Raw genomic sequence first — 72,089 nt, forward strand, 5'->3', positions numbered from 1 at the left:
GTTCATCCGCCCTCGAATAGGATATGTCGGGTTCATCCGCCCTCGAATAGGATATGTTGGGTTCATCCGCCCTCAAACAGGATATGCCGGGCTCATCCGCCCTCGAATAGGATATGTTGGGTTCATCCGCCCTCAAACAGGATATGTTGGGTTCATCCGCCCTCGAACAGGATATGTCGGGTTCATCCGCCCTCAAAATAGGATATGTTGGGTTCATCCGCCCTCGAATAGGATATGTCGGGTTCATCCGCCCGCAAAATAGGATATGTCGGGTTCATCCGCCCGCAAAATAGGATATGTCGGGTTCATCCGCCCGCAAAATAGGATATGCCGGGCTCATCCGCCCTCAAATAGGATATGTTGGGTTCATCCGCCCTCAAACAGGATATGTTGGGTTCATCCGCCATCGAACAGGATATGTCGGGTTCATCCGCCCTCAAACAAGATATGTCGGGTTCATCCGCCCGTAAAATAGGATATGTCGGGTTCATCCGTCTGCAAAATAGGATATGTCGGGTTCATCCGCCCTCGAATAGGATATGTCGGGTTCATCCGCCCTCGAACAGGATATGTCGGGTTAATCCGCCCTCAAATAGGATATGTTGGGTTCATCCGCCCTCAAACAGGATATGTTGGGTTCATCCGCCCTCGAACAGGGTATGTCGGGTTCATCCGCCCGCAAAATAGGATATGTCGGGTTCATCCGCCCTCGAATAGGATATGTCGGGTTCATCCGCCCTCGAACAGGATATGTCGGGTTCATCCGCCCTCAAATAGGATATGTTGGGTTCATCCGCCCTCGAATAGGATATGTCGGGTTCATCCGCCCTCAAATAGGATACGTCGGGTTCGTCCGCCCACAAACAGGATATGTTGGGTTCATCCGCCCTCGAATAGGATATGTCGGGTTCATCCGCCCTCGAATAGGATATGTCGGGTTCATCCTCCCTCGAATAGGATATGTCGGGTTCATCCGCCCTCGAACAGGATATGTCGGGTTCATCCGCCCTCGAACAGGATATGTCGGGTTCATCCGCCCTCAAATAGGATATGTCGGGTTCATCCGCCCTCAAACAGGATATGTCGGGTTCATCCGCCCTCGAATAGGATATGTCGGGTTCATCCGCCCTCGAATAGGATATGTCGGGTTCATCCGCCCTCGAATAGGATATGTCGGGTTCATCTGCCCTCAAATCGGATTTTATTTTCAAAGTTGTGGTTCAAACAGACGCCCACCTGAATAACGAGAGGAATACTTTTTGTCTGTTCATTTCATATTTTTAGGCGCCCACATGTATAACAAGGGAGTACATTTTGTGTCTTTACCATTAGGCGCCCACCTGTATAACAAGGGAGTACATTTTGTGTCTTTACCATTAGGCTCCCACCTGTATAACAAGGGAGTACATTTTGTGTCTTTACCATTAGGCGCCCACCTGTATAACAAGGGAATACATTTAAGTTCTAGGTCGGCCACAAGTAAAATGCGGGAATACATTTATGTTCTAGGTCGCCCACCAGTAAAATGCGGGAATACATTTAAGTTCTAGGTCGCCCACCAGTAAAATGCGGGAATACATTTAAGTTCTAGGTCGCCCACCAGTAAAATGCGGGAATATATTTAAGTTCTAGGTCGCCCACCAGTAAAATGCGGGAATACATTTAAGTTCTAGGTCGCCCACCAGTAAAATGCGGGAATACATTTAAGTTCTAGGTCGCCCACCAGTAAAATGCGGTAATACATTTTAGTTCTAGGTCGCCCACCAGTAAAATGCGGGAATACATTTAAGTTCTAGGTCGCCCACCAGTAAAATGCGGGAATACTTTTAAGTTCTAGGTCGCCCACCAGTATAATGCGGGAATACATTTAAGTTCTAGGTCGCCCACCAGTAAAATGCGGGAATACATTTAAGTTCTAGGTCGCCCACCAGTAAAATGCGGGAATACATTTAAGTTCTAGGTCGCCCACCAGTAAAATGCGGGAATACTTTTAAGTTCTAGGTCGCCCACCAGTAAAATGCGGGAATACATTTAAGTTCTAGGTCGCCCACCAGTAAAATGCGGGAATACATTTAAGTTCTAGGTCGCCCACCAGTAAAATGCGGGAATACTTTTAAGTTCTAGGTCGCCCACCAGTAAAATGCGGGAATACATTTAAGTTCTAGGTCGCCCACCAGTAAAATGCGGGAATACATTTAAGTTCTAGGTCGCCCACCAGTAAAATGCGGGAATACTTTTAAGTTCTAGGTCCCCCACCAGTAAAATGCGGGAATACATTTAAGTTCTAGGTCGCCCACCAGTAAAATGCGGGAATACTTTTAAGTTCTAGGTCGCCCACCAGTATAATGCGGGAATACATTTAAGTTCTAGGTCGCCCACCAGTAAAATGCGGGAATACATTTAAGTTCTAGGTCGCCCACCAGTAAAATGCGGGAATACATTTAAGTTCTAGGTCGCCCACCAGTAAAATGCGGGAATACTTTTAAGTTCTAGGTCGCCCACCAGTAAAATGCGGGAATACATTTAAGTTCTAGGTCGCCCACCAGTAAAATGCGGGAATACATTTAAGTTCTAGGTCGCCCACCAGTAAAATACGGGAATACATTTAAGTTCTAGGTCGCCCACCAGTAAAATGCGGGAATACTTTTAAGTTCTAGGTCGCCCACCAGTAAAATGCGGGAATACATTTAAGTTCTAGGTCGCCCACCAGTAAAATGCGGGAATATATTTAAGTTCTAGGTCGCCCACCAGTAAAATGCGGGAATACTTTTAAGTTCTAGGTCGCCCACCAGTAAAATGCGGGAATACATTTAAGTTCTAGGTCGCCCACCAGTAAAATGCGGGAATACTTTTAAGTTCTAGGTCGCCCACCAGTAAAATGCGGGAATACTTTTAAGTTCTAGGTCGCCCACCAGTAAAATGCGGGAATACTTTTAAGTTCTAGGTCGCCCACCAGTAAAATGCGGGAATACTTTTCAGTTCTAGGTCGCCCACCAGTAAAATGCGGGAATACATTTAAGTTCTAGGTCGCCCACCAGTAAAATGCGGGAATACTTTTAAGTTCTAGGTCGCCCACCAGTAAAATGCGGGAATACTTTTAAGTTCTAGGTCGCCCACCAGTAAAATGCGGGAATACATTTAAGTTCTAGGTCGCCCACCAGTAAAATGCGGGAATACATTTAAGTTCTAGGTCGCCCACCAGTAAAATGCGGGAATACTTTTAAGTTCTAGGTCGCCCACCAGTAAAATGCGGGAATACATTTAAGTTCTAGGTCGCCCACCAGTAAAATGCGGGAATACATTTAAGTTCTAGGTCGCCCACCAGTAAAATGCGGGAATACATTTAAGTTCTAGGTCGCCCACCAGTAAAATGCGGGAATACTTTTAAGTTCTAGGTCGCCCACCAGTAAAATGCGGGAATACTTTTAAGTTCTAGGTCGCCCACCAGTAAAATGCGGGAATACTTTTAAGTTCTAGGTCGCCCACCAGTAAAATGCGGGAATACTTTTCAGTTCTAGGTCGCCCACCAGTAAAATGCGGGAATATATTTAAGTTCTAGGTCGCCCACCAGTAAAATGCGGGAATACTTTTCAGCTCTAGGTCGCCCACCAGTAAAATGCGGGAATACATTTTGTCTGTTCATTTCATATTCTAGGTCGCCCACAAGTATAAATGCAGGCATGTCATTACCAATAGGAGACGCACTTCCTCAGTTTAGTTTTACCATAGGAGACGCACTTCCTAAGTTTAATCTTACCAAAAGGAGACGCTCCTGGAACACTACGGCTTCCGGAATTGAGATTTCACCCTTAGGAGATGCACTTCCTAGTTTGATTCATTTTAAGTTCGACCATAGGAGACGCACTTCCTAGTTTAGTTCATTCCGATTCGACCATAGGAGACACACTTCCTAGTTTGAGTCATTGAGGTTTTATTTTAGCAGACGCATTTGCTAGCAAAAGTTTTGGTTTTACTCGTAGGAGATGCACATCCTAGCCTAGTCTTTAGTTTACTCATCATTGCATCAGTAGTGTAAATGAGTTACAATTTTGCTAACGACTCACAAATCTTCCCAGCACAAACTGGGTTAGGAAATTTTGTTTGTTTTGTTTGTTTTGGTTGTCAGGGACCCGCCTGTAGAACGGAGGTTGTTGTATGTCAAAGAAAAGAAGTAATCAGGCGTCCACCTGGAGAACAAGGACAAAGAAAGGAAGTAATCAGGCGTCCACCTGGAGAACAAGGACAAAGAAAGGAAGAAATCAGGCGTCCACCTGGAGAACAAGGACAAAGAAAGGAAGTAATCAGGCGTCCACCTGGAGAACAAGGACAAAGGAAGGAAGAAATCAGGCGTCCACCTGGAGAACAAGGATAAATAAAAGAAATAGAAATCAGGCGCCCACTTGGAGAATAAGGGAATACAATTGAAGTATTGAAGTCAAAGGTCCGCTCATATGACAAAGGAGCACCCTTAGAATCAATAAAGCTTTCTACAACAGAAGTCCCCAGCATTCAACCAAGCTAGAAATAGTAGAAGCTCGCCTCAAGAATGCGAGTCAACAGTCTGGGATGATCAACAAAAGCTGGTCACAAAAACAAAAGCAAGAGGAGAAAAGAGGGGGAAAAGAACCCAAAGTACGAAAGTGGAGAACAGATGTGGTCTGCTCAAGAACTAGCACCTACAACTAGCAGTATCAAGGTTCAAATCTGAAGTCTGTATGAAGCACCATTCAAGACTCAAGACCAAGTTTCAGAAGACTTACAGATAGGAATCTTTGTAACTAGTAGCTGATAGGCTTAGTTAGTCTTTTTCAGTTTTCATTTTTGTTGTAATGACAGGACCGCGGACCGGAACCTCAACGGAACGGCACCTCGCTCGGCTCTTCACCTCGGTACACTTTACCATCTCTCTCATTTCCGAACTACACGTGGCCTGATTCCTGTATAACCAAGGATATGTAGGCAGCTCAGATACCAGGGCTCGGTCACATTCCCTCCCTTTCCTTAGTGTAGTCCGTCCAAGTAATGGTCGGGTCAAAAACATGTCTAGTCGTTCTTTGTCGGAAAACTCTTCGTGTTTCCAGTCAAAGAGGGGCAGCTGTAGACACCGGATTTTTGACCCTCCCCGAGAATTTTCACATTTTTAGCGTGAATATGTGAAATTGGGGCTAATATAGCCATTTTAACTATTTTACTTTATTTCGTCGCAAAAAGAAAGAATCACAAAAATACATATATAAATTTTAGTTTATGTATTTCTCATAAACTTGAAAAAATACAAAAATTGCACTTTATTTTGGTACTTTATATAATTTCGAAAATAACCAAAAAATGTAGTTCTATTAATGTTTTGTAGTCATCTTAATTTCTTAAAAATACAAAAAATATTACTTTATATTTTTTACCTTTATACAAAAACGAAAATTAAAAAATAGTTTTATTGATATTTTGTAGTTATTTTAAATCTTGAAAAAATATTAAAAAAAGATATAGTTTTGTTTTAAATATTAGTCTTATTTTTGTAGTTATTTTACTTACATAGGATTAGTAAGCAACGTAGTGTTCTTATTCTCGGATCCGGGCAAAAGAATAATATTCGGGTTCAAACTACCCGCTTTTAGGCCTAATTTTCGGACCTAGCCCATAATAATCCGAGTCCGCCACACGTGGGGAACACGGACGGAATCCCATACACGGGGAACCCCACCACGCGTGGGGAACACAAGCCTCGAACCCCACCACGCGTGGGGCTCATTTTTCTGGACAAATGGGCTAATATACACGGACAGAAAAATTGAAAAAGGGGAGGGACAAAAAAAAAATTCAAAGGGAGGGAATTTATGTTTCCACTGTTCATCTTCTTCTTCAAAAGAAGAAGAACCGAAGAACCCTAGCAAACGGACCACAAAACGACCACTCCTTCTTCCTCCGTGAATCCGCCATTGTCACCGGCCCCTACTCCCCCACGTCCAAACCCACCGACCAAACGACCCGCCATAACCATCGCCTTCACCAGTTTCACGCCCAAACACCTACACTAAACGGACCCTTCCACCACCAAAACCACCCTCGACACAGTCCAAACACCACCACCCCTCACGTCCAAAATCACCAGCAACCCGACGCTTGAACCACCGGCCCCGTCGAGCAGCAGCAGCTACTGCTGCGACACCTTCCCTACTGTCCAAACACCACTCCGTCACCTTCCCGACTGACCAAACAGTCCACCAGCCATTACCGTTACCAGCTAGGCCACCAGCTCCCCGCCACCCGCGAAACCTCCCCAGTTCGACAGCTCCACGCACAGCCCGAACGAAAACCAGCCGTTTCACCATTTCCAGTCCAACGAGTAGCTATCGCTGCGTGCCAAGCAGTCGTTGCTGCGTTTTCGGGCAGCTGTTGGTTGCCGCGATTCTGCCTTGCCGAGTTTTCTGTTTTCCGTCGAGGTCGACTTTGGTTCGAGCTTTCTGTTTTTCCGGTGAGGTTGCTTTTGCTCGTCGAGGTGTTTGTCCGAGGTTTCGTCATTGTTTCCTCGTTTAGTGAGGTCAGGTTCGAAGTTCCGTCGGGGGCGCTGTTTGTCGTTCTAGGTTTGTCGAGGTTCGAAGGTTAGTGTTCTTCGTCCTTTGTTTCATTTCGTTCGATTCGCATATTATGGTTTAAGATGAATGTCAACAATGCAATTTTTGTCGTTTTTGTTAAAAATGTTCATCTTATGATCAGTTACTGCATATGCTTAAAGTAAATGTGAGAACATATTGTGAACTTAAGTTTTTGTACGAGAATGTCTACTTCTATGCATATATTTGTGTTTATTAAGGGAACAATTTGACATCCAGTGATTTGTTGCGAACATATGTGCTCGCATATATTATGTACTCTCGTTGTAATAGGTATGTGAACGTCTGAATGAAAAATCATGACTACTAGCGTTTAAACCTTATTTCTCATTTTTTAGTAATAGAAGTTGGGTTTAATAACAATAACAATACGTTAGCAAAGTTAGGACTAATAGGAACCTTATTAAAATTCTTAGAATTCGGGACAGGCCGCTTAGCGAATTTCACGGCCTTTCCCAAAATAACAATACGCTAGTTGCTTTAAGCGCGTATTTAATAATGTTACCTTCTTAACTCGGGTGCACATTTATGTGACCCAAATCCAAGTCTCAACGGAGTCGAAATGTGTTTCTAATCACGGGTACATTGATTGTGACGTGGTCTGAGATGCATTTCCATGACGTTGCAAATTCTTTTAAAAAATAATAATAATAAAATGAGGCGAGCCTCGCCAAATAAAAGGGACAAATTGCGGGGCCCTCACAAAATATATGTATTAAATACTTAGATTCCGGGACGGGCCGTTTAGCAAATTTCACGGCCCTACCCCAAAATAATAATGCGCTAGTTGCTTTAGGCGCGCCTTTAATAATGATATCTCCCTAAATTCGGGTGCACATTTATGTGACCCAAATCCAAATCTCAACCGAGTCGAGATATGTCAATAACCACGGGTGCATTGATGTAACGTGGTTCGAGATATGTTTTCACGACGTTGCAAGTCCTATAAAAATAACAGTGAATGATAAAAGTGGTTAAAAGATAAAATTGGCACATAAGTTCACATTTGTATAAAATCAGATAATCGAGCCGAATATAACAGTTGAGCGACCGTGCTAGAACCACGGAACTCAGGAATGCCTAACACCTTCTCCCGGGTTAACAGAATTCCTTATCTGGATTTCTGGTACGTAGACTGTAATATGGAGTCATTCTTTTCCTCGATTCGGGATTAAAATTGGTGACTTGGGACACCCTAAATCTCCCAAGTGGCGACTCTGAAATAAATAAATAAATCTCGTTTCGATTGTCCTTTAATTGGAAAAAACTCCCTTGTACCCGCCCGGGTGCGGAAAAAGGAGGTGTGACAAATACTCCATATTATATTCCCTATGTTCAGTTTATGTGAACCTATTTCCTTTTTGGTCCGTTTCAAAAAGAATGACCCCTTCCTAAATTTGGAAACAATTTAGCTTAAACTTCCAACTCTACCCTTAATGAGAAATATTTATAATCACACAAACACTCTGGACCCCTTTTTGACTTGTTTAGGATCGCAAATTCTACAAGTCTTTATTTTTTCTTGAACTCCGAGCTTAGTCAAATAGGTTCACATAAATTGAAACGGAGGGAGTATCATAGCAAGTTATTTTATGTCAAACGAAATATAGAATAAGAATATATAGTAATATAGAAATTAAAATATTTAAATACTATTATTTTATTATTTATTAATCACCATATAAAAGTTTGTTCATTGTTAGTCACAGTATAATAATATTTTCATTATTTTGCTTTTTAAGTCCAGATTATCTTATCATCCTTGATAGGATTAGTAAGCACGAAGGTAGATGTTATGAGGTTCGTGATGTTGCAAGGGACACGAAAGAGAGAGAGAGAGGAGGTGTGTGGAGCTCTCCGGTGAATTTAGTTCTGCGCTCCTTTTTCTTCCTCTTGTTTTTTATTGGATTAGAATTGTCTAAATTGGGTAAAATGGTTGAAGCTTTGGAGCTGGCTGCACAGTTTCGAATTATTTATGTCCGACTTTAGTTAACTTTTCATATCGTCTATGTTGTGATTGTGGAAAAGGAAACTGGTTTCTAGCTTAGAACGGAGGTGAAATTGGACAATAAATTTGAATATTTATCGAGAAATTTTCAAAAATCACTATGTTTTAGTGGTTATTAGTCAGTTGTAACTACCATTTATTATATTACTTCTTATAGCTATGTTTTTAGGTTTTTTAAAGTGTATTCGATGTATTTAAGCTACTGTATGAATACAGTAGCATTTCTATGTGTGAAACAGGGGATTACAGCTAGATAGATTTTTGTATTCGACTGTATTCGCGACGTGAAACAGGAGATTATAATTGTTTTTAAACGGAAAGTGAATCAATTAACATAATAGACTCCTAATATAACTCAACAAACTCACTTATAACACACAAAATTTATATTTCCAGCTATAAAAAAGATTCTCAACCGAAAAACACTCCAAAACATAGCAATCTTCAGATAAAATATGCTGAGTATTTTTCCCAGCCGATAAATGCAACAAAAACAGAGCAATTTAAATATATATATACATCTGAATACATAAATTATATTAATTAAAAATATATATGAATACATTTATGGAATACAACGAGACAGCGAATACAATGAAATACAGCGAGATACATTGAAATACAATGGAAAAAAAGACAATGAATACAATGAAATACATGGAAATACAGCGAGATACATTGAAATATATTAACAAAAAATTCAAGTTGCTCAACCCCAAACTCCGTCATCTTTGTTCAAGAACAACCCTAATGTCGTCTCGTCGAGAGGGCCGCGATTCTGACTCGAAACGTCACTGTTCCTGTTACCATAATACCCTCATGTGCGCTTCAAAAAACCTATTCTTTACAATTGAATTTGAATAGCGCTTGTGGATTGGGACGGAAAACCCCAGATTAGGCAGAACCCTAGAATGACAAAGAGAAGAGGAAGACGGAGATTTATATAGAGTTTTGTTTCTAAATTCCAGATTGGTAATATAATCTGAAGAGAAGAGGAAGACGCAGAACCCTAGAACCCTCATGTTTCGATCCGAAGTAGCAAACAATTTTCTAGCATTACAATGCTTTCCTCAATTTTTCTCTCTTATTCCCGTTTCAATCTATATTTGGGAGAATTGTGTTTGGGAGAATTGTGGTTGTATTCATGCAGAAAGACTGGAGTTGAGAGAGAGGGAGTGGAGAAAAATCTGAAAGGATGAGAGAGAAAAATAATACAATGCGTATTTTATGGCTTAAGAGTAGGAGGTGACCATAAATAGATATTTGGCTATAAAAATCAAAAGATAGCTATGAAATATTATTTTTTAAAAGGATATTTATTTAAAATAAATAAGGTATCAACCTTTATTATAGGAGGTAAAAATTCCATATTTATTCCATAATGATAATAACCTTAGATGAGAGCTTCGTTTTTCGTGGGTGTACCATTTTATCGTGGCTTATCATTCTCATAGTTATAAAATTTATTTTATCATATGTGTGTGTGTGAACGTGAATAGATATCAGATGAAAGAAACAGCGGATAATATGGATATCTATATTATCAATGACTTCTTGAATATGTTCACTTTTGGAAGAATTCCTAGTCTCTGAAACTTGAGGAACTCCAAATTTGAGGTTTTACAAATGTAAAAGCTAAATCTATTAGTTATTCATTTTCTAAATGGATAATATAATTCTTATCCATATTTTACCCATTTTTAAAAAATTCATTATCCAACCTATTTTTTAGTAGATAACTAGTATTAGTACTCGCATGATGCACGAACACAAATATCAAATTATAATTTGAGTTATTGGAATTACCTTAAAATTTAAAACTTCCAGATAACATGTTTCTTTTTATTTATATTTTTATTTTATATCTGTAACAATCTAATTCCTTGATTTAGTGCTTGTATTTTATTTTGTGGTCAATATTAAATAATACTAAACATATCACGTTTGTGATATGTCTTGTTTGAGCATATTATTTAATAAAATTCTTACTACCACTTTATGTTTCACTGCAAATTCGAATAAGTCTTATCCTTCTACATTTTCACCAAAACAACTCTCTCTTTAATCTTTGCTTATAGTTATTGCATTATCTATTACTTAATAATGTTATATTCATGTGATCTTTTATTAGCTTAGCAATTGACTTGATATCTTGCTTATTACCCTTTTGATAAACATATATAAATATAAATTTTTGTATTCCTAGAATTTAATCTATTTTTGTACTTTTATCCTCTTACTTGGAACTTTATTTTCATTTAAATCTTTCAATAATATTTTTGAGTATTATTTAATTATTTAATATGCTTATACTTAATTAATTCAAAGTATAAATATTCTCACACTATCTCTATTTTCCTCTTTATACATCCTCTTCCCTACTATGAATTTTTAATTAGTTTTTTACATTAATATTTTACCAATAAACAAAATATATAATATCACATTTTATTCTAAGTTATAACTTTGAATTAGTTTAAAATATTAATAGATAATTTTTTTATTATTATATTTTAAATCTATTGAATTTTCTTATAATTGTTTTTTGTATCACGTGTAATTAAATTTTCTTTCTCTTTTAACGTTAGGATACAAATAGACTTTAATTTTTGTTCATAAAATTACCCACACGAGATATTTATTTTGTATTTTCTTAGTTTTAATTTGTTATCCAATTTTTAGTTTTTTATCTAGTAAAACTTTAATTTTATAGTCCTATCCATAATTTGAGCATTTCATTATAATTTTAATCTAAATCTCAAGTTCAATCGTCTTTCCCTTCTATTTCTAATATTAAATATTTTTAAATTTTTGATTATTGCTATTAAGTTACCTAAATATATAGTATTTTATTTTCTTATGTGGCTTTCATTAACATGCCTCTTTATTTAATATCATAATCTGTTTATATCCTTTAATATTATTATATAAATCGATGTATGATTTTTTAATCTTGAAATAAATATTTATTTTATTTAAAATTAATATCCAAAATTATCAAATTGTTTAAATTTATTAATAATATTTTAAGCATTATATATTTACTTTATTTTTTTTAACTATTTTATTTCCCTTCTATTTCTTAGTATTAATATTTTGATTTTTAATTTTTTTTTAATCTATTAAACTTCAGTTATGTGGCCTTATACACATCATGACCATTTTTATCATACTTAAAAAAAACTTTTTTATATCAAATTTAAATAAGTTTTATCCTTTTTTGTTCTTTATGATAGAAATTTTGATTTTTTTCTCTGTTTGTTTCTCATTTTGCTATTGTATATTCAATACTTAATATTATTAACGTTGTCATATGCTTTTTATTAGTTTACTTGAATTTAATATCCACTTTTATCACATTCATTTTAATATAATACAAATAATAAATAAAAATTATTTCAATAGTAACTTTGACTCTATTGTTCATACTCTTAAATATGAATTTTCTTATCATATTAAAAAAAAGTCCCATCTCAAATTCAAATATATCTGATTCTTCTATTTTCTCCATTGGACCACATTTCCAAAAATCATCTTATACTTTCAAACTTAATCTAGCAATACTCGATTCAAATATTAATCGTAAAAACTCTAATTGTTGCAACAATATTTTCATTATTATTTTAAGAAATATTTATTTATGTATAAAATATTTATTGTATAAAATTTTAATTAAAGATACCTACAGTAATGTATATTGTACCAAAATAGGGTCAGTTAAAAAGCTTGATCAATTAATTAAAATTCGTCCCTACCATAATTTATTTCATCCCTACCATAATTATACAAAAAAATATTAACTAAATTATACTACTAATAGAGATTTGTATCATAATTAAAAAATAATTCTTATTGAACTACTACTTCCATTAATTATGTTTCCATTTATAATTCAAATTTTTAATGTTGTCTTAAAATTGCCAAGTGACTTTTTTTTAGCTTGCCACTTGGGTTAATGTCATGCGTCACTACTCTCCTTTTAATATAATATAGAATATAGATTATACTACTAATAGAGATTTGTATCATAATTAAAAAATAATTCTTATTGAACTACTACTTCCATTAATTATGTTCCATTTATAATTTAAATTTTTAATGTTGTCTTAAAATTACCAAGTGGAGCTTGTCACTTGGCTTAATATCATGTTTCACTACTCTCCTTTTAATATAATAATATAAATATAGATATGGGTGAATAATTGTTTTGACACGTCTTAAAATGCTCATGCTTTACATTATACTCTTCCTCCACATTGCGCGGCCTCTACACTGCACATTTCATAGACGCTCAATTGCACTTCCGGTTTCCTTACACTCTTTTAATCGTCTCTCTTTCTACTCGATTTATGTGCTTGCTGGTACATTTATAAGGTGAGTTTAATTTTCGGAATCGCTACTGGATAGAAACTATTTACATTGTAATTACAAAAAATTATGATTGTTTGTGCGAATTGAAAGCCAGTGATTTATAGTCGGCCCTAATATTTCATGATGCAAATTGGGAGAGGGAGACCTGAAACAATTGAAGACCAAAAATTTTCAGACCATTGTCGTTGGCTGGTGTAGTAGGGAGATTTAATCTCCACATAATATTCAGCATTTTTGCTGTTAATTTTATTTTCCTCATAAATAATTATACAAGGATTAACATCAGTAAGATAGTGTTCCCACGGTTTCTTGCAAAATTTAGGGGCATTTGCATTTATACCCGCTTTTTGGGTCACGTTTTAACTTGTGCTTGCTTTGCAAAAAAAATTGCAAGCGTACTCACTTTTTCGCGTAACTTCAGCATACGGGCTGAAGTAGCAAAGACAATCATGCAAAACTTCAGCATTCTAGTAGATGGGCCTGAAGTAGCAAGTGTGCTGAACCAAGTGTGCTGAAATTTTTGTTTGTAATTGCTGAACTTAAGCATAGTAGCTGAAGTTTTGTTCTTCATTTGCTGAAGTTTTTATTTGTAATTGTACTAAATAAGTTGAAGTTTTTTTGTCCTGGATTCATTAGTTTTGTCATTAAGCTTTTTCAAAAACATCAGCAGAAGATGCTGAAGTTATTTAGTTCATTTGTAAAAATTTCAGCACTAAATAAGCTGAAGTTCTTTTGTCCTGGATAAGCTTTTTCAAAAACTTCAGCAGAAGATGCTGAAATTATTTAGTACATTTGTAAAAACTTCAGCTTTGTCTTGGATTTATTAGTTTTGTCATAAAGCTTTTTCAAAAACTTCAGCAGAAGATGTTGAAGTTATTTAATTCATTTGTAAAAACTTCAGCACTATATAAGCTGAAGTTTTTGAAAAAGCTTTCTAACATACTAGATAAATAATCAAATTCCCAACAGTATCTAAATCATAACTTTTGGAAACAATAAACGTGAAAAGAACAGAATTATCATTGTCTACTAACTTACGTACGTAGAAATATTCACAAATTATTGTCTACTAACTTACGTAATTATTTATAATTTATTTTTAAATAATCTAATAAACATATTTATGGCAATCATCCCATGAACTGAAGTTTCATAGCAGCACCAACAGCAGCAGAAGAAAGAAGAAGAAGAAAACAAAGGAGGAGGAGAAAGGGGGCTGAAGTTGTTTAAAAAGTGGGTACAAATTAAAAAAAATTAAAAAATGGGTATAGGTTAAATGGGGGCGACCAAATAGGGCGCCCCGTGCAATTTTTACAAAATTTAGTGATGTTTAGATAGCATTGTTTCAGAAAAGGTTATTTTGACTTCCAATGGTCATTTCTTGACCTTTAACGATAATTTATGAATGAAAAAAAAACAGTTGTAATGTTGGTTTTTGTCTACATTAGTCATCTTTAGGCTTTCGATGGTATTTTTTAGATCAAAAAAGGATCAAACGAATAATAATTTAGGAAAAATGGCACTGTATGGCCGCTATAAATATAATAGCTGAAAAAATGTATAAAATTTATAATTTTTTTTTTGTATATATATGCATTCTATATGTTATCACTACTAGAAATTCGGCAAAAACTTACCAAGAAAAACCGACCAACTTTGATCGGTTTTCCAAAATATATATATATATATATATATATATATATATATATATATATATATATATATATATATATTTTACGAAACCGACCAAAGTTGGTGCAAAAATGCGGGAAACTATTTTTGAGTCCCGGCAAATTTATTTTTCAAGAAAGCGACCAACTTTGGTTGGTTTTGTAATTAAAATAAATAAAAATTAATATTAAAAAACCGACCAACTTTGGTCGGTAAATTCGGCCGGTCATTTTAAAAAACCGACATACTTTGGTCGGTAATTTTATTTTTTAATAAAATCGACCAACTTTGGTCGGTTATTTTTGTACGAAAATACAATTAAAGAGTATAAATAAAAAATAAGACAATCTTAAAACAAAATGCACCAATGGTCTAGTGGTAGAATAGTATCTTGCCACAGTACACACCCCGGTTCGATTCCCAGATGGTGAATCTTTTGATTATATAATTAAAATACCGACCAACTTTGGTTGGTTTTTTTTTTTTGCAATATTTTTTTTTGAATTTAATTGACCGACCAACTTTGATCAGTATATTAAAACGACCATCAAAATACCGTCCAAGCGTATTTGGTTGCATTTTGGTCGGTAATTGGCCATAACCGACCAAAGTTGGTCCGTATTTATCGTATTTCTAGTAGTGTATATACAAAAATTATACAAATTTTATACACTTTTTTGACTATCAAATGTAAATAGTTTCTGGCGTGGGCTAAAATTGATAATATCTCAATAATTTATGTGGAACAACTATTTTTGAGCTGCTTTTCATCTTGCAAAATTTGGAAAAGGAATAAAATTTAAAAAGCACCAGAATTTGTATTAATTCTTTCAGTTTTATATTTGCAAGAATATATAAAATACTTCATTATTTTTCCATCTTATACGATATTTTTTTTTTAAAAACTAGGGAATACGCAGTCGCTATCCTTCGGATGCGCTTTGGATAAACTCCGTTATAGTACAATAGCGAGCTAACTACACTGAAGAGGTAGACCGCACTAGACAATCCTCGTATGGTGAGCTCGACCTGCGACACAAAGAGAGTGGCTATCTTTTTATAGTATTTAATAACAATTTTAAAATATCCATTTTACATTTAATAGCATAGTTTTTATATTCACTAAAATCTTATTACAAATTGAGCACGAAGTCACAAGTGTCGATTTTCTACTCCGTTCGGACCTTAGCTAGTTTGCATATAAATGGGAGTATTTTGTCGAGATATCTTCATTTATCATATGACCAACTCTCCGTAAATTCATTTCCCAAAGTTTTTTCTCTCAAATTGTGGCATAAAATGTGTTTACACACACTTGATAAATGTATTTATATCCTTAGCATTCAGTGCTGCAACATCAATTAGGAATTTCGTATGTGGTGTCATCATTTTACTGAGTGGATATATATGTAGGTATTGCCAATTTCGTAGATTGTTATTAAATACAGTGTCATTTTATTTCTTTTTACTCTTTTCTCCAATCTATAATCATTTGGGAGAGGGAGAGGGAGGGGGGAAGGGGAAAGAGCTAGTACAGGCCTTGAGATTGATTTATAAATGAGCTCGATCTGCATTTATCATTAGTGTTTGAATTTGTTACCTCAGTGACTTTCATCTTCTTCGTTGGGGTATTCATGTCGTCATATGAGGTTAGGTGCTTCTCTTCTTAGTTTAGGAGATCGAGTGGTTCATCAAAAAATGCCCCTCATGATTGATTCTGAACGTTCCAAGTACTAAACATAATGCCACAAAACATAATTCAAAGAAGTGGCCATAATTAGGCATCCTATGCATTTGGCTTCATAACTTCACACGAATACAACTCTGTTGTGTTTATGTCCCGACTAATCACCTATACCTCGGAGATGGAGATACATATATTTCTTGTGAATTCTAAGGATATCCAATCTCTCTGTTCGAGAGGGAATAGGTAATACTATAAATTGGAAAAATTACATACGCTGCAATTTTTACGTTACTATATATGTTTGACTTGCAAATGGTGTATTAATTGTCATGGCTGTACCAAACATAGATACTAAACATACAGGAAGTGCAATCCATTTTATCTCCAAGAGTTGGAAATTTTGCAGTTTGATTACTCATAATTTCAACGTCCATCCCTGAGTCATTCATGGATAGAGGCTCTGAAAAGAATTTAACCTTATTCTTTCTCCTTTATGATTTTTAGCTACATTTATCTGATTTTTTTGTAAAACAAACAAGATTTTGTCAAATGAGTTCTACTTGAATATTGATTACGGTTCATCTCTGTATTATGAGATCGAAAATCCATTGTCTTTTGTCTACTATCATTCAGTTGGGTTCACCTTTCCTCTGCTACCATTAAGAATACGGCAAAGGGCTAAATATACCCCTCTACTTTTAAATATTATTCACCATTACCCTTTGTTATACTATTGGGCTATCCATACCCTTACCGTCATACTTTGGAACAAAAATACCACTATTGTCATACTTTGAAACAAAAATACCTCTATTTTGGATGGAGTGCCACGTGGCAACACCAAATTAAAACGACCAATTTCTTTTTTTTTACCCGATCCGTTTTTAAAAAAACCCACAACCCGACCCCTATTTTCATTTTTTTCCAGTTTTTTTTTTAAATTTCAGTTTTTAAAAAGCAAAAATATTTTGTTAAAAAACAAAAAAAAATCTGTTTTTACAAATTTCTTTTTCCAGTTTTTACAAAACAAAATTCTTTTAAAAAAATGGAAAAATGAAAAAAAATATTTTTCAAAAACGAAAATATTTTGTTGAAAATAATGTTTTCAGTTTTTAAAAAACGAAAATATTTTGTTAAATTGTTAAAAAACGAAAATATTTTTTTTCTATTTTTACAAAAAAAAATCAGTTTATACAAATTTGTTTTGAAAAATGTTTGTTTTTCATTTTTTAAAGTTTTTTTAAAAAATTTTTTTTTGTAAAAACTAAAAAAACAAATTTGTATAAACTGAATTTTTTTTTTGTAAAAACAGAAAAAAAATATTTTCGTTTTGTAAAAACTGAAATTTAAAAAAAAACTGGAAAAAAATGAAAATAGGGGTCGGGTTGTGAGTTTCTTTCAAAACGGATCGGGTAAAAAAAATGGGTCGTTTTAATCTGGTGTTGTCACGTGGCACTCCATCCAAAATAGGGGTATTTTTATTTCAAAGTATGACAATAGGAGTATTTTTGTTCCAAAGTATGACGGTAGGGGTATGAATAGCCCAATAGTATAACGAAGGATACAGGTAAACAATATTTGAAAGTAGAGGGATATATTTAGCCTTTGCCGTTAAGAATAAAATGTAAAGTTTGGAAACCATTTTAAATTTGTTTCGAAAGAATTAAAAGTTAAAATGGTAGGTCCAAATGGTTGGGAATTGTATTCCAAGTGTCTAGTGTATATAATTCTCATGCTTGAATAGATAACCAAACATCCGTTATTGTCCAGCGGTTAGGATATCTGGCTCTCACCCAGGAGACCCGGGTTCAATTCCCGGTACCGGAATTAATTTTTCTGATAATATCCTTTTTTTTTAAACCTAAACTCACTTGCAGCAAGCACATCAGGTTACTAATTTCAAGGTGAGAATACTGACTCTGACAGAGTCTAATCTGAACCCTAAAATCCTACATGTTTGGTGAATGCACGCCGATGGTACAAGATCCTAGTATTCCGAATTTTTGCTTCTAGTCTATGAAGAATTTCACCGAACTGACTACATATTCCACCATAACCAAATTTAACTTGCATTAATCAACAGATAAAAAAGAAAAAAACATTAAAAACACGGAACTGCTAGTTTAGCGCTCATCTAAGTTCTGAATACTAATGCCAAAGAAATTGTAAACATAACATGATTGGTGAAGTCAATAGCTTCTCAAGTAACAAAATTTTCCAAAAAGTGCTATTTCCATATAGCTTCCACCCGCTTCAGCAGCAAAACTTTACAAAAATCTGGTGCTGTTAGCAAAAACATAATTTAATACTTAGTACAAGTCCACCGACTTCAGCAGCACAAGTTTACAAAATTCTGCTGAATAGAGTTCAACTTTTAGCACAAGGCCATGTAATCAGCTATTCACTAACAAAAAATAGATCTAAAACCCCTAATTAACCGCATCCAATCTCTCATCAGCTGTTGAGGGTGGAAAGCACGCCTCCAGTTGCAGTTGGAATAACTACTTCCCAACCAGGTCCTTTGAGAGGAAGCACACTAACACATGATTCAGTGTTCCCATCCTCACTGGAAGGACCAACAACTAGATCACTACGGTCTAAAATCCTCTCCAGATCTTCATCTGTGACATCTGTCTGCACCAACTTGTCCTCCTCACTATCTTGATCTCTCATGAGAGCCAACAAGTCCTCCTCCTGAGACATCAAAGATCAGTTAGAAAAACTTCAACCATTATTTTCTTCTACTCAGTGCCACAAACGATCAGATACATCTCAATATCGTAGCGTACATACCAAAAACCACATAAAAGAAGGGTTCAATGACAAAAAACAAAGGTAAAACCGAGCACATGTTCAAAAAAGTAATGAGAATGTTAACTAGCAATTACAATCAGCTGAAACCATCAAAAAACAACTACAACAGTACACTATTCAAAACGTAGAGGAAAGATAGCAACTCATTGACGCATTATAGAAGGAAAAGGGAATTTGCGACATAGAATGAAAAGTAGAATCTAGTAGAGGGGAAAATAACACTAACCTCCATAACATCCATGGAAGGTTTGCTTCTTTCTTGCTTAAATTGTCCTTTCCCGATTACCACCTGCTCAAGCTTCAACTTGCTAAAAGCTCTTTTGAGGATTCGACCCTGAAGCACAAACACTTTCTTTATTACAATGAGCAATAAAGAGATGCAAACACAACTTTAGTAGCCTGAATCATACCTCCACAGACAAAGCTGTGGAAAGCCTGTAAACATGAACAGGTTTGGTCTGACCAATTCTATGACACCGATCCATTGCCTGTAGATCCATTTGAGGATTCTGAAAAGGAAATGCATAGTGATCAGTCTAAATGGACATCAATTCACAAATGCTACAAAACATCGAAAAATAGTACAGCATAAAAAGAAATCAAAAATAAGAAAAAGCAAATGCGATGCAATAACTATTGTTCTTTTTTAAGAGAAGAAATTTTAAGCGGAGCAAACTTCAGTGAAGGTAGACAATACAACAGCAGAAGTGTGACATGATAATGCAAAGACATGGTAAAAAAGGGATGAAACCAAGCGAAAACCTTGGCAAAAACAAATGAAAAGCATAAGGGGGCGTGAAGAAGATACCCAATCACTATCATATAAAATACAGGTATCAGCAGCAGTCAGATTGATACCAAGGCCACCAGCTCTAGTACTAAGAAGAAATATCCTGTACTTGCTGCTAACATCATTGAACTCCTTGATCTGTTCCATGAACAAGTAAATACAAACAGATCAACTTCATTAAAATCATTCCAGATAACGAACTAGATCAGGTAACCTCCCTAAAGCCCATTCCAATAGCACATAGAATTACAACAAGAGTCTAAATTTTTTAGAGGTAGTTCAAGTGAGACAGTAAACTAATGCAGCATTGAGAATAGTCAATAAGAAAGATGTCACATCAAAACCAAAATACAGCATCATAGCACTACTTGATATCAATAGATTCAATACACAACCAAAGAGATGGAAACTTTGTGATTTAACAAAAAATGAAAAGGTCAGCAGGTGAGGTAAATCGGAAAAAAATAAAAAGACTTGCATATATTTTGTATTTGATAACAAGAGATTATATCAACAAGAGATTGTAGAGAATAGAGTGAACCAACTTAGAGTCCAAAAGCAAATACTGTATCAACAGAAATCAGTAATCCTAGGCGCTTCCTCTTGACGATAATGACAGTTTATTGGTCCATCAATAGGTTTATTCCTAGGGAGAAGTGAAGTTCCACACACAAGCAGAGTTACGAATACTAGAAGGTTATCAGCAGATCAATGGTAATAGCCAGATGTTCATAAACACTCTTGAAGATTATCCTAATCACATGGCCATAACAGCTCACAACTTTTGTGAGCAAGAAAAGTTAGATTGATAGAACAATTGAGACCAATTACCTGTCTTTTTCTTTCGTCCAATTTCACACTGCCATCAAGCCTACAAACATCGAATCCTTTTTCACTAAAATAATAGTGCATTATGTCCAGTACTCTAGTCCACTGAGAGAATATCAGAACCTGTTGGCAGTTAACGAACTGAGTTTAAAAGTTTGAGCAAAGTAGGAAGACAGAAAAGCTCGAAGCACCAGACAGCTTCACATACCTTGTGCTTGCGAGCAAACAGTTTTGTTAACAGTCTGTCCAGCAAAATAAACTTGCCACATTGCTCAATTATTTGTTCCACAGGTGGATAAAGAGCTGTCAATGAAAGAACAAAAAAAGCTATTACCAACCGGCACATAATCAATATAATCGGTTCCACAGATCATCCATCACATACGAGAACCGTTGAAGACGGACTCCAAGAGATCAGGATGGTTGCAATTCTTGCGAAGTTGAACCATCAAATTATTAAGCTTTCCTTTAAAACCATGCCCTGCAAAATTAGCCAGATAAGGCATTAGGACTGCAAACTCTAAAGGGCCCAGGAATAACTAAAGGCCTATGATGGTACATAAAAAAGGAATTCACTTCATTGGACAAAACCAACATAAAAAAAGATATGCTCCAAAATAAATTGGAGATGCTATAGTGTGGTAAAAGAAAACCAGTGTTTTATTATAACAGAAAATATAGCAGAGATAAACCAACTCAATTCCCCTCAGGATAAGATACATATTAACATTTTGTACTAATACCAGTGGACACATTCTCTGTAAAACCAAAAATCTAAAGAGATAAACCAACTCAATTTCAGCAGAACCAGTTACATATTTATGATTGCAGTATTTCAGTGCACACATTATCAATCAAACTGAAAATCTAGACGAGATCAATCAACTCATTTCCCTCCAAATCAGATATGTATTTAAGATTGCACTAATTACCAGTGGACACATTCTCAATCAAATAGCCCTCCAGTGTCCTATTAATTAGGTGTTCCTGGAACTTTTTCTGGTATTCAGTCATGGTAGCATACAATATTATCTCCTTCTTACGAGGAAGCATTTGCTCAACATCCACTTTCATCCTCCGTAGAAGAAAAGGACGTAATATTGCATGGAGTTTGGCCACAACCTGCAATTGTCACATTATTATGATAAATACTTTAAGATGGAAAAAACATGGTTATAATACTGGAAAATATTCACTAAACAGATGATAAACGTCTTAAAACGGATAAGAAGAGGCTAGGCTATAACACTGGATAATATTCATACTTGTGCTCTCCTCTTTTCTTCCATTTCTTCCTTTTCTGATTCAGTGGTGCACTTCCCCGATAGATCAAACCTGATACATAAAGAAACCTCATTACACTAAAACTCTTCCTGATTGACATTCACTTAGGTTTAACATAACGGAAATTGGTGCGATAACTAATAGTGATAGACCCTACTTTGAGACTCCTATTACATGCACCTACATTCTGCTAGACAAAGTACAACACATCTTCCCCTTATGAACTCTGACAAGAATCAGCATAACTACTGCGATGTAAGTGACTAACTCAATGCAATTGCAGCACGTATTAGATTCCTTTGAACAAACCATCATATAGAAGTCAGCTACCAGAAACTGAGTCACTTTATGCCAACTGAGCGATTAGAGGCTATATGCACAGGATATCTATTTAAGGCTATGATAACTGTGCTAACCGTTTCGCTGATATGATGAGTTAGACAACCAAATAATTTTAAGGATGCTGAAACAACGTGGCTTGCAAATTTAGCAAACGGTAACCACAGTATTGATTGAGCAGATAACTTGAAATCACATGTATATTTCTATCATAATAACACACCTCAGCAGTTACAAGAAAGCACTTTAACCAAAATAGTCGGAAATAATCAGCTGATTACCATGACTCAAATTCATCGTGGGAAGAGAATATGTCCGGTAAAATGAAGTTCAACAAGGACCACAGCTCAGCTAAGTTATTATGCAGAGGTGTTCCAGTTAAAAGGAGCTTGTTTTCAATGGGCAACAGCTTCAATTCTTTGAACAATTTGCATTTTGAGTTCTTTAACCTATGCCCCTTGGAAAGAAGAAAGCAATAGAATTTCAGCACAAAGTACAAATTGAGCTGCTTCCTAAATGAAAGAACAAACCTGTAGACAGAAAATTTTACAAAATATTACTAGTTTACAAAGTAAACTGTCAATTGTCGGTACCTCATCCACCACAAGATATTTCCAACTGTAGTGCCTCAGGCACTTCCTTGCATCACTTAATGCAACTTCATAAGAAGTAATTACAATGGGAAATTTGGGACCTATGGTCCTCGGCAAGTGCTTCATCCTTATCTCATCCCTCTGATTCTTGTCACCATGGTAGATGATTGCATTGATTGAGGGCACAAACCTTTTAATGGAAAAAGAAAAGAAAAAAAGGTATGCCTTTAGTTGCATACAAATGACACAAGACAGTTTCATCCCAGAAGGGAAGCAGCTCCACCAATACACAAACAGAACATCCAGTTAATTGCAGAACAATGAAGATGTCAATGTACCTCTCTATCTCATTCAACCAATTTGAAAGTGTAGACAAAGGAGCAATGACCAAATAAGGGCCATCCAAACCATTCCCCTTCAAATGAGCAAGAAAAGCTATTGTTTGAATTGTCTTTCCAAGTCCCATTTGATCTGCTAGGATACCATTCAATCCATTTTGCCATAATGAGATCAACCACTTGACACCTTTCAGTTGATAAGATTTCAATTTCCCACCAGTCAGCAAGGGCACAAGTTCGGCCTGCTCTCTCTCGACTCTCTCTTCCTCCGTGAGGGTTGAATCTTCATTTGAAACATCTTCTTTAGATCTTGTAAGCATGGCAGCAACAGCTCTCTTGGCTTTCCTCTGCATAAGTATTTGAAACCATTTCAAAGAAATGAAGGCAACAAGCAGCTAGCTTGCAATTAAGAAAAGGAAATAACCTCCAAAAAACAAGATTCTCAACTTAAATTTCAGACATGAATAAAAGGGCCACAGAAATGTAAAGACCTACCGATGCATGCCATTCTGTTCAAAGCAATACTAATTTTATTTATTTAATTATTTCCATGATGCAAAAACAAAACTAAAAATCATCCAGTAAGAAAATCAACTCAATAGTGTTATGTCTGTATAAAATTGTTCAAACATGCTCAACTAATCAACTATAGTTCTAAGTCTGATGACATATTCAAGATATAGGTAAGGCTTCAGGAGGCAAGAAAAAGGTATACATTGTTGTAGCCTGTTGTCGGCTTTCGTTTCGAGCCACGGCCTCTTTTGTTTTCATTGACACTTTTCTCTTCACCTTCTATCTGATTCTGTTCATACAAAGAGAAGAAATGAACTTGATAAGCAAAAGAGTGTCAAATTCTCCACATGCAAATTATAGTTCTTCAGAAAACTCAGGGAGATACCATATTGATGTTATCCATATTCTCCAGCAAGAACTCTGAATAAAGTTGTGTCTGGGTAAGAAGCTCATCCAACTTGGTAAATTGAGTTTCATTCAAACTGGGCGCCTGCTTGAGCTCATTTAATTGTGCCTCTTCCTCCTTTGCACATGCTTTTCTCAGAATTCCTTCCTCCTCCATGGATTCAGGTATATGAGTGACATCCTCATTTTCAGCATCACAAACTACTTCCTCCAATTTAATGGCGGGCTCCTCTTTGCAGGTATCCTTCAAAATGAGAGCACACAATGTGATTCAGAAGAAAATACAGCAGATAGTTCTCCTTACACCAACTGTACAATTTCTAATAGTACACTCGGAATGAGTCTTCAATACTTTTTCTTCAATCTGATGGGGTAATAAACATCCATCTAAAATCATAATAAACGAAAGACGGTACAAGGACAGCAATAAAAGTGAAAAAATACAGGACAAGCTTAAATCCCCATCAGGGAGGCGTTCCAGGATTCAGTAAATCTCCAAACAGAAAGAACTGGTAAGTGAATTCAGCCTGTGAATCAAACACATAACTGAAAGCAAGAAAAATGAGTATATATTCACTTCAGAAACTTAAGAAAGATCAACATCCTGTAACTCTTAGTTTAAAGCTTCTAAAAGCTTAGTTTTACCACAGGACATTTAATACTAACGAGTGATGACTAGTAGAATAAATATCACATTAAAAATTAATCTCACTTTGGAGTTCAGATCTGTGCTGCTTCACTAACTATTTTTTTGCTCAAGAAACCTCCTCTGGAGCTAACACGATACGACATTTCACCCAATGATTGAACAATAAAGTTACTATACTTCCTCATATAGGAGCTAAACAACAAAATACAGATCCATAAATGTAAGGGACTGAAGATTCAAAGCCAAAATATGTTATAACCAATAATATCTACAAACTAAACTTCCAATCGCAACAGCTGTAACCTTAAATGAAAGCGAGTAAGGGCAACGGCAGTGAGCAACAAAACTCAAACAAACATTAGAAAAATACATAAATAATAAATAAAAATACGAAATGATAAGAGGAAGAAGAAAGAGAAGAACAAAAAAGCAACACCTCATCTTCCAGGACGGAAACAGGAGAGTCCGAAGCTGTCTTGTCGTTGGCCACCATTTCACAGTCCAAACCCTAAGCTCCTCCTATAAAACACCATTACACAAGCAAAAACATTCCGATTAAACCAGTACGTGGCCATATCAAACGTCGGGCATCTATGTTCTTGCATTCCCTCCGAAAAACGGAAGAAAACGAAAATCAAATACAGTGACAAAATCATCAGAAAAATGCACCAAAAAATCACCCAAAAAAAGTAAAAAAATCCAGAAACAGTTGAAGCAAACGCACATACTGGAATCAGTTTCTTCGGCGAGCGGAAGAAAATAGAAAGCAATGGAGGAGACCAGAGAGAATGGGCTGCAATGGAAAAGGTGAACGGTATTTGCAGCAAAAAGGCAAGTAATTTTCTACACTTTATTAAAATTAAATGGTCGTGCTGGAAGACAAAAAGGCGGGAAACTGATGGTATAAGATTGCCCTAGGATGTTTGAAATAATATCGAGAAAGCCATCGGTGGCGTCGATGCGGATGCTGCGCATGTTTGTTCAAAAAGTTGAAGCTTCAAATAGTGCTCCAGCCCCAAAATATTGTCGCGTAATCCCCGTAAAATAATATTGGCTTGTCACATCCACAGCAGCGCAATTTAGGTGCTGTGAATTTAAAATTTGCGGAGAGATTACACTAAGAAGGAAACTTTCGTCTGCTTCCATGACCAAAGTAAGATAACTGGATTATCTAAATTAGCACTCCTCAAGAGTCAATCATATTCTAATTTGCATTACTCTGCTAATGTAAATTTGAATATCCAATTAGCTCGATCGTATACTCCAGTGCTATCATTAAGGAAGAAAGAGAAAGAAAGAACAATGATGTGCGGGCCAGTTTTAACTATCTCCTTTTACTTCTTCTTTTTTCGTAAATAAAAGAATTTATTAACAAATTAGCAATCTATACATTAAAAAAAATGTATCTGGACAACCCAGTGGAGTAGCCAACAATTTCTAATAACTCTATTCATTAGAACTCATTTTTGTTTTATTCAAAAGATATCGGAACCTTTTTTAATAAATCAATCAAAGAAAATGAAATGTTAAATCTTAGCTAAGTATAATAATCTCTAGAATAAAAGATATACAAGGAGAATACAGAGGATAAGATTTCTTTATCTTCTCAAGATGAACCCTTAAACAATAATGACATCAATCGTCTCCGTAAGCAAGTGTTATAGCAAGTATTATAAGTTAGGAAAAATGTCCAGAGAGCTTAGAAGGTTGTTTTACGCTCTATATATAAGGGATAAACCCTTTCTAAGCCCTAAAAGACAAATCATAGAGAATGTTCGAAAGAATATTCCTAATGTCCCATAATGGGCCTACACTGCTGCAAAAGTCGTACAGTCTCTTGTTTGCCTGTAGGCCGTCCCCTGCAGGATGTCGAGCTACGAGGATCTCGTCGTTTGTCGTACTCATCAACGATCGTGGTTGTTCAAATTTGGACCCATACAGTTGGTCCCTCCACTTGTCGAGGTTGCAACTTGGTGCGTCCTCGATGAGCGGACACCACTCGCTCTTATGGAGAAATTTAGTCTTACGAAGCGTCACGACTCGGCCAATAATAAGCGGTCAACATGCTTAACAAGACACTGGATAGTGTATTTTATCGGGAAATGACGTCATCTCCACGTGCGTCATCATTATGCGTGTTTTCCAGACATGGGTTGATGGCTTGTGCTTCAATTTCGATGCCATTCTGCAACCTTCCGTTTCGATTCTGGCGCCACCCTATCCTATAAATAGGTGGAGGTTTTGTTTTTTCAAAAACTCTTGGCCATTTCATTTCCGGTTAGCCTTTGTCATCCCTCCCGAGTTCGTTCTAACAACTTTCTGCTTCTTCTTCTCCTATTCTTCGTTCATAACCTTCTCCGCTGTTCTGACACTTTTTTCATCAAAAGGAATGCCAAGAACACATCAATCTCGTGAGGAGGTTTCTGAGGCCGCCACGTTGGTGAGGATATGATGGTAGAAGAGGGGGATAGTTTTCCCACAGTGGAGGAGTTGTTGCCGAGGCACCCCATGTCTCGAAGCGACTTCCTCAAGGATCCTCCTCCTACTCCTACCTCCGTGCTATCTGAAACGGAACAAGTTCATATTGACGCTCTCCATACAAAGTATAACATCCCCGCTCATGTTGACATGGTTCCAGCGGGAAGGGATTTCGTGGAAGTCCATAGACCTAGGTACTGCGCTTTTTACGAGTACCCTTTCGCGATTGGTCATTCTTTCCCCCTCCTTCCATTAGTGGAGGAGTTCTGTAGATTCTACCAAGTTTGCCCGGCGCAACTCTCATCATACACGCTTAAGATACTCTTATTGTTGACAAAGTATGCGGAGTTGGCGGAATGCGAGGTTACTATCCACCACCTCTTGCATCTGTTCTCGCGCAGTTTCCACAGGGGCACTATGGTGCATTTGAGACATGGTGGAACAAATGGGCTGATGGTTGGGACCGACGACCAAGCAAGTCGCAAGTTTTGGCATAAGTACTTCTTTGTCAAAATTGAACACATTGTTTCTGACCCCGCCAGGTTCCCGGAGCGGTAGAACGAGACTCGTAAGTGTCGCCACTTATTTCACTCTTTCTTTTCTTCTTCATTTGTCATAGGATTTGTTTGTTTCTCGTTTGCAGCTATGGGACGTCCACCCCGCCCTGTTGAGGGTATAAAGGATTGGGTAGCCCGTCTGTTACCCCATGCAGCAGAGACCCGAGATTGGCCCGCCTTTGTAAAAACGTTACAGCCCAAGAGTTTCATCAGGTAAACGTTTTCCCTTGTATCATTTCGTCGGTTATACATCGTCGTCTATTGATACGACTATTCATGACGACAGGTCGAGGAGCTTCCAGGTGGAGAGCACCAGTCCCTGCATTCCGACAGGTTGTCGCTGCTGCAGGGATGTAGTTTACTTTGACTGAATCTGTTCGAGGGGGTTGTCCTCAACCGATTCAAATGGAAGGTCCCTCTCGGGATATGGTCGTGAGGGAGGAGGCTTATTCCATACCGACCCCTCACCTCTTGGATGAATCCTCTAATGGGGACGAGTCGTTACTGAGAAAAATGAGGAGAATGGAGCTTGGGAAGGATGTGGTCATGGATGCCGGTAGACGTAAGGCGTCGCATACGGCACCTGTACCCACATTTATGGCTAACGCCATCTTAGTGGGGAGGTCTCCCTAAACAGAAAGGATTTACCCAGGGGCCGACTCCGTGCGCTCCGCTGAGGGTGGTGCGTCATCCAACGTTGGAGGAGGCCGGCATGTCGAAGGCGAAGGTGAAGGCTCGAGTTCAGACGTCGACCCGGAGGACGTTCGCGAGTTTGTAGGTCGCCATACTCACGTGGAGGTCAAAGTGGAAGGGTCTGATCGTCACATAGTTGTCCTGGGGGACTACAACCTGTTGTCGAGATGCGATTAAGTGGCGTCTGTTTTCGCCCCTCTATGTGCTTCCCCTAAGAGCGAGGTGCTTAGAGCGATGAGCGACATGGAATTGTCTCCGAATGTCGTCGGTATGGCCTTGCAGGTAGGTGTCTTTCTTTTCCTTTTCGTCGTTGGGCTTGCGTTGTTATTGCCGACTTGTCTTTTGTCTTAACTTCTTTCTTTTTGTGCTAAACTCTTATCATGGAGACTGAGCCCGAGCGTCGGGAAAGAAAGAGGACGACCATCTACGGGAAGATGTCTTCCAATATCAACAGTATCGCGCTAATCATCATGCAATGGCCGATATTTATAATCAGGACCCTGATTTTCAATTATTCTGCGAGGGACTCAAACAGAGGGAGGACCAACTAGCATGCAAGGTCGAGGAGCCGAGGGAGCGAGATGAGGAGTTTATGAAGGTTGTCGCCCGCAACAATGAACTTGAGGTCTCCCTTAAGGTGAAGGAGGATGAGCTTGAGTTAAGTAGGGGTGATGGTCGATAATGCCGACTTGCAAGCAAAGGTGGCCCATTTGATCGCTGAATTGGGTATGAAGGCAGTAGAGATTGAGGGTCATAAGGGCGAACTGAGTGTCGGTGCTGATAAGCTGGCGACTGCTATTTCTGGAATGGCGGCCTTGGAGAATGCCCTCCGTATTTGTAGGTCGGAATTGGTCGAAGAGAAGGAGGCATCTAAGCTTAAGGTAGCGGGGCTTGAGGGGCGTGTTAAGGAGTTGGAGGCGGAGCTTTTTGTGTTGAATGGGCAAGTGGCCTCGCTGAGAATGGAGGATGCGAGTTGACGCTCACAACTTTCTACATCTTGTGCCTCGGCCGATCCGGTCGTGCCTCGTCGCTTATATGTTGTGGGTCCATGCTGAGGTCCACCTTGACGTGTACAAGGCTTTTTATGCTGAAGGGAGGGCATCTAAAGCAGAACTTCAGGGCGTGCATGTCGAAGCTCATGAGGCATACGGGTACGACCCTCTTACACCTGACGGGGATGACATCAACTCCAATGATGTGAACCGTCTTACTTCTGACTCTTGGTATGAAGATGCGTAACCAACCGGGGATGATGTGTAACTTTTTGTTTGTACTTACTTTTTGCTTTGGGACTTTTGTAAGGGCATGCTTGAGCCCGTTGTAAAGATAGGTATAAGTAACATTTTGAGGTAATATAGAATTTGTTTCGCCGATTCGGTGATGATCTTTATAATATCCATGGTGTTCAGGGTGTTTGTCGAATTATTAAGCCGATTTTGCTTTGGGTGAGGTCGATCCCTTTTTCTTTTGCTAGTGGATTTAGCCTTTGGGATGCTACTTTCGACCTGTCGTCGAAGTGGGCTCCCATCGTGGTAAGCAAAGTCGAATGTATATTTTCGTCGATGGCCCTAGCCATTGGGATGTTACCTTCGAATTGTCGTTGAAGTAGGATCTCGTCGTAGTTCGAATGAGGTCGAACTCATATTTTGGTCGATGGCCTTGGCCATTGGGATGTTACTTTGAACAGGCGTCGAAGTAGGATCCCGTCGTGGTTCGAATGAGGTCGAACTTATATTTTCGTCGATGGCCTTGGCCATTGGGATGTTACTTTGAACTGGCATCGAAATAGGATCCTGTCGTAGTTCGAATGAGGTCGAACTCATATTTTCATCGATGGCCTTGGCCATTGGGATTTTACTTTGAACTAGCGTCGAAGTAGGATTCCGTCGTAGTTCAAATAAGGCCGAACTCATATTTTCGTCTATGGCCTTGGCCATTTGGATGTTACTTTGAACTAGCATCGAAGTAGGATCCCGTCGTAGTTCAAATGAGGTCGAACTCATATTTCCATCGATGGCCTTGGCCATTGGTATGTTACTTTGAACTAGCATCGAAGTAGGATCCCATCGTAGTTCGAATGAGGTCAAACTCATATTTTCGTCGATGACCTTGGCCATTAGGATATTACTTTGAACTGGTATCGAAGTAGGATCCCGTCGTAGTTCGAATGAGGTCGAACTCATATTTTCATCGATGGCCTTGGCCATTGGGATGTTACTTTGAACTGACGTCGAAGTAGGATCCCGCCGTAGTTCGAATGAGGTCGAACTCATATTTTCGTCGATGACCTTGGCCATTGGGATGTTACTTTTAACTGGCGTCGAAGTAGGATCTCGTCGTAGTTCGAATGAGGTCGAACTCATATTTTCGTCGTTGGCCTTGGCCATTGGGATATTACTTTCATACATTGGAGATTTGATTATATTCTTGTAGGAAATACATGTCGACTTTGTGCATACAATGGAGATTTGGTCATCTATATCCAGTCCCTTCATTACTCGGCCTGGAGATCACGTCGACAGGCGGGGTAATGAACAATACTTCGAACCTCGAGACTTCCCCCTTACCGCCTTATTAAAAACCTCACCGAGAAAACCCGATTGGGACAAAACCCAGATGAGGGAAAAAGAGTACGACTTAGGTGGTGCCTCCTTTCAAAAGTGGAAGTATTTGAGATGCGTGACATTCCAATTGTTTTGAGTAGTTTTCCTTCCATTGTCTATAACTGGAATGCTCCTTTGTTTGCCGCTGCCGTGATTTTATATGGTCCGTCCTAGTTTGTTCCCAATTTTCCCTCGTTAGGGTCTTTTGCTGCATGTGTTTTATCTTTGAGGACGTAGTCTCCGACCTTGAGCGGTCGTACTTTTTCCTTATTATTATAGTACCTTTCTACTTGTTGCTTTTGGACTACCATTCTTACATGGGCCATATCCCTTCATCCTTCGACTTCATCCAGATCTTGAAGCCTACTTTCGTCATTGTTTGGTCCACTTTCGTTGGAGTATCTCAAGCTAGGTTTTCCAACTTCAATGGGTATAACTGCGTCAGTCCCGTAGACTAGTGAATGTAGCGTCTCGCCTGTGCTAGTTTTTAGAGTAGCACGGTATGCCCATAGTACTTCTGGTAGTAGTTTAGGACATATCCCTTTGGCGTCCGCGAGCTTCTTTTTCAATATATTCAGTATCACTTTATTGGAGGATTCGGCTTGGTCATTGCCCGCGGGGTGGTATAGTGTGGAGAGTATTCGCTTGATGTGCCATTTTTCGAAAAACTTGGTCGTTTTCTTTCCGACGAACTGAGGTCCGTTTTCATAGCTGGTTTCGTTGGGGATGCCGAAGCGGCATATTATATTTTTCCATATGAACGCGATAACTTCTTGCTCACGTATTTGTGTGTATGCACCTGCTTCCACCCATTTAGAAAATAGTCACTTAAAACCAAAAGGAAAGTGTACCTTACCTCATCTTGCCAGGAGGGGTCCGATAATATCCATCCCCCACTTTATGAATGGCCATAGCGAAGTGACGAAATGCAAGAGTTCTCCTGCTTGGTGTGTGACATTGTTCACACTTCCTGGCGTAATCCGCGGCTTCTTTTTTCATGGTTGGCCAGTAGTATCTGGCGTGGATGAGGCATCGGATGAGGGTGTGGTTTCCTGTGTGGGCACCGCAGTGCCCCTCGTGTACTTCTTCTAGTACTCGCCTTGTTTGATTTGGCCCAAGACATTTGGCTAGGGGGCCGCCGAACATTCTCTTGTAAAGATCACAGTTTACGAGGCTGTATCTGGCTGCCTGTATTCGAAGCTTTTTGGCTTCTTTCTTATCTTGTGGGAGCGTTCCGTCCTACAAATATGTTACGATACAGTTGCGCCGTCCCAAGTTAGGTTTATAGAATGTACCTTGACCTGGTCTATTGCGGAATGGAGAAGAGTGACCACGTTTTCCTTGTTAATATTTCTGGTGGCTGTCGCTAGCTTGGCGAGACCATCTGCTTTGATATTCTACGCCCTGGGTATTTGGTCGAGGCGACATTAATCGAATTCTGGCAGCAGTTTGTAAATTTATGACTAGTACTTTTATAGTCTCTGTTCTTTGATTTGGAAAGTCCCAATGACTTGGTTCACCACTAGTTGAGAATCGTAATGGAGGACGAGTCGTCGAGCGCCATATTTGATGGCTAATTTCAATCTTGTAATCACAGCTTCATACTCGGCCTCGTTGTTAGTCATCTTGGGGCATCGTATAGACTGGCGAATTACTTCGCCCGTAGGAACTTCAAGGACGAGTCCCAGTCCCGATCTCGATGCATTAGATACACCATTGGTGTAGAGGACCCAAAGGTCGGAATGTGTGGAAGCGCGGAGCGCCTCCTACTCTACTTTAGGCAATATTTCTGCACTGAATTCAGCGACGAAATCGGCGAGCACCTGCGACTTGATAGCAGTTCGCGGTTGGTATGTTATATTGTGCTCGCTTAATTCTATGGCCCATTTGGCCAACCTACCCGATAGTTCGGGTTTGTGTAGGATGCCTCTGAGGGGGAAGGTTGTCACCGCCTTTATGGGGTGACATTAAAAATATGGTCTAAGCTTTCGTGAAGCTACGACTATTGCCAGAGCTAGTTTCTCAAGGTGAGGGTACCTTGTTTTGGCATCAATTAAGGTTTTGATGATATAGTAAATCGGAGATTGTGTACCTTTGTTTTTGCAGATCAAGACTGCACTTACCGCGACTTCGGAGACTGCTAGGTACACCAGTAGGCATTTGCTCGGGTCTGCCTTGACGAGTAGTGGTGGCGAGGACAGGTACGCTTTTAGCTTTCTCAAGGCGTCGATGCATTCTGAATTCCATTGTAGTATGTGATCTTTCCTTAGCAAATTGAAGAATTTATGGCATCTGTCTAACGATCGTGAAATAAACATCAACAAGGCGACTATTCGTCCTGTTAATTTCTACACCTGCTTCTTGCTAGTTTATGTCTCTGGTATTCCTTCGATGGCTTTGATCTGATCCGGGTTGACTTCGATACCCCTTTATGATACCAGAAAACCAAGGAACTTTCCTGAGGTTATGTCAAAGGCGCATTTTTCGAGATTCGGTTTCATTCCATATTGCCTCAATATCTCGAAGGCTTCCTTCATATGACCAATGTGATCCTCTTTCTTTTTCGACTTCACTAGCATGTCATCGATGTAACCTTCATGGTCTTACCGAGTTGTTCTTTGAACATCTTGGTGACTAACCTTTGATACGTTGCCCCTACGTTCTTGAGTCCGAATGATATTTCTTTGTAGCAGTATGTTCCTCGGTGAGTGATGAAAGTGGTTTTCTCTTGGTCTTCTTTAGCCATTAGAATTTGGTTGTAACCAAAATAAGCGTCTAAGAAGCTTAGTAGTTCGTGTCCCGCCATTGCATCGATGAGCTGGTCGATGTGTGGTAATGGAAAGGAATTTTTCAGGCATGCTTTGTTCAGGTCGGTGAAGTCGACACACATCCGCCATTTCCCGTTCTTCTTTTTTACCATGACCACGATGGCGACCCATTGGGGATATTTTGATTCTCGGATAGAACCATTAGCAAGTAACTTATCAACTTCTTTGTTGACCGCCTCATTGATGGCGACATTGAACTTTCTCTTTATTTGTCGTACTGGCGGGTAAAGAGGGTCGACATTCAGCCTGTGTGTGGCGATGTCCCTTGGGATTCCTGGCATATCTGTATGGGAAAAGGCAAACAAATTGGCGTTGTTAGTTAAGAACTCATAGTACTTACTTGGTTCTAAGAGGTTGTGTCCGATATAAGCCTTTTTCGTGCTATCGGTGTTGTCTAGTTGAACGGGGTCGAGGTCTTCTACGGTTGCCTTGTAGGCTTCTATGACATTTGAGTCTTTGATGGCCTCTACTTGTATGTCGGGTTTGGTTCCCGATATGGCTGATTGCTATGCTTTCTCACTTGCCTCCTTTAGTTGTTGGGTGTGTGTGCAATTTTGGGCGATTCGGTAGCATTCTTGGGCGGTGCACTGCTCGCCTCGGATGCTGAATATCCTCCATGGGGTAGGAAATTTGATTACTTGGTAGAAACTTGACGGGACAACTCGCATAACGTGTATCCATGGATGCCCTATGATGGCGTTGTAGGTTGTTTCCTGGTTCATGACGTGGAACGTCGTTTACAGGGTGACTCCTCCTGCCAGAACGGATAGCACTATCTCTCTAGAGGTTCATTCTACTGCATTATTAAAACTCGTTAGTGTTATGCAATGCGGTACTATTTTATCCTCGAGCCTTATCTGTATGAGGACTCGTGGGTGAATAATACACGCGCCGCTTCCGTCATCCACCATTATTCTCTTTACATCGATATCCACGATGCGTAAAGTTATAACCAAAGCATCATAGTGAGGGAAAGACAGACCGTTGGTATCCGACTTATCGAAGATGATACTATCTTCGAGGTTGTCATATCATTCGTGGGCGACTGTCCGATTGAGTTTGTGTGTGGTGGTGAATTTCACATGGTTGATTACTGTATCGTCGCCGCTACCAATAATCAACCATTATGTCTATTCGACGAATCGACCCACGTCACGTTTTGGTAGCAACTTCGGAGCGCCCGGTATTTTATCAACCCTTTCCTGGTGCTCTTTCATCTGATCGTGGAGTGTTTTGTTCTCATTTTCCATCTCTTCCATTTTCTTTAAGATGGACGCAAGTGCAACATTACTTGCATCAATGATAGTATGAGTGTTACCTGTCCGTGGAGTTTCTGGCTCATCGGCGACGGTTGTAGGTTCTGCGGGTATTGTGCCTCTGATATCTCCTTGAACGGATTTGTTGAGCATGTTGCTCAAGGTGTTTGTCAACCACTCTTATAATAGCCTTTTCACGGCCGGTGGTGCTTCTCCTACTGCGAATGTTGATGTTAGTTTCCCTCTCGCGCGAGATAGTCACACCCGGGTGGGGGGTGAGATCTCCCCCTCAGGTGTAGCACTTGGCGTTGCGTTTTCGTTGTCTTCCCTACCGGCTTTATTGAGTGAATTCAGGAAGTTGTTCGTGACACCTACTATTGCCTTTAATCTTGCTTCTCCCTTTCCTGCCATTGTTGGCCTTTACGAGGCTAAGAGAGGTGATTATTTCTTTCAAGGATCTAGACAAAACTAAGATCTTAGCTATAGAAATCCCCACAGATGGCGCCAAATTGTTTGACTCAAAAGATATCGGAACCTTTTTGAATAAATCAATCAAAGAAAATGAAGGGGTAAATCTTAGCTAAGTATAATAATCTCTAGAACAAAAGATATACAAGGAAAATACAGAGGATAAGATTTCTTTATGTTGTCAAGATCAACCCTTAAACAATAATGACATCAATCGTCTCCGTAAGCAAGTGTTATAAGTTAGGAAAAATGCCCAGAGAGCTTACAAGGTTGTTTTACGCTCTCTATATATAAGGTACAAACCCCTTCTAAGTCCTAAAAGACAAATCATAGAGAATATTCTTTCGAATATTCCTAATGTCCCCTAATGGGTCTACACTGCTACAAAAGTCGTACAGTCTCTTGTTCGCTTGTAGGTCGTCCCCTGTAGGATGTCCAGCTACGAGGATCTCGTCGTTTGTCGTACTTATCAACGGTCGTAGTTGTTCAAATTTGGACCCATACAATTTTACCTTTTAATTAGGACAAAATTTGCTATAAACAAACCCATTCGGTTCGTTATCGACTTACAATCAATTTAAAAAAAAACATTAAGAAATGCATCCAAATTGTTGGAATGTATCGTCTATCTTACTAAACTAAAAGGCAATACAGTCAAATTGTTAAGAGTAGCAAGAGTGAAGTAGGGTAGTAGTGTAAAGTTAACTTAAAGTGATGGGTGTATGTGTAATAACTAGAAGTTAGTAACTACCTAGTGGTTAGTCGGTTAGTTAGGTATATAACAGTAGGGTAGGATTAACTACCAGTACTGTAAATTTATTTTCTCTCAAGAAAATTAAAGAAGAAGAAGCTCTTCAGCTCAAAACCTCCATTACTGATTCTCTGTGCTAAATTCAACACAGTATCAAAGCCAATGGGTCATAAGTGTGGTCGTTTAGAGTAATTCTTCTATTTGTTAATTCGTCTCTATTTCTTCATTGGGGAACTGTGACGAGCTCAGCCATGGCAGTCGTCGACAATAAATTACCAAAGAAATTGAGCCACAATCACCCACTATTTCTCAATTCAAATGACAGATCGAGAGCTATATTGATCTCTCTCCAATTACGAGGACCGGAAAATTATTCCATATGGAGTCAGGCGATGAGAATTGCAATCCTAGGCCAGAATAAGCTAGGGTTCATCGATGGCACATGCAAAAGGGAAAATTTTGGTACAAATCCCGTAGATCTTTGGGAGTGATGCAACGCAATCATTTTGTCATGGATAATGAACCGTGTTTCACCGGAATTGCAAAGTGGCATCGTCTATTCCTCAAATGCCAGTGAAGTTTGGAATGACCTAAAGGAGCGATTTGATAAGATCGATTGTTCGAGAATCTTCCAAATTCATAGGAAATTGCAACAATTAACCAAGGAACTAACTCAATTTCTTCATATTTTTCGAAGATGCGATTACTCTGGGTAAAGTTTGATAGTTTGGCCCTAGCTCCGGGCTGCGACTGTGCAGAATCTAGTGAGTCTATTGAATTTATGGAACGTTTGAAGTTACTACAGTTCTTGATGGGATTCAGTGAGTCATATGAACAAGCTCGTAGCCAGATACTTATGATGATCCCACTTCTTACAGTGAATAAGGCATACTCCATGTTAATGGAACATGAGAGTCAAAGAGCTATGTCCAATCACCATGACTCAGCTGAAGAAAATGAAGTTGTTGCATTGATGTCTACTAGGACTACTGGTGGTCAATTTCGACCTAAGAAGAATTACAATCTCCAATGTGATTTTTGTAAAATGAAAGGGCACACTAGGGAGAACTGTTACAAGATAGTAGGTTACCCAGCTGATTTCAAACATAAAAGAAGTGGAGGATATAGTTCAGCTAATTCTGTTATGATTGAAGAAGCTAATCCACAGATGCAGGGCAACATGAATATACCTAACATGTCCAGTCATGCTGAGAAGGACAATTCTTTAGGATATGGAATAGAGCATATATTCATAGAGGATCAATTCAATCAGATTCTAAAGCTCCTAAATAAAGAAGAAGTGCAGGAGACTACAGCTAATATGGCATGTATATCTCATTCTACTGTCTGTTTAGTAGATAAGGCAAGTTGCACTCATGAGTGGATCATAGATACATGCGCGACTAATCATATGACCTCAGATTTTAGCTCACTTTATGATATATACACTGTAACATCTCAAAATAGAAAAATAGTGCAATTACTAATAGAACTAGCAACAGTTTCATATATTGGTAAATGCAATATAGGAAAAGGGCAAGAGATAATGTACTGTATATCCCAGATTTCAAGTACAATCTATTGTCTGTATCCAAACTAACTAGAAAATTGAAATGTATAGCTGTATTTTTTCCTGGCTTTTGTGTGCTTCAGGACCTCTACACTGGGAAGCTGAAGGGGATTGGTAAAGAAGCTAATGGACTTTATCTACTGACTTCTACAACTTCAAGTAAAGGACAAGGGTTAGTTCCACAGTCTATGAATGTGCGGCTAGATCAAAATACCTTACAACTTTGGCATAGAAGAATGGGTCACCCATCATCAAGAGTTATGAAGCATGTGTTGAATGTCATTGAAGAACTATGTAGAAGTGTAATAAATAGCTGTGAAATTTGCCCCATAGCCAAACAAGCAAAATTGCCCTTTCCTACTAGTAGTAGTAGAATAGAAAGTGTGTTTGAATTGTTGCACATAGATGTATGGGGACCATTTCGAATTGCAACACATGATGGAAATAAATACTTTTCGATAATAGTTGATGATCACTCTAGAGTAACTGGATTTATTTGTTAAAGTTGAAGTCGGATGCAATTGTTGTTATTAGAATTTTTTTTCCGATGGCTCAAACTTAGTTCAACACTAAGATTAAAGTGATTAGGACAGACAATGGGATAGAATTCCTTAATTCTAAATGTACAAATATGTTCAATAGACTCGGCATAGTTCATCAGAGGTCCTGCCCCTACACACCCTAGAAGAATGGGGTGGTTGAAAGAAAACACAGATATATATTAGAGGTAGCTAGAGTAGTCAGGTTTTAAGGGCATATTCCATTAAATCTTTGGGACAAATGTGTGCTATTGGCAGCCTACTTGATAAACACAATGCCTACACTAATGCTTAATGTGAGCACGTGATTTTTGCCCTATATGAATTACTCCCATAGATTCAAGAAAATAAATTTCTCCCATTATTTGCAATTTTGGTAGATTTTGTAACATTTTTGTCGATTGTTTGCATTTGTCTGTGCACGTTTATTTTATTTATTTCATGAAAAATACAAAAATATGTTGCATTTGCATTTCGGATTTAATTTTGCATTTTTCAGATTAACTAGCAAATTAGTTGTTTTATAAAAATGGAAAAATCACAAAAAATAACTTATTTTTGCACATTTTAATTTTAGTTTTTGAATCTTGGTAGTTTTTCCTTTAATTTGGTTTTAATTAAATACGATAATTATTAGTTAGAGTTAATTAATTCAATGTGGTAGGATTAATTTGATTTAGGAATTATTTTAGGTTTTATTTTTATTTTTATTTTTGAAAGAAATTAAAAAGAGTTTGAAAAATAAAAAGAAAATTAAATTGAAAAAAAAGAAAAGAAAAGGAAGTGAAGAAGAGGTCTTAGTGGGATGTTTAATTAATCCCCACCAGCCAAATTCAATTGCACCCCTGAAACCCGCCCAATTTTTGACTCAGACCCACCCCAATCTGGTCCGACCCCGCCCATAACCCAAACGACCTCGTTTTACTTTGGTTAAATCTCAACCGTTGATTTCCATTCAATCCAACGGATGGAAACTGGGGTCCCTTTAATATAAGAGTGTCCGAACCTTCACCCCCCTCGTCTCATCTCTCTCACCTATCTTCAGAGACTCTCACCTCAAGAACCCTAACTCGCCGCCCTTTTTCCACTACATCTGCCTAGCGGCGCCACCTCCAAACTACCCCAAAATAACACCCTACAACCCCCTTCATCCCCTCATTCCAAATTCCCACTCCGTTTCTCTCGAATCTCCCCGAAACTGCTCGAATCTTAAATCGAAAGTTGAACCCTAAAATTCCAAAATTTCCAAATCAAGATTTCATTGAAGATTTTAGGTACATTTTGACTTTATTCATGTGTTTTTGATAAAGAACACACGACTAATCTCAGATTGAGCCTAAAATTGAAAGATTTCGAAGAACCAGTCCCTATTTCTTATTGGTCCGAGATTTTTAGGTATTTTTCTTTACCTTTTGGTATTTTTGTGTTCTTTTCTCATCTTCTTCTACTCTTTCTTTCATTTTCTGATTTTTCATTTTTCATTTTTCACCATCTGTATTTGCATGATTAGTTTTAGGTTGTGTTTGATTATTATTTGTATTCTATTTCTAAGTCTGGATAGGTTGATTTTCGTTCTTGTTTTGGGCCCAAATATTTCGAGTCTTTAAGGCTCTGAAATTGAAAACTTGGGAGTTTTGGGTTTTCCAATATTGATTTGGTTCCTGAAAATCAGAAAGCCCAAAAAGGAAATTGACTTGGGTTACACAGACCCATACCAAATTGAGTCGGGTCAATTTGACCCATGTGATTTTCTGAGGGTAATTTTCAAGGGTTTGAGGGGTAGTTTGGGAAAATTGGCTTAGGGAATCTTGCATAACAGGCTAGGGAAGCTTCTAGGAAGCTGGGGTTGGGGTTACTTTGAAAATCTGAGGTTTACATTAAGGGCAGGTGAAAATGAACTGAGTTTGATTTTAGACCTGACAATTCCCAAACTTAAATCAGTTCGTGTTTGGTTTTCTCTCCTCTTCTTTGAGAATTTTGAGTCAGTATGATCCAGTTAAATGTGCCGGTTTGAATCAGATACTACATGAGTTTATGATCATTATGTTTTTGATATCAAATGATGGGTATCTTGGGCAAATGCTTATTAACGCAACTGGGAGTTTCACTTTGCCATAGAATACATGTATTGGTCTCCGAATGTGATTTTCATTCATTTAATATGTGTCAATATTTGGTTCAAAGTGGAAAATGGTATAGAAGGTGTAATGCTCTCAAACGTAATAGCATTGAGTTGGCCATCAACAGGGATCCATATGCATCAAGCTTCCCCTTTTGTGTTAGGCTCTTAATCCGGGCTTCATGGTGAGCCTAATGATGCTTCCTTGCTTGTCATGACAATTGGCTATCGGGACTCAGGCTAGGCCCGGGTTCTGAAACAAAAATAGAGTAGACCTCACCTAGTACTAGCTTTTAGATTTACAATTTGAATTTTGCTGCAGTTTAGAAGTAGATACGATTTCCTTTAGCCTTATTTAATTAGTAGATCCTTGTAGTTAATTTGAGGTGTGCTGTGCCAAATAAACCTAAAAAATGTATGGCCCTCATTTGATTAATATTCAAATCTTTAGAAATCGAGGCGTGCCATTCAGTTAAATTTCCATGGCCCTCGCAAAGTTGAAAATGCGTAGTTGCTTTAGGCGCGCTATCTTAAAATTACCTTCCTAAACTCGGGTGCGCATTTATGTGACCCAAATCCAAATCTCAACAATGTTAGATAAAACATGCCGAGGACCGCGGGTGCATTTATGTGACGTGGTTCAAGACGTATTTTAAATGACATTGCAATCTTTCTTAAAAATGAATAAAAGCGGTTTTAAAGCGAAATACACATAAGTTTAAAAGTGTATTAAAATCAGATAATAGGCAAATTATAATAGTTGAGCAACCATGCTAGAACCACGGAATCCGGGAATGCCTAACACCTTCTCCCGGATTAACAGAATTCCTTACCCGGATTTCTGTGTTCGCGGACTGTAAAACAAAGTCAATCTTTCCTCGATTCGAGATTTGAACCGATGAATTGGGACACCATAAAATTATCCCAAGTGGCGACTCTGAATTTAATAAATAAATAATCTCGTTTTGATTGTCACTTTAAGTTAGAAAAAACTCCCCTATACCCTTCCTGGGTGTAGGAAAAAGGAGGTGTGACAGCTCTGGCGACTCTGCTGGGGATAAGAACCCAAAATCTATGGTTCAGGGTTCAAGAATTCGAGTTTAGAATAATTGTTATATTTGGCTTCATTTATTATATGGTTTTATTACATGTTTGGGCCTAATGTGCTAAATGCCGCTTTTTACCGCTTTGATATTATTTGGACTGTACATAAACTGCTGCGAAACCTTTCTCTTCTCATCTTCGGGGATGTGCACACCGGCGTGACTCCCTATTCTGTTAGTGTCATACCTTGAAATAAGAAAGAGGCTCGGACAAGTTACAAAGCCGGATGACCTTTTGGTTCCCGGTACGTAGCCCCCTCCTCGGCTCGAGTTGTCTGCTCGGGTGCACAAGTCTAGAATAGTATACCCAGGTTTTATACTTAAAATAACTAAGCCTCATGCCGGATCCCTAGTAGGAATGTTCGTTTGCATCATGTGCATTTGACTTTGGAGACTCAACACAGGGGTTGGGTCTGTCTAGGACAGGTGTACCCGAAATAAAAAGACCATCCTGATGCATCCTACTTGCTACTTGCGCATTCACTTGCTTTGGATTTGCATGTTGACCGGCTCATCAAATAATAGGAGAAAAGTTGAGAAGAAGAAAGTCAATGTGAGGGCTGAGAGAGATAATTGCCTGTTTTGAAAAACCGATGTCCAAAATATACTGAAACCCTGCTGAAATTTTGAAAAAAAAAGGAGAAAAAGAGATAAAAGAAGAAAAAGAAGAGAGAGAAAACAAGAAGTGGTGAGAAGGAAACAATGGCAAAACAAGAGAGGAAAATGAGGGAATAAAGAACAACGAGAAATCAAGCAAAGAAAGGCAGGAGTGGAAAAGAGAGGAGTTGCAAAATGAAAATTAGGGAAAGCCGGGATGCTGCAAGCAACCGATCAAATGCATAATAGAAATTGTTAACTACTTAGGTGCATTACATCCCCAATGTGCGATTGCCTATTTGTTAAGCTCTAATCGCTAACAAGTTTGTTGTTGAAAAATAGTATAGGCAGGTGGTTAGTTTGTTTGGCATTCTGGCAACTCATCCGTACAACACCAGGTCCAAAGACAAGTTGATCATGACTAACCAAGAACTGGATGCAAGTGTTATTGATTCGTCGAGAGAGGGGGAAGAGGCTGACGTTAATCTGAAAGAGGAAGTGTATAAACTGAAACAACAGATGACAAAGATGTACCAATCATAGGTGAAAGGGCATCCACCACCATCCTACCCCTACTTTCATCCCACCGTTGGCTCAATCCCAGGAACCTCCCACTATTGATTAATCTCCAAGCTTTCCCATTTACCACCAATACCATGGCACCACTTCCCAAACACCACAATCTCCACCACCCAAACGAGTTCTATACCCTCCTCCACCAGTCACCCCTGTTTTCGTGGCACCCCACCTGCTACACTCCACCGATCCTCCAGTGAGCCTTTATTCCAGACCCAAGATGACCAATACTATTCCCCGGAGCCTACTTTCAAGGCCCTAGAACCTTACTCCTACACTCCTCATTTCGACCTCCTTGTTGAAACTGAGAAGCCACCTAAAAATCCAGAACATGAGAAGATGTTCAAGAAGGTTAAAAGCCTGGAGCAGTCATTTAGAAACATATAGGGACTGGGAGCCCAGGTGAGCGTGGCTTACAAGGATCTGTGTCTATTTCCCGATGTTCAACTGCCAATAGGATTCAAGATGCCCAAATTCGATCTGTACGATGGGCAAGGAGACCCGGTGGCCCATTTGAGGGGGTTCTGCAGTAAAATGAGAGGAGCCAGTGGGAAAGAAGAGCTGTTGATGGCTTACTTTAGTCTGAGTCTAAGCGGTGTGGTGTTGGAGTGGTACACTCATTAGGATCACAACAGGTGGTATACATGGGATGATTTGGCCCAAGGATTTGCTTGTCACTTCCAATACAACCTCGAGATTGTTCCAGATAGTTTGTCTCTGACTAAGATTAAGAAGAAGCCTAGTGAAAGTTTCAGGGAATATGGTTTTTGTTGGAGAGAACATGCGACAAGGGTTGACCCTCCGATGAAAGAGAACGAAATGGTGGATTACTTTCTGCAGGCCCTGAAGCCCACTTACTACGACCATTTGGTATCGGCCATAGGCAAGTTCTTCAATGAGGTAGTAAAGATGGGTGGCATGGTAGAAGAAGGGCTTAAATAAAACAAAATCCTGAGTTACTCGGCTATTAAGGCAACTACCCAAGCTATTCAAAACGGTACTGGGGGAGTAATCAGAAAGAAGAAGAAAGAGGATGTGGCAACAATTGATTCAGGATCATGGTTTGGACCTAGGGGCCCGTCACACCATTATACTCAGCCTCGACCCCACCACCAAACCTACACCCAAACTCCGTATAATCCACCCAGCATTACTTCCCATCACCAGACCCTCATTTTTCTATCCACCACGCCCAAACATACACTCAACCTCCTGCTCACGTGCAATGGCGTGTGCAAGCACCACAAAATACCTACCCAGCTCCACAAAATGCCTACCCATCCCCACGAGCCTACCGAAACCCTCCTAGATTAGGTTTCCGGCCCAATCAAGCATTTAAGAATGAGAGGTTGCAGAGGAAGAAAACCTTCACTCCATTGGGAGAGTCCTATACTAGTTTGTTCCACAGACTGAGGCAGTTGAATATGCTGAGGCCAATTGAGTCGAAATTGCCAAACCCTCATCCAAATAATCTTGATTACTCTACAAGCTGTGAATATTGTTCTGGTACTCTGGGGCATGATACAAAGAAGTGCTGGCACTTGAAAAATGCCATCTAGGAGCTCATTGATACCAACCGGATTGAGGTCCAAACTCTAGAGGCACCCAACATCAACCAGAACCCTTTGCCAACCCATCAAGAGACAAACATGATCGAGATAATGTATAAGGGAGGGGAGCCCAAAAAGCCTTCACAGACCATCATGATGATTCGGTCCAATGAGGTCAAGCCAGTTAAAAAACCAACAGTTGAAATATCGGTGAACAAGTTGAGCGGGACAAACGTTGAACCATCTGCGGTAGTCAAGAAGGGGTCCTCAAGTGAAGTCTCAGCAAAACAAGAAAATCCAAGAGTGGTTGTAAAAGGAGTGGCAAACAAGCCTGTCGTGATTGTAGAGGGTGCCTACACAGATCCTGTCATTATCAAGCTTGTAACCCAGTTACCGATAGTCAACAACAAGGCTATCCCGTGGAACTATGAACGAGTGACGGTGACCTACAAAGGAAAAGACGTTAAAGAAGAAGTGAATGAAGCCTATGGACTAACTCGTTCGGGGAGATGCTTTGCCTCGGAAGAGTTAAGAAAAGCTAAAACCTCCAAAGATAGCCCAATTCTAGTGAAGAAAGTTGTAACTGAAGAAGAGGCAGAGGAGTTTTTGAGAAAAATGAAGGTGCAAGACTATTCCATCGTGGATAAGTTGAGAAAGACGCTTGCTCAAATTTCACTATTGTCATTATTAATCCATTCAGACGAGCATCGGCGTGCCTTGATGAAAATTCTGAACGAGGCCCACGTTCCCAACAAAATCTCAGTGAACCATCTTGAAAAGATCGCTAACAATATATTTGAGGTGAACAGAGTCACTTTTTTTGATGATGAGTTGCCCGTGGAGGGTACTGAGCACAACAGAGCCCTCTATCTTACGGTGAAATGTGAAGATTCTGTGGTTACCCGAGTATTGGTTGATAATGGTTCCAGTGCAAACATCTGCCCTTTCTCTACACTGAACAAGTTGAAAGTGGATGATGAGAGGATTCACAAGAACAATATCTACGTTCGGGGATTTGACGGTGGAGGGAAAGATTCAGTTGGTGATATAGTGCTTGAGTTGACAATAGGACCAGTTGAATTCACCATGGAGTTCTAGGTGCTGGATGTAGCTGTTTCCTACAATCTGCTATTAGGTCGACCTTGGATTCATACCTCCAAAGCAGTCCCATCCACTCTGCACCAAATGGTCAAGTTTGAATGGGATAGACAGGAAATCGTGTGCATGGCAAGGATAATTTGTGTGGTCACAGTGATGCCTTTGTCCCGTTCATTGAGGTTGAAGATGACAAGGGGCCTTGGGTCTATCAGGTTTTTGACGCAGTGTCGGTCGAGAAAATTCCAGAAGGGAGATGCGTTCCAATTCCGAAGGTAACCACCGCATCAGTCATGATGGCCTTTAAAATGTTGAAAATGGCTTTACACCTGGTAAGGGTGTGGGTGCATCTCTGCAGGGTATCATACAACCAGTGTCTCTCCCTAAAAACTTGGGTACATTTGGTCTGGGATTCAAACTAACAGCTGCAGATGTGAAGAGGGCCAGAAAGTTGAAACAGAGGGCGTGGGCACTTCTGAAGCCTATCCCATGTCTCTCCAGGTCGATTGTTAAGCCCGATGCCAGGAAACCTCCAGTGACAACAATTCCCAGTTCTATGGTTGGCGTTGATGAAGAGTTAATTGAAAGGTTCGAGAGGTTGTTCGACGATGTGAAGATGGTGGAAGTTGGAGAAGGTTCTAGCAAAGAAGATGTGCAGTTTGTTGGGCCGAGTGCAAAGCTTAACAATTGGAAGGCTACTCCTATCCCTACCCGGAAGGAGTTTTGGTAGTTTGCTTTAATTTTCTTTCAGTTTATCTAGATTATTCCAGGGTTGTAATTCAGATTCTATGTTCCGTCCATTTGGATGTATAAACCTTGTTATCTTTTAATTTCAATGAAATGCAATTTCCCCTTTTCATCATTCTTGATAGTTTAATTTTTGTTTTTGTTTTCTTCCTTGTACAGTTCTTTTTATGCTGGTTTCAATGACATACATGCATGAGGAATCTTTGACCCAGTCTTAAAAGTCAATCTAATTTTGATATAATAATTGAAGAAATAGAGTGTGATGATGAATCAGAATATGATAAGGATGAGGCCTTTGAAGAGATTAGTAATAAATTAAGCCATTTTGAAGAAAAACCCAAGCCTAACCTGAGTGATACAGAAGCAATCAATTTAGGGGACCCAGATAATGTCATAGAAACTAAGATAAGTGTCCATCTTGAACCGCAAATCAGGGAAGAGATAATTAAAGCATTATTTAAATACAAAGATATTTTCGCATGGTCATATGACGACATTCCAGGTCTAAGCACTGACTTGGTGGTTCACAAATTGCCCACTGACCCGGCATTTCCTCCTGTCAAGCAGAAGTTGAGGAAGTTCAAAACCGACATGAGTGTGAAGATTAAAGAAGAGGTCACAAAGCAGTTTGACACAAAGGTCATTCGAGTCACGCAATATCCCACTTGGTTAGCCAATGTTGTGCCTGTGCCGAAGAAGGATGGCAAGACCAGAGTGTGTGTTGATTACCGTGATCTTAACAAGGCAAGTCCAAAGGACAACTTCCCACTGCCAAATATCCACATTTTGATTGATAATTGTGCCAAGTATGAGATTGGGTCTTTTGTGGATTGCTATACAGGCTATCATCAGATCTTAATGGATGAGGAAGATGCAGAAAAGACGGTATTCATCACGCCATGGGGAACATATTATTACCGGGTCATGCCTTTTGGTTTGAAAAATGCTGGGGCAACTTACATGAGGTCAATGACGACCATATTCCACGACATGATACATAATGAGATCGAGGTTTATGTGGATGATGTGATCATAAAGTCCAGAAAGTAGTCTGACCACGTCAAATATTTGAGAAAGTTCTTCCAAAGGCTCTGCAGGTACAATCTTAAGCTCAATCCTGCAAAATGCGCATTCGGTGTGCCATTGGAAAACTGTTAGGATTCCTAGTTAGCCATCGAGGTATTGAATTAGACCCGTCAAAGATCAAAGCTATCCAAGAATTGCCACCTCCAAGGAACAAGACTGAGGTGATGAGTCTGTTAGGGAGGCTGAACTACATCAGCAGGTTTATTGCTTAGCTCACAACAACTTGTAAGCCTATTTTCAAGTTGCTAAAGAAAGATGCAGCGGTCAGGTGGACTGATGAGTGTCAAGAAGCATTTGATAAGATAAAGGGGTACTTGTCAAACTCACCTGTGTTGGTCCTACCAGAACCGGAGAGACCATTGATTCTGTATTTGACGGTCTTGGACAATTCATTTGGTTGTGTATTGGGTCAGCATGACATCACCGGCAGGAAGGAGCAAGCCATCTATTATCTCAGCAAGAAGTTCACATCTTATAAGGTTAAATATACTCACCTTGAAAGGACATGTTGCACCTTAACTTGGGTAGCACAGAAGTTGAAGCATTATTTGTCATCTTATACTACTTACCTCATTTCTCACTTGGATCCATTAAAGTATATCTTTCAGAAGCCTATGCCCACAGGGAGACTTGCGAAGTGGTAGATTTTGCTCACGGAGTTTGACATTATCTATGTGACTAGGACCACGATGAAAGCCCAAGCATTGGCCGATCATTTGGCCAAGAACCCGATTGATGAAGAATATGAACCATTGAGAACTTATTTTCCCGATGAAGAGGTGATGCATATTAACGAGCTAGAGTAGATTGAAAAACCAGGTTGGAAACTTTTCTTTGATGGGGCTACAAACATGAAAGGAGTCGGAATATGGGCTGTGTTTATTTATGAAACAGGGCACCATTACCCTGTTACGGCTCAGCTTCGTTTCTATTATACCAACAACATGGCTGAGTACGAGGCATGCATTTTGGGTTTGAGGTTAGCTGTAGACATGGGCGTCCAGGAAGTCTTGGTCTTGGGAGACTCGGACCTTCTAGTGCACCAAATTCAAGGAGAATGGGAAACACGAGATCTAAAACTCATACCGTACCGACAATGTTTGCATGATCTTGATCAACGGTTCTGATCAATAGAGTTCAGGCATATTCCAAGGATCCATACCGATGCTTTGGCTACTCTGGCGTCAATGTTACATCATCTAGATAAGGCTTATGTTGACCCTTTGCATATTCAGGTCTGCGATCAACATGCTTACTGTAACATGGTGGAAGAAGAACTTGATGGTGAGCCGTGGTTCCACGATATCAGGATGGAGGTGTATCCAGTGCAAGCCACAGGTGATCAAAAGAGAATAATTCGATGGTTGGCAAGTGGATTTTTCTTCAGTGGATGAGCTTTGTACAAAAGGACTCCAGATCTTGGTTTGTTAAGATGTATAGATGCTAGAAAAGCATCAACTATCATGACCTAAGTACATTCCGAGGTTTGCGGGCCGCATATGAGTGGGTATGTTCTGGCAAAAAAGATTCTCCGAGCAGGTTATTATTGGCTCACCATGGAGCAAGATTGTATCAGTTTTGTGCGCAAATGTCATCAATGCCAAGTACACGAAGATTTGATTCATTCTCCGCCATCTGAATTACACACAATGTCCGCACCATGACCCTCCGTTGCTTGGGACATGGATTTCATTGGACCAATCGAGCCAGCAACATCCAATGAGCACAAGTTCATTCTGGTGGCCATTGATTATTTCACCAAGTGGGTTGAAGCTAAACCTTTCAAGTCTGTGACTAAGAAAGCAGTGGTCGATTTTGTTCACTCAAATATCATTTGTCAGTTCGGGATCCCAAAGGTGATCATCACAGATAATGGTGCTAATCTCAACAGTCATTTGATGAAAGAGGTATGTCAACAGTTTAAGATTACGCATTGCAACTCCACTCCATATCTCCCCAAGGAGAATGGAGCAGTCGAGGTAGCCAACAAGAACATAAAGAAGATACTTCGGAAAATGGTGGAAGGTTCTAGGCAATGGAACGAAAAGTTACCCTTTGCGTTGTTGGGTTATCGCACTACTGTTTGCACTTCAGTAGGGGCAACTCCTTATTTGTTGGTATATGGCACTAAAGCAGTGATACCCGCAGAAGTTGAAATCCCATCCCTCCGGATTGTCGTAGAAGCCGAGATTGATGATGATGAGTAGGTTAAGGCCCGTTTAGAGCAACTAAGTTTGATTGATGAGAAGAGATTGGCAGCAATGTGTCATGGTCAGTTGTATCAAAAGAGAATGGCAAGAGCATACAACAAGAAGGTGCGCCCCCAGAAATTTGAAGTGGGTCAGCAAGTATTGAAACATATTCTTCCACATCAGGCTGAAGCAAAAGGCAAGTTCGCCCCAAATTGGCAGGGGCCGTTCATCGTAACGAGAGTGTTGTCAAATGGTGCTTTGTATTTAACAGATATAGAAGGCAAATGTGTAGATATGACTATCAATTCTGATGCAGTCAAAAGATATTATATATGATTTCTTTGGTTTGAATTGTGTTTGTTTGTACTTTGCATGTTTTGAAGATTGAGATGACGAAGGCATTTTGTTCTGCTATCTAAACACTTTATCCTTTGTTACCCCTTTGGGCCTTATTTATTTCCTTTCATACCCCTCTTTTGGAATCAGTAGCAAAGTTCAGAAACATGAGCACAAAAGATAAGTAACAGAAAAGAGAAAAAAAGAAATGAAAAGAATGAAAAGAAAAAGAAAAAAAAGAAGAAGAAGAAAAGAAGAGAATGAAAAAGAAAAGAAAAGAGAAAATCACAACAAAATAAAGCGATTCTTATGTCATGAACTACGTTCGACCTGATTCCTTTTAAGGATACGTAGGCAGCCTCACAGTTCAGTCCTATCAAAATAAAAATCCAAAAGTCCCCAAGCAAAGAAACTGGGGCAGAAAGTTGTTGTTGTTGTAAGAAATCTGATTCCAAAAGTTGTAATTTTGAACCTATTCGAATTATTTTGAGCCTTTTGATATCCTTTCCTTATAACCCCATCCAAAAGTCCATATTACGGTCCAAAGAAAGACCTTCTGATCAGTCTTCGAGAGATACCAAGTCAAGCAAATAGAGGTGATTCATATCAAGGGCAAAACTCCGGTCTAAGTAGGAAAAATGAAAAATGATAGAGTCTTATTGGTGAAAACCCCTGCGGGCACCGCAAGGCGACGAAAGATGCAAGAAATTAAAATGAGAGAGTCTTATTGGTAAAAACCCTCACGGGCACCGTAAGGCGACAGTGAGTTGAGAGATGAACAAATGAGAGAGGCTTGTTGGTGAAAACTTTTCAGGACACCGAAGGCCGAACGAGGTCACTGATTTGTTGAAGAAACCGGGTTTGGAAGATCTCGGGGCATAAAGTATGACAATTGAAAGTTGATTGGTTAGACAGGCTGAGCCGATTAATCCGAAATGCATGTCATGATCATTGGTGCCAGTTGCTCCACTCAGATAAGTCTCTTTTCTTTTTCCCTGCAGACAGTCTTCCAGTTTTGGATTTTTCTTATCCCGAACTCTCAAAGTCATTGCATTTCATTTCTTTTGGGTTTATTTCTCTAAGATGTTTCCAATGTCAGTTTTGTTTAACCAAATAATAAAGGGTTTCAAAGCACACTACCAACTTCTAAAATTTCACAAAGCATAGCGCGGCCAAAGCATTGCTAGAGATAGTATGATATGAAATGAGATATAAAGGGTCAACAAAAGTTCCATCGGTGAAATGGTTTAGTAATTTCGTGGGAGATGTAGAGGTTTAGATAGATGGGTCAGAGATGTAACACAACAGTTAGGTATAGAACAATCGGGTTATCCAAGGTCATGTAGGTGAAAGTCAGTCAGAAAGTCAAACAGTTCTTCACCGGTTCGGGGAAACCAGTCAAAGCAAAGATGACAACAGAGAGGCCACTTTAAACAAGAATGCCACAAACTAACCACCACATTTTAAACTGACAAGATTTTTCTTTGATTGAAACAAAGGCAGAAAATTTTGTTTGTTTCGGAGAAATCCTCCGTAAGGAAGAGCAAGCACCATACAGGTTTGACCGTAAATTCTCAGGACCCTCCTGGAAAATGGGACCTAGTTTAAAATTCAAAACAATCATGAGTAGCAAAATCTAGCATAAATGAACCCCAAAGGAATATAAGTTGGCTTCAAAGTTTGCACGCTTGAGATAAGATTCAATTATGAGTTTTCAGGACCCTCCTAGATAATGGGACGTAGTTTTAAGACCTTCTTAGGTAACAAGATTTAGCGGAATTCATACCTTTAGAAGATATGATTTAGATTTCAAACTGTCATTTAACTAGGAGTTTTCAGGACCTTCTTGGATAATGGGATCTAGCTTTCCAATTCTTAGTGATATTTGGAAACACGATTCAGTTAATACTCACAGATGTGCCCAGCCACCAAACTGGGGCAGAAAATTTTCTTTGTTTTATCTATTTTGTTGAAATCAGGAGCCCACCTGGAGAGCAAGGGAGAACAACACCAGTTTTAAGGATAAGCAGCAAGTCAAGTGTCGGTAATCAGGATCCCACCTGAAGAACAAAGCAATTCAAGTGTCGGTAATCAAGAGCCCGCCCGAAGAACAAAGCAATTCAAGAGTCGGTAATTAGGAGCCCACCTGGAGAACAAAGCAATTCAAGCATTGGTAATCAGGAGCCCACTTGGAGAATAAAGCAATTCAAGCGTCGGTAATCAGGAGCCCACTTGAAGAACAAAGCAATTCAAGTGACGGTAATCAGGAGCCCACCTGGAGAATAAAACAATTCAAGTGTCGGCAATCAGGAGCCCACATGGAGAACAAAGCAATTCAAGTGTCGGTAATCATGAGCCCACCTAGAGAACAAAGCAACTCAAGCGTCGGTAATCAGGAGCCCACCTGGAGAACAAAGCAATTCAAGTATCGGTAATCAGGAGCCTACCTAGAGAACAAAGTAAGTCAAGTGTCGGTAATCAGGAGCCCACCTGGAGAACAAAGCAATCTAAGCGTCGTTAATCAGGAGCTTACCTGGAGAACAAAGCAATTCAAGCGTCGGTAATCAGGAGCCCACCTTGAGAACAAAGCAATTCAAGCGTCGGTAATTAGGAGCCCACCTGTAGAAAAAAGCATTCAAGCGTCGGTAATCAGGAGCTCACCTGGAGAACAAAGCAATTCAAGCGTCGGTAATCAGGAGCCCACCTGGAGAACAAAGCAATTCAAGCGTCGGTAATCAGTAGCCCACCTGGAGAACAAAGCAATTCAAGCGTCGGTAATCAGGAGCCCACCTGGAAAACAAAGCAATTCAAGCGTCGGTAATCAGGAGCCCACCTGGAGAACAAAGCAATTCAAGCGTCAGTAATCAGGAGCCCACCTAGAGAACAAAGCAATTCAAGCGTCGGTAATTAGGAGCCTACCTGTAGAAAAAAACATTCAAGCGTCGGTAATCAGGAGCTCACCTGGAGAACAAAGCAATTCAAGCGTCAGTAATCAGGACTCCACCTGGAGAACAAAGCAAATCAAGCATCGGTAATCAGGAGCCCACCTAGAGAACAAAACAACTAAAGCGTCGGTAATCAGGAGCCCACCTGGAGAACAAAGCAACTCAAGCGTCAATAATCAGGAGCCCACCTGGAGAACAAAGCAATTCAAGCGTAGGTAATTAGGAGCCCACCTGGAAAACAAAACAATTCAAGCATCGGTAATCAGGAGCCCACCTGGAGAACAAAGCAACTCAAGCGTCGGTAATCAGGAGCCCACCTGGAGAACAAAGCAATTCAAGCATTGGTAATCAGGAGCCTACTTGGAGAACAAAGCAATTCAAGTGTCGGTAATCAGGAGCCCACCTGGAGAACAAAGCAATTCAAGCGTCGGTAATCAGGAGCCCACCTGGAGAACAAAGCAATTCAAGCGTCAGTAATCAGGAGCCCAAACGCCCACCTGGAGAACAAAGCAATTCAAGCGTCGGTAATCAGGAGCCACCTGGAGAACAAAGCAATTCAAGCATCAGTAATCAGGAGCCCACCTGGAGAACAAAGCAATTCAAGCGTCGGTAATCAAGAGCCCACCTGGAGAACAAAGCAATTCAAGCATCCCTAATCAGGAGCCCACCTAGAGAACAAAGCAATTCAAGTGTCACTAATCAGGAGCCCACCTGGAGAACAAAGCAAGTCAAGCATCGGTAATCAGAAGCGCACCTGAAGAATAAAGCAATTCAAGTATTGGTAATCAGGAGCCCACCTGAAGAACAAAGCAGCAATGCAAGTGTTGGTAATTAGGAGACCACCTGAAGAATGAAGGGAAAGCAGCAATATTCGAAGGAAGACAATTCAAGTTCAGCAATCAGGCGCCCACCTGAAAAAACGGGAAAGCATCTCATATTACAATTCAAGTCGGCAACAAAGGAACCTCATCTGGAGAATACAAGTCAACAAGACAACAAGAACCACAAGACCAAGTTTGAGGACATAGATAGGATTTTTGTAATGCATAGATCACAGTTTAGTTTAACTTCTTTTATTTTGCCATGGTGTAATAAGGAGTCTAGTAAGCAGTAGCAGCAACAACAACAACGGTGAAATCACAGCTTCCTGGTAGTCCCAGCTACCAAAACTTCCCGAACTACACTGACCTGATTTCTTTATATCCAAGGATATGTAGGCAACCTCGGAAGTAGGGTGCGGTCAAATCTTTCAAAAATGCTTCCCACGGAATATTCAAACGGGCAAAAATTGCTCATGTTTGCTCACTTTATCTTTGCACGAAAACTCTTTGTGTTTCCGAACAAAGAGGGGCAGCTCTGAGCACGTGATTTTTGCCGTATATGAATTACTCCCACAGATTCAAGAAAATAATTTTCTCCCATTATTTGCAACTTGGTAGATTTTGTAGCATTTTTGTCGACTATTTGCATTTGTCTGTGCACGTTTATTTTATTTAATTCATGAAAAATACAAAAATATATTGCATTTGTATTTAGGATTTAATTTTACATTTTTCAGATTAACTAGCAAATTAGTTGTTTTATAAAAATGGAAACATCACAAAAATAACTTATTTTTGCACTTTTTAATTTTAGTTTTTGAATCTTGGTAGTTTTTACTTTAATTTGGTTTTAATTAATTGTGGTAATTATTAGTTAGAGTTAATTAATTCAATGTGGTAGGATTAATTTGATTTAGGAATTAGTTTTTATTTTTATTTTTATTTTTATTTTTGAAAGAAATTAAAAAGAGTTTGAAAAATAAAAAGAAAATTAAATTGAAAAAATAGAAAAGAAAAGGAAGTGAAGAAGAGGTCTTAGTGGGTTGTTTAATTAATCCCCACCAGTCCAATTCAATTGCACCCCTGAAACCCGCCCAATTTTTGGCCTAGACCCACCCCAATCGGGTCCGACCCCGTCCATATCCCAAATGACCCCGTTTTACTTTGGTTAAATCTCAAACGTTGATTTCCATTCAATTCAACGGATGGGAACTGGGGTCCCTTTAATATAAGAGTGTCCGAACCTTCACCCCCTCGTCTCATCTCTCTCACCTATCTTCAGAGACTCTCACATCAAGAACCCTAACTCGCTGTCTTTTTTCCACCACATCTGCCTGGCGGCGCCACCTCCAAACTACCCCAAAATAACACCCTACAACCCCCTTCATCACCTCATTCCAAATCCCCACTCCGTTTCCCTCGAATCTCCCCGGAACTGCTCGAATCTTAAATCGAAAGTTGAACCCTAAAATCCCAAAATTTCCAAATCAAGATTTCGTTGAAGATTTTAGGTACATTTTGACTTTATTCATGTGTTTTTGATAAAGAACACACGACTAATCTCAGATTGAGCCGAAAATTGAAAGATTTCGAAGAACCAGTCCCTATTTCTTATTGGTTCGAGATTTTTAGGTATTTTTCTTTACCTTTTGGTATTTTTTGTGTTCTTTTCTCATCTTCTTCTACTCTTTCTTTCATTTTCTAATTTTACATTTTTCATTTTTCACCATATGTATTTGCATGATTAGTTTTAGGTTGTGTTTGATTATTATTTGTGTTCTGTTTCTAACTCTGGATAGGTTGATTTTCGTTCTTGTTTTGGGCCCAAATTTTCCGAGTCTTTAAGGCTCTGAAATTGAACACTTGGGAGTTTTGGATTTTCCAATATTGATTTGGTTCCTGAAAATCAGAAAGCCCAAAAAGGAAATTGACTTGGGTTACATAGACCCATACAAAATTGAGTCTGGTCAATTTGACCCATGTGATTTTCTGAGGGTAATTTTCAGGGGTTTGAGGGGTAGTTTGGAAAAATTGGCTTAGGGAATCTTGCATAACAGGATAGGGAAGTTTCTAAGAAGTTGGGGTTGGGTTATTTTAAAAATCTGAGTTTTACATTAAGGGCAGGTGAGCAAAAATGAAAATGTAAAAAGGATTAGGGTGCAAAAGTAGTTGCATTTCTGCAGCCCTAAAAGCTTGCCTATAAAGGCACACTTTCTTCTTGAATAAGTCGGAGAAAAAATGGGGGATTTTTTGGAGATTAAAAAAGTCCTGAACATTGAAACGGCTAAAACTTGGGAATAACACTGATTTCCATGCACTTTCTTTGTGACAAATTTCTCAAAATTTCTGTGTAGTGTTGATTTGCTAATCTTCTTCACTAGTTGAATCTCTGAAAACTTCAAATCTTACATCTGGGTTGAAGATGGTCTGATTTTCGGATTGTAAAAGCTGGTTTTGAGTTGCTGTGGAGTTTTACTGTTCCATTGTTTTTTTTCCTGAGCTGATTTCACTGTTTTATTGGCTGCATCTGGGCTGGTTTCTGTTACTGCTTATTGCTGATCCCTCACTTCTTTTGGTTTTTCCCTTGTTCATTACCAGGTATTCTCTTAAAACTATGGTAGAAATGAAACCTGATTAAGCTGTGTGTAAAGATATGTGACCAAGCTGGATTTGAATGAAAAGGCATTAGCCTCTGTCATGATTACTGTGCAATTCTGCCATGTATTATTCATATTTCTAGTCTAGTTTATTGTGAAGGCCCCATTCCATGATATACAGTTAGTTTCAAATGCTGAAGTTGAACTTTGCTTGAGTATAAAAGATTCAAGAGTGCTTTAGACTTGGTGGAACATGTAATAATTAGGGACTGTGACATGTAGTTTAATCAATTGAAACTATTTGGCTTTTGGTTTGTGTTTTTCATAGCCATAGGTAAATGCATGTCGAGAGGTTGCTCTGATGGTAAGCAACCCCCACTTCCAACCGAGAGGTTGTGAGTTCGAGTCTCCCCAAGATCAAGGTGGGAAGTTCTTGGAGGGAAGGATGCCGGGGGTCTATTTGGAAACAGTCTCTCTACCCTAGGGTAGGGGTAAGGTCTGCGTACACACTACCCTCCCTAGACCCCACTAAGTGGGATTATACTGGGTTGTTGTTGTTGTTGTTGTTGTAGGTAAATGCATGTCGACTCAAATCATTGGCCTAATGAATTTGGTTTAAGTTTGTTTTCCCAGTAATTGTTCTCAAATTTGCACCCGTATAGCTTTAAACATGGCTCAATGATTTCATAATTTGTCACTAGTTCTTCTTTTGTGTATGTACTGAGCTCTTTGAATTTTAAAAGGGGACTTTCAAATGAACTGAGTCTGATTTTAGACCTGACAATTCCCAGACTTAAATCAATTCGTGTTTGGTTTCTCTCCTCTTCTTTGAGAATTTTGAGTCAGTATGATCCAGTTAAATGTGCCGGTTTGAATCAGATACTGCATGAGTTTATGATCATTAAGTTTTTGATATCAAATGATGGGTATCTTGGGTAAATACTTATTAACGCAACTGGGAGTTTCACTTTGCCATAGAATACATGTATTGGTCTCCGAATGTGATTTTCATGCATTTAATATGTGTCAATATTTGGTTCAAAGTGGAAAATGGTATAGAAGGTGTAATGCTCTCAAACGTAATAGCATTGAGTTGGCCATCAACAGGGATCCATATGCACCAAGCTTCCCCTTTTGTGTTAGGCTCTCAATCCGGGCTTCATGGCGAGCCCAATCATGCTTCCTTGCTTGTCATGATAGTTGGCTATCAGGCCTCAGGCCAGGCCCGAGTTCTAAAACGGAAATAGAGTAGACCTCACCTAGTACTAACTTTTAGATTCACAATTTGAATTATGCTGTAGTTTAGAAGTAGCTACGATTTCCTTTAGCCTTATTTAATTAGTAGATCCTTGTAGTTATTTTGGGGTGTGCCGTGCCAAATAAATATAAAAAATGCATGGCCCTCATTTGATTAATATTTAAATCTTTAGAAATCGAGGCGTGCCATTTAGTTGAATTTCCATGGCCCTCACAAAGTTGAAAATGCGTAGTTGCTTTAGGCGCGCTATCTTAAAATTACCTTCCTAAATTCGGGTGTGCATTTATATGACCCAAATCCAAATCTCAACAATGTTAGATAAAATATGTCGAGGACCACAGGTGCATTTATGTGATGTGGTTCAAGACGTATTTTAAATGACATTGCAATCTTCCTTAAAAATGAATAAAAGAGGTTTTAAAGCGAAATGCACATAGGTTTAAAAGTGTATTAAAATTAGATAATAGGCCAATTATAATAGTTGAGCGACCGTGCTAGAACCACGGAATCCGGGAATGCCTAACACCTTCTCCCGGATTAACAGAATTTCTTACCCGTATTTCTATGTTCGCGGACTGTAAAACAGAGTCAATCTTTCCTCGATTTGGGATTTGAACTGGTGACTTGGGACACCATAAAATTATCCCAAATGGTGACTCTGAATTTAATAAATAAATAATCCCGTTTCGATTGTCACTTTAAGTTGGAAAAAACTCCCCTATACCCTTCCGGGGTGTAGAAAAAAGGAGGTGTGACACTTAATTGTAGGGAAGTATCCTTATGAATTGTTTCATAAAAGAAGTCCAGCCATGAAGCATATGATGGTTCCAGGTTGCCTTTGCTATGCTACACCATCAGTCATTGGGGATAAATTCCAACCAAGAGTTGTAGGTTGTGTCCTAATGGGGTACTCAGTTGTGCAAAAGGGCTATTTACTGTTTGATTTAACTCACAAAAAATTCTTTGTTAGCATGAATGTGACTTTTAGGGAGACAGTCTTCCCTTTCAAGGACACGAAGATCAGAGGAACTGCCATGTTTCCACCCGATCCATTCGCGATCACACAATATGTGACTACTACAAACACCACTGATCCTGATCCTACAACCACAACTGATTCTCAGATTGAAGATCACAGTGAGGAGCAAGGGTTGGTATGGAAGATCTTTATCTCAGAAGAAGAAACAACAAGTGAACTTGGAGATATAGGTCCTTCAGTTATAGATGAAGATGCTAGCACACTTGAAGATGCAAGTGTGGATCAGGACATTATGCTTGCAGAAGATAACCATAAGGCTCCTCTAAGAAAGTCAACTAGAGATAAAGGGCCACCACTGTGGATACATGACTATATGACTGCTCAGGCTAGTAGCTATTGTCATTACCCAATGAGCAACTACCTAGATTACAACAGCCTGTCCCATGGTTATCAGGCTCATCTAGCAGCATTTTCTCCAATAGTTGAACCTACTTCTTTTGATGAAGCTTGCAAAGATCCCAAATGGCTAGATGTAATGAAGGCTGAACTCACAGCTCTTACAAACAACAAGACTTGGGAACTAATGCCATTACTTCCAAACAAGAGAGCAATTGGTTGCAAATGGATATATAAGATTAAATACAAGGCAAATGGTGCAGTTGAAATGTACAAAACAAGTCTAGTAGCCAAGAGGTACAAGCAAAGGGAAGGTCTTGATTATCAAGACACCTTTTCACCAGTTGTGAAGATGGTGACATTGAGGGTAGTGTTATCCATTGCTGCAGCTCAAGACTGGCATATCCACCAAATGGATGTCTATAATGACTTCTTACAAGGAGACCTTTATGATGAAGTTTATATGCAACTTCCTCAAGGCTTTCACAGCAAGGGGGAGTCAGGCCTAGTATGTAAGCTTGTTAAGTCCTTGTATGGTCTTAAGCAAACATCTCGATAGTGGAATGTGAAGTTAGTAGATGCATTGATAAAGTTTGGTTTTTTGCAGAGTCAATTGGATCATTCCCTATTAATCATAAGGGTAGGGTCCAAGATTGCAGTTGTCTTAGTCTATGTTGATAATTTGCTCATTACTGGGAATGATGATGAGTTGGTTTGTGACACTAAGAATACACTACAACAAGCCTTCAAAATAAAGGATCTGGGAGAGTTGAAGTTTTTCTTTAGGATAGACTTTGCAAGTTCTAGACAAGGAATACTTATGAATCAAAGGAAATATGTTCTACAATTGATTTCAAATTCAGGCTTGGGGGAGCAAAACCTGCTTGGACTCCTTTGGAGAGCAATCAGAAGTTAACAAGTGCAGAGTATGATGATCATGTTAGACACAAAGGTGATGCACTATTGGATGATATAGGAGTCTATCAAAGACTAATAGGTAAGATGTTGTATCTTACAATGACTAGGCCAGATATAAGTTTTGCTGTTCAAACCTTGAGTCAGTTCCTGCAGCACCCAAAGAGGTCTCATGTGGAAGCAACCATGAGAATTGTCAGGGACATCAAGAGAGAACCTGGATTGGGAGTGCTACTGTCAAGCTAACCAGCAAAAGAAATCAAGGCATACTGTGATGCAGATTTGGCCTCATGCCCAAACTCTAGGAGATCGGTGATAGGGTATTTAGTGAAGTATGGAGAATCCTTAATATAATGGAGGTCCAAGAAGAAAACTATAGTATCCAAGAGCTAATAACAACCAAAATACAGGAACAAGAAATGGGACTTGAGAAGCAAATAAAGAAAGGGAAGCAAGACACAAATATTGATGAGATATTAGTAATAACTAAAATTAAATCCTAATCACCCATTATACAATCAAAAAAAGCACCTACACTAATAGAATCCTCAAGAGGAAGACAAATCTCTTGCAAATTCTAGGGCTAGTTCAAAGGCAACTACAAGTCTACCTTCAAGCTCACAAAATACATAGCAATATTCAATATAGTCTAAGAAAATGAAAGATGACGTAATATTTTCTATTTATACTAAGGTCTACATAATGACTAAAAAGACCTTTAGGTGTTTGGGCCTCCACTTATAATTGGGCCTCTTTACATGAACTTGGGGCACCATCCTTGAATACCATTTGGATAAAATTGTACTCTATTAGGCTTTTCCAAAAAATTATTCAAATCTTCCAACTTCATCAAATGCATCCCAATAATTTGAAGGTCCTTGGCTTGACTCCTAGTGAACGGTCTTGAAGGCATAGGCATAATGTGATCATCTTCCCCTTCTTGAAAAAAATTCGCCCTTGAATTTGTAAGATTTCCTACATCAAAACGAGACAAGTCACTAGCATTCAAAACATCATGCACTTGAAAATCATTAGGAAGATCAACTTTATAAGCATTTTCATTAATTCTTTCAGGCGTACCTCCTCTTGGTAGCAACTTGTTCTTTCTCTTGTGAGGGGAACCTTTCCTTCCTAAAATGCACCCATACCCATTCTCGTGGTTCAAACACCATTTTCTTTCTTCCTTTGTTGGCTTTGGTAGCAACTTTTTGGTTCATCTTTTCAAGTTGTATCCTAGCATTCTCATGAGTTTTTTCATGGCTTAGGCTCTTGTCTTGGAATCTAAACTCACAACAACATCTTGAGACAAAGGATTTAGATCCAAAGGAGTTAAAGGATAGAAACCATAAACACATTCAAAAGGAGACATACCGATAGATGAATGAATAGTCCTATTATATGCCAATTCTATCAATGGTAATTGTTCCTCCCAAGAAGTAAGCTTCCTTTAACCATGGCCCTAAGCATATTTCCTAATAACCTATTGACAACTTCAGTTTGACCATCGATTTAAGGATGACAAGAAGTAGAAAATAATAATTTAGTGCCAAGCTTACCCCACAAACCCTTCCAAAAATGACTAAGAAACTTGGAATCCCTATCACTAATAATAGTTTTGGAATTCCATGCAACTTAACCACATGATCAACAAATAAAGTAGTAAGATGGGTAACGTCATCACTTTTATGACATGGTATAAAATGTGTCATTTTAGAAAATCTATCAAATACCACAAAAATACTATCTCTACCTTTTCTAGTCCTAGGCAAACCAAGGACAAAATCTGTATAAATATCAAACCAAGGAGAATTAGTAATAGGCAATGGAGTATCCATACCAAAAGGACGTACCTTAGACTTAGCTTGCTTGCACTCGACACATTGATCACATACTTTATCTATGTCAACTTTCATCTTAGGCCAATAAAAGTGCTCTTTTAATATATCTAAAGTCTTAGGGACTCTAAATGTCCCATTAAACCACCACTATGTGCTTCTGTAACAAGTATTTCTCTCCAAGAGGACCTAGGCACACACAACCTACCATCTCTAAATAGGAATCCATCAAACGTGTGAAATCTCTTTTGTTTTTCTACTTTGGCTAATTCCTTATCATTCTTTTACTTCCCTTGCTTATCAAGGTATGAATCATCTAACCTATATGGTTTCTTATATGCCTCAACTTTATCACATTTAGCATAAAGCTCATTAAAGTCATGATCACTAGGATAAAGTTCTCTTAGGCTCTCAAACCCCATCAACTTAGAAGTCAAAGTGTTCATCAAAATAAACTTCCTAGAAAGAACATTCGTGTCCATGTTATCTTTGCCTTTCTTAAAGTGAATCACATATGAAAATTGCTCAATAAACTCTACCCATTTAGCATGTCTCTTATTTAATTTACCTTGGCTCTAAAGGTGCTTCAAAGATTCATGGCCGGTTTTAATCACAAACTCCCTATACCAAAGGTAATGTTTCCAATTTGATAAAGCTCTAACTAAGGCGTACAAACCCTTGTCATATGTAGAATAGCTCAAGCTCGCCCCCTAAGTTTCTCACTAAAGTAGGATATGGGTTGTTGATCTTGCATTAAAACAGCTCCTATACCTACTCCACTAGCATCACACTCAACATCAAAAGTCTTTTCAAAATTAGGAAGTTGAAGAAGTGGTGCCTTGTTAAGTTTATCTTTCAACTCCCTAAAATATTCCTCTTGTTCTTTCCCCAAACAAAGGCCTTATCTTTCTTAATCACTTAGGTCAAGGTGCGGCTATGGTGCTAAGTTCCTAACAAGCCTTCTATAGAAACTAGCCAACCCATGAAAGTTCCTAACGTCCCCAATAGACTTAGGTGTGGGCCAACTTCTAATGGCTTCTACTTTAGAATCATCAACTTTTATACCCTTAGCACTCAAAACAAAACCAAGAAAGACCACTTTATCAACATAAAATATACACTTTTTTAAATTAGCAAACAAATTTTCCTTTCTAAGAACATCCAAAATTTGTTTCAAGTGCTCAACATGCTCTGCAAGTGACCTTGAATACACCAAAATATTATCAAAGTAAACTACAAAAAACTTTTCAATAAAGGGTTTCATCGCATGGTTCATAAGTCTCATGAAAGTGCTAGGTCCATTAGAAAGTTCAAAAGGCATAACCATCCATTCATACAATCCAAATTTAGTTTTAAAAGCGATTTTCCAATCATCACCGAGTTTCATTCTTATTTGGTGATAACCACTTCTCAAGTAAATTTTAGAAAAGATAAGAGAGCCACTCAATTCATCAAGTAAGTCATCAAGCCTAGGTATAGGGTGACGATACTTTACCGTGATTTTATTGATAGCTATACAATCAATACATATTCTCCAACTTCCATCTTTCTTTGGCACTAGGATCACGAGCACGACACAAGGACTCAAACTTTCCCTTACAAATCCCATCTCAATAAGGTCATCAACTTTCTTTTGCAACTCTTTTGTAGCCTCCGGATTGCTCCTATATGCCGCTTGATTTGGAATTTAAGATCCCGAAACAAAGTCAATTTGATGCTCTATTCCCCTCAAAGGTGGTAGTTCCCTTGGTAACTCTTCGGGAAAGACATGTTCATAACCTTGCAAAAGAGTAAAAACTTCACTAGGTACAAAAGTGGTTAGCTTGTTAGTTAGTCAAAAAACAATCTTTATGCATAAGAAAACGGTTATCCTCAATCTCTCTCGAAGGATCTTGATAACTAGCTAACAAACTGACAATTTCTTTCCCACTAGGCTCACTCTTATTTTGTAAAAGTGAAACATTTCCCTCATTTTCCCTCCTTTTCACTTTTTCTCTATCTTGAAGTGACACTTTCTTACTTTTTTCCTCTATTGAAGTATCACTCTTCTCACTTTTCTCTCCCTCTTGCTCACTCCTTGCCTTTTCCTTCAATTCTCTCATTTATTTTGTAATCTTTACTCACTTGAAATGGTGTCCAAGGTAAAAGAGTAAATTTATGTCCATTTTTAACAAGAGAGTACTTATTAGTTCTTTCATCATACTTTGTTTCTCTATCATATTGCCAAGGTCGGCCTAGAAGCAAATGACAAGCTTGCATTGGCACTACATCACACCAAACTTCATCATGATACTTTATGATCTTGAACTTTATCAATAATAGCTTTGTCACTTTGAGCTCCCCACACTTATTTAACCATTGTAGTCTATATGGTGTAGGATGCTTCCTTATAGGCAAATTCACTTGCTCTACCAAAGACGCACTCGCCACATTTGCACAACTTCCACTATCAATTATCATTGAGCAAACATCTCCCATAATCTTGCATCTAGCATGAAAAAGATTCTCCCTTTGATCTAGTTCTTCCTTATCAAGTGCACCCATAAGTCTTCTTACTACCAAGTAGCTCTTCGGGTCTTCTTCTTCACACTTTCCCTGGTCTCTTTCACTTTCCTCTTCAACATCCTCACCATGGTTACTATCTCCCGTTTGATATCCTCCATCTTTCATTGCAATGATAACTCTCCGGTTTGGACAATGTCTCATGTAATGACCAAGGCCATGTCACTTATGGCACCTAATATTAGTAGAAGACTTGCATTGAGCATTATTTCCTCCTTCTTTAGCCTCCACCGTAGATTTGGATTTTTCAACTTGATTTTTGAAATCTTGTTTAGTCTCTTTAGGCTTGTCCTAATGGCTTGAAGATTTCCAAGTCTCTTTTTCCTTGCTCCATGAAGAAGTAGTGCTCTTGGACTTGTAGCTTTTCTCACCGTTAAGCCCTTTTTCAACTCTCAAAGCCACTTGGCAAGCATCCTCTAAGTAATCATACTTGTGCAACCTCATAGGAGAAGAAATTTCCTTGTTCAACCCCGCAAGGAATCTTGGAACAATAAGGTCCTCTCTATCATGAAAGTTGGCTCGCAACCTTGTCTTCTCAAACTCTTCAAAAAATTCATAAACATTCTTACTACCTTGCCTCAAAGTGTATAATTTTGAAAGAATGTCTTCTTGAAATTAATCAGGTACAAAACTTTTATTCATGGCACCTTTCATTTCATCCCAAGTAGTAATAGGATCAAGTAGTCATTGTTACATTTGCCTCTTGTAATATTCCCACCAAGTAGAGGCAAATCCCTCAAATCGGGTGATGGCATACTTGATCTTCATGGAGTTAGGCACATTGTTAACTTGGAATATGTTTTCAGTCGTGATTACTCAATTCAAGTATTCTTCCGGGTCAATACTTCCTTTGAAAGGTGGATGAGTGATCTTGATGGTGTTCAACCCTCTTTCATGCTCATCATTGTTGTATCTTGGTTGTCGATAACCTTGCCAAGTTTGTTGCCTCGTTGCTTCTTGAGCATGATCTTCTTCTTCCTCAAGATTGATATGCTCTTCTTGTGGTGGTTGACGATTTTTTGGATTGACCCTCCTTTGTTGCATATGGAATCCCTCTTTGTGCATAAATATCTTGAGCATGGATCTCTTGTTGCATTAGATTATGATCCAAAGGAGTAGAAGGAGTTGATGGAGAAACATTAGTTCTAATACCTTGTTGATGTGGGAGAGTTCCACTCACAAAAGAGTTCACTTTTTCCTCTTGAATTTGCATCCTATTCTCTATTTTTGAGAACCTTAGTGTATGCACTCAAGTTGTATGTCACTCAATCACTCATGTTTCACTCTTGAAAATTGGATTTTAATTCCCTCTTTTAATATCATGATGGTAGGATATAATCTCGTATTTTAGTCGCTTATTGCACTCGAATTTACTGTACTTTAATTGAGTTTGAGCTTTAATCGCTAGTGTGTTTGCACTAATCGTGTGTTTTATGCCTTGTAAGAGTGATTCTGAGTGATGTAGATGTTATGGAGCTAATTCGAGCTATTTGGATCTTTGAATTCTGAGTAAAAGCCCTAAGGATTAAGTCGGGATTGCGTTCGGGGGTCGAGAACTACATCTAGATATCAAAAAGTCAAGAAAAAGCTGGACTCTGAGAAAACAACAAATGTGCGGCGCGTGGCGCGCGATGTCTGTACATTTCTGCTGCCTGTTGAAAGTTCAAACTCCCTGATAAACTCCACAAGCACTCTGTGTGGCGTGTCGCCCCATGCGGCATGCCTGTGCATTGTTTACAGAGCCACAATCCAATTTCGGCTAGGAGAAGGTGGTTTTGTCTAGGCCCGACCCTACTTAGTATAAATACATGTAAAAATATTATTTTTGGGACTTTTGATACATCTTAGACTAAGGAAGCTAAGGAGGAGGTGGAGAAGCAAAAGCACAAGGATTTCATCATTCAATCCTCACTCAAGACATGAGTTTGGATCGTTTATGTTTTCCTTTAACTTAAACATATTTGTGATGAATTGCTCCATGTCTATAGACTAGTTCTCTTTAGGATTTGATGAATTTGGTGTATTGATCTTTGTTTGTGGGTATTATCTCTAGTTTTATGTATTGAATCGTTTTGGATGTTTTAATCGTTGCATCTATATTCACTTGTTTATGTAAATGAGAGAGGTATAATTTGTAATATTTTTACATTCTATTTTGTTGGTTGAATTCATTAATTCTTCTTAGTAATCGGAAGAGGTTATTTGAATTATTGATTAAACCTAGTTAGGAGGATAATCGAGAGAGGTTCTCCTAAAGACCAATCCACTACGAATTCTTTCATATCTTCACCGAGCTTAAATTGGTTCATCTTGTGAGATTGAGACTTAATCGAGAGAGGAGTTTCTACTAAACGTTTGAACTAATAATCAAGAGAATTCGAGAGACTCACTTGAACATTAGAAGTAAATTAACTAGAGTTAGATCCCAAACAATTATCTTGCACCTATCCTATCAAAAACCCTATCTTTCCCAATTGATAACCTTCTTTGCTCATTACTTGCGTCGATTGTCATTAGCCAATAGTTTAGACTCTTAGTAAGATTTAGTTTTAATCATACAAATCTCAATTGTTGATCGATAGCAATCTAACTACAAATTACAATAATACTGTTTAACTCCAATTCATGTAGATACGATATTATATTATACAATATTTGACTAGCGAGCATATTTAAGTGTGTGTTTTGTGCTCGTCAAATTTTGGCACCGTTGTCGGGAATTGACAATTAATTGTGTTTGAAATAGTTTGTAGTGCTAATTCAGGAATTTTATTTTTCCTTTTTATGATTGATGTTCTTTGACTGGGTGCATGTGACAGGTTAGATTGGTGCACGACACGATCTTCTGGGAAGAAAATGTTGCCATACAAACCTGAAATCGAGAAATAACTGTGACAGTTGAGGAAGGAAGGAAATCTCCCCGAGAATTTAGAGAAGGCCGGGCAATCCTCAACCAAAGAAACTATGGTTGAAGATGATGATAATGTGGGTTTGGCTGTAAGAGAGGTAGCCCGACAAAGAGAAAAAGCTGGAAGGGATGCTGAGGAAGCAGCTCTTAGAGATGCTTAGATTATCAATGAGGAGGAGAGAGCTCAGAGAATTGCTCAGAATCAACCTTTGGTTCCAGAACAGTTCGGAAACATAGCTCCCGGTGCTGGGAGAACACTTGGTGATTATGCTAGACCGGTATACAACCAAGGGTTATCAAGTGTGAGACCACCCCTAGTTGTATACAACCAAGGGTTATCAAGTGTGAGACCACCTCCAGTTGCAACTAACAATTTCGAGTTGAAGCAAGGGTTGCTTCAAACCCTTCAAAATTGCAGTGTCTTTAGAGGAAAGCAAAACAAAGATCTAAACAACCATCTAATGGACTTTGAGGAGATTATGAACACCTTTCAATATAATGGTGTGTCACAAGATGCAGTTTACTTAAGGGCATTCCCCTTCACACTCAAAGATGATACAAAACATTGGCTTCGATGCTTGCCTAATGGATCGATTCGAACATGGGATGAGATGACCAGAAAATTTCTTGATAAATATTTCTCATCAGCTAAGACATGCAAGTTTAGAAGAGAAATCCATAACTTCTACCAAAATGAGACTGAAACTGTTTTTGAAGCTTGGGAGAGGTTTAAGGAGATAGTGCGAAAGTGTCAACATAGCGGAATTGAAGGGATGGATTGACACCGACCTCACGTAGATTGTTGAGCAATGCAGTTGGAGGCCCGTTGGTGAAAAAGACTCTAGATGAGATAATCACAATTCTAGATGAGTTGTCTGAAGATGCTAATCTGTAGCCCTTTTAGATTTCTAAAAGAAGAAGATCAACTGGTGTTCACCAAGTTGATGCTAACACATTTGTGTAGGTACAACTTGATGACATGGCCAAAGAAATAAGGAAGTTGTCCTTAGCCTCAATACACAGTGAGCCTCATGCAGCATGTGATATATGTGGAAGAGGACACCCTACTCATGAGTGTCAAGACTCAATTGAGGAAGTTGATGTTGTGGGTAATTATAACTTCAATGCAATGGGTCAGAAGCACCCCTGTTTTTCATGGAGTTCACCCAAATCAGTCTAGGTTAGAAGATCTAATGAAATCCTTCATTTTCAAGACATATGGTAGATTAGATGCTCATGGTGCAGCTATCAAAGAACTTGGTATAGGTTTGCGAAACTTGAAGAGCCAAGTGGGACAAATTGCAACTATATTGTCTGAGAGAATCCCTAGTACTCTGCCTGCTAAAACTGAGAAAAATCCCAAAGAAACAGTGAATGTTGTGACCTTGAGAATCGGGCAAGTGTTGAAAGATCTCACTCCAATCCTAAAAGAGGTTGTACTTGAAAAAGAAAGTGGGGATCAGTGATTGGTGCCAACCCTGCTATACTACAAAGTAGCGAGAGTGGTCGAAGTAACTTTTACCCGAGAAGGTCGGGATCGATTTCCACAGGGAGTTAAAAATAAGAATTGGGTTTCTATCTAAACTAGAGATGCGTAATTGCTCTTAATTGCACTTCTAATCATAGTTGGTCTTTTGATTACTTCTAATATTATGTTAATGGGATGCTAAATTAAGCTAAGAGTGAAATTCTTGAGGGTTATCTAAATAGTTAAGAAGGTACTAGGGAAGTGAATTTCTCCTAGGTGGATACTTGACGGGGTTCTCGAGGCTAAGACTAGGTTGTCATGTTGGGGATTACGATATAATCAATGCACTGAACTTCTCACTCTATACCTCTCGGTAGTTTCAGTGATTTTTTCCTAATTGACTTTCTCAAGACCAATTGAGTATGATAATTTGTGCAAGCAATTTAGGTTCAAGTTGGGTATTACTATCTCTAGGTTTAACCCCTTAATTGGGGCTATCAATCTCTTGAATACACCCCAACTCCTTGTTGGATTAATTTTTCTAGACTCAAGTTCTCTTTCTCAAGAAGAACCCAAGTCAAATAGGCACAAATTAGTGTTTGCAACCACTAATTCAACATTAAAACCATAAATTAGTCCAAATATCAAACACCCATAGACATTCAAGCCTTAAAACACAAGACCCATCAAATACCCACACTAGGGTTGAGCCACAACCCTAACTAATGGGTCTAACTACTCATGATAATATAAGAAAACAAAGAAATAGATGAATAAAAACCCATAATATTTAATTATAAGCTAATACTTGAAGATTCAATGATAAAACTATTCTAAAATTACTCAAAATGGGTAAGAAAAACTGTTCATGAGCGCAGTTGGAAGTTAAAATACAGCCGATGACCTAAAAATGAGAAAAGAAATTATTTATACTAGCCCAAATTTTTTGGACAAAAATACCCCGTGGGGGTAGTGCGGTCCACACAAAATCGAGTGCGACCGCAATAAGGCTTCTTGGTTTTAATCTCTGCTTTCTAAACTTGGCCACCATGGGCCGCACAAAATATACCTCGGCCGTGGTGGCTTCTATTGCGGTCCGCACAAAAAGGACCGCAGACCGAATTGGTGTCAACCTCAAAAGCCCCAACTCTCTGACTCCAGCTTTGCGGACCACACAATATCGAGTGCGGCCGTGATGAAGCCAATGTGGTCTGCAGAAACTGCTTTGCGGCCGCATTGCTTGAGTGTCTGAAATGAGAACCTCTCTGAACTTCCTCACTGCGGACCGCACAGAATGGAGTGCGGCCGCATTGGACCTGTTGCACTGTACTTGGACTTGTTCTTGGCACTTGTGCATGCTTCACTCCTTTTTGAGTTGATTTTGACTAATTGTCACCTTGTTGACCAAACCCTGCAAACAAGTACAACATGTAAGCCTTTGAGACTATTTTGTACACATTTTTAATCAAAACTCAAGTAAGAAGGAGTTTAAAATGCACATAATCCCTAGTTATCAACTCCCCCAAACTTAAGCTTTTGCTTGTCCTCAAGCAAACAAAATAAGATCCACCTCTTAAGAGTAAATCCAAGAAAATTCAACTAACCTAAAGTGACCGTATCTAGCATCAATTGGGACTAACAATTGCCCTCAATTCAAATGAATCATTAACAACATTCATTCTTTCAAGCATCATGGTTTTAGCGCGACACAAGAGCATCAAAAGTTGACTCAACTCATCAAAGAAGCTCTTTCTACTACTTTGGTCATTGTGGAACCCAAACTCATACATCCTCAACTCTCCCTAAGCAAACCTCACCTTTAAGATTGTAGCACTCAGAACGAGGATAGTGGAAACACGCTTATCTCTCTCAAAGAAAGGTCACAAGTCCGGCTCTAACTACCACAAGCTTACCCCTTATGTGAGTCACCACTAATGTAAGCTTCATTCAACTCAAAATCATATAGGGCTTTTATGGAGATATAGTGAAAGCTTTTGGTTAGGGTAGGAAATGTTTGGTCTAAGTAAGTTCCATCTTCCCTTTAGCATTTCATTTGCTTCATTTTGGCACACATTCACTTGACTTTTTAAGTTATTTGCTTCTTTCCTAGGGGGTTAGAGAGACACACTGTCACTCTTTCTTGTTCATTTCAAACTTTTTCTCCTTTCTCAACTCTCCACACCTTTTATCTCTTTGCTTTTATTGAATCCCTTCATTCTCTTCTACATTGAACATTCTTTTTGTCTTTTTGATTTTCTTTCTTTTTTATTGCCTTTCTTTTTCTTCATTTTGTATCTTTTACCACTTTGTTGCATTCCTCGTCTCTCCCCCCAAACTTCTGCTTTTGCCTTGGGCTAAGGAAAGATCGGGTGCCAAGAGAGGGTATTTTTAGAACGAGTAAAGGCTTGTATCGTTGTTCTTGAAAGAAAAAGGTCTATGGCTCAAAAGGGTTGACTAGGGATATTATCATTGGTAGGCTATGAAGTATTCAAGATAACATTCGGATCAAGGAGAGCCTATAATCACATCTCAAGTCAAATTACACTTAGGATTTCGCCTAGACAAACATTCAGGACAAGTTCTAGACTAATGGTTTGGGATTTGGAATTGCAATTCAAATTCTCACCACGCAAGCTATGGGATTTCTCAAGAAATAGAGTCGGGGGCCCACAACAACCTCAGCTAAGATTTGAGCAACACAATGGTCCCGAAAAATCACTTGATAATTATCAGCCAACACAAGAGTCTCAAGGTCACTACTTTCACCATCCTATACACAACAATTTGTTTTTGATCATAGGATCAAAGACAAATATGTTAGGCCCAAGTGAAGCTTTGCTTGAGGCACCCTTACCAACTAGCTACTAAAAAGCAAAAAGAAAACATACTCAAACCTTTAAGAAGGTTGTCATGCCATCCATCATCGGGGCGAGCCACCCGGTTCGCACAAATTCCACCTTTGGAAAGAACCGTGACATTAAGAAAACCAAAGGCTTATTGCAAAAACTCAAACAAGAAGCTACAAACATAAAATAAGAAGTTATGAAAGGAAAAATGTGAAAAGTAAAATGAATATATATAAGAGGGGATTTAGTCGAATATACAATAGGGAAAATGAATATATACATAGGAACGTAACTTTATATAAAGACCAAAAGTAAAAGTACGAAAAGTGCAATAAAATGATAAAATTATGTACAATGCAAAGGTAAAAAGAAAGCATAAAAGAAAAAAAATAATGTAATATATACAGTCATCCAAATAGGGCTACCCCCTCAAATGAAAGCTAGTATTGTCATCAATGCTAACTAACCAAAATAAGCACAAAATAAGGAAGAGAGGAAAAAGAAACTCCCT

At 38.8% G+C, this 72,089-nt stretch overlaps 2 protein-coding genes and 1 non-coding gene across 4 annotated transcripts; 2 read left to right on the forward strand and 1 right to left on the reverse strand.

The window, feature by feature from the left end:
* The first annotated feature begins 18,106 nt into the window (after positions 1–18,106).
* On the forward strand, positions 18,107–18,178 carry TRNAE-CUC (transfer RNA glutamic acid (anticodon CUC)). The gene has a single exon. It is a non-coding gene; the product is annotated as a tRNA-Glu (tRNA).
* A 336-nt stretch (positions 18,179–18,514) lies between these two features.
* On the reverse strand, positions 18,515–25,753 carry LOC104223317 (ATP-dependent DNA helicase DDM1-like). Of its 2 annotated transcripts, none has more exons than XM_009774733.2 (16): positions 25,629–25,753; positions 25,341–25,423; positions 24,236–24,499; positions 24,053–24,139; positions 23,338–23,684; positions 23,000–23,189; positions 22,688–22,863; positions 22,049–22,118; positions 21,716–21,905; positions 21,169–21,264; positions 20,992–21,086; positions 20,787–20,906; positions 19,974–20,093; positions 19,576–19,674; positions 19,392–19,499; positions 18,515–19,045 (listed from the first exon to the last, which is right to left on the reverse strand). In XM_009774733.2, exons 2-16 carry the CDS (start codon positions 25,395–25,397, stop codon positions 18,806–18,808), a joined length of 2,259 nt encoding a protein of 752 aa, XP_009773035.1. In that variant the 5' UTR covers positions 25,398–25,423; positions 25,629–25,753; the 3' UTR covers positions 18,515–18,805. The 2 variants fall into 2 exon arrangements, with proteins under 2 accessions (XP_009773035.1, XP_009773034.1); XM_009774732.2 differs by having other exon boundaries at positions 25,633–25,751.
* Positions 25,754–37,235: 11,482 nt separating this feature from the next.
* Positions 37,236–38,611, forward strand: LOC138885199 (uncharacterized). Its single transcript, XM_070166109.1, has 2 exons — positions 37,236–37,901; positions 38,192–38,611. The coding sequence occupies exons 1-2, from the start codon at positions 37,236–37,238 to the stop codon at positions 38,609–38,611; spliced, it is 1,086 nt and encodes a 361-aa protein (XP_070022210.1).
* Positions 38,612–72,089: the final 33,478 nt, after the last annotated feature.

This window comes from Nicotiana sylvestris, chromosome 2 (assembly GCF_000393655.2).
Source record: "Nicotiana sylvestris chromosome 2, ASM39365v2, whole genome shotgun sequence".
In the NCBI taxonomy this organism is placed as follows: domain Eukaryota; kingdom Viridiplantae; phylum Streptophyta; class Magnoliopsida; order Solanales; family Solanaceae; genus Nicotiana; species Nicotiana sylvestris.

What these genes read in the sequence shown, in the direction of transcription:
- LOC138885199 (XM_070166109.1), top strand. Translation starts at nt 37,236, where the DNA reads ATGCGATTACTCTGGGTAAAGTTTGATAGTTTGGCCCTAGCTCCGGGC. An exon ending in CTGTCTGTTTAGTAGATAAG is followed by an intron (nt 37,902 to 38,191) that starts GCAAGTTGCACT and finishes TGTGTGCTTCAG; the next exon opens with GACCTCTACACTGGGAAGCT.
- LOC104223317 (XM_009774733.2), bottom strand. Translation starts at nt 25,397, where the DNA reads ATGGTGGCCAACGACAAGACAGCTTCGGACTCTCCTGTTTCCGTCCTG. An exon ending in CGACAACAGGCTACAACAAT is followed by an intron (nt 23,685 to 24,052) that starts GTATACCTTTTT and finishes ATACTTATGCAG; the next exon opens with AGGAAAGCCAAGAGAGCTGT. An exon ending in GTCCGTCTTCAACGGTTCTC is followed by an intron (nt 21,087 to 21,168) that starts GTATGTGATGGA and finishes TTTCATTGACAG; the next exon opens with CTCTTTATCCACCTGTGGAA.